Here is a 72,089-nt window from a genome sequence, read left to right as displayed (position 1 = left end):
AGTTCTGACTTTATAACTCACAGTTTATAACTAAAACAAAAGGTAATTGCAACTTTTTATCTTACAATTCTGACTTTTTTCTCAGAATTGCAAAATATGACGTCGCAATTGCGAGTTGTAAAGTCAGAATTGTGACATATAAACCCGAAATTGCGAGAAAATGTCAGAATTGTGAGCTGACTTTTGTCCCTCAGAATTGGACTTCATAACTCGCAATTGAGAGTTTACATCTCACAAGCCTAACTTTATAACTTGCACTTTTTTATGCCACGGCGGAAACAAGCTTCCATATTAAAGTGAATGGGACAAAGTGCAGAGGCAAATGCCCGTAAGGCCTTGTAAAGGGAAAATGAAAAGTGTCACAATTTCCTAATTAAGCAGTCTTTCTTTTTTTCTGTGGAACGCAACATATATTTCAAAGAATATTTTTGGAAGGAAAAAAAACCCACAAAGGTATTTTTCAAAATATCTCATTTTATGTTCCACACAAAAAACAAACAAAGTCATACCAGTCTGAAACAACACGAGGGTGAAAAAATTGGCACATTTTCTTTTCTGACTTTCAGTGTTCCATGTACAGATTCTTGAGCAGGATTTGAGTCGTCATCACTGACCTTACCGATCGCATATAGAGTAGCGGAGAACATGGAGGATCAGTTGTTTGGTTGGTACTTCACTGAAGATGTCCAGCTCTGACATGTCCAGTTCCTCTGAGGGTGCTTTCATGTTTTTTAAGTAGCCATTCTACCCGGGGTTCTCCCTCATGAGTAGAGCCGGCTCATCTAATTCTCTCAGCTAAACCAAAGAGCTGCACTCTGTGACACTTTGAGTTTAGATCAGATCGTCCTACAAGGACAAATTTCTGTAGCGTCCCTCACTACCAGCGGCTGGATCACTAGGGGAACTGCTTGCTAGTCACTTCAAAGGCAGAGATGCCTCAATCCGACACTGATTTGTTGAAAAGAATGTGCCGTGCATTTGCATAGATGCTGCGTTACTAGCAGGTGCGTGGGAGAAAATAATAATCATGAGGGGAGTTTGGGGGGGAGGGGCCGAGGGGGGTTCTATTAAAGGAAACCTCCACCACATTCCTTCTTTCGACTTTTCAGCCCGGCATCTTGATAGAGAAAAACTTTGGGCAAGCCTGGATCGTGAACGAGTAATAAGCAAAAAATCCCTCCAGATATTCTCAGGTGGTAAGCAAGTTATTGTCAATGATTTAATATATTTCATGGTGTTCACAAAAAGCAATAACATATATTGAAAAGAATGAAATGTAAACCAAACACAGAAATGTGGTCTGCAGGCTTCAAGGCACAAGGTCGCTGATATGGTGGTGAAACACAGGCATACTACCATACAATAACTATTTTTGTAGTATATACACACTCTGTGAAGTATAAAAAAAAAAAAAAAATGGTTAGACTTTACGGTCACATTCAAGTCCGAGAAGATGAGGTAAAACGTACGTAGCGGATTAAATATCAGCAACACTTTATTAAACAAAACAAAACAAAACAGAATAATCCAATAAGAGAAAACCAGTGCAAAAGCAACAAAGCTAATAAATGAACTAAACAAGGAACAGGTGGTTGAAATCAATGAAATAATTAGTCACCATGACAACCCAAGGGAAACACAGGAAATAATGGAAAAAAACTAAAAGTCCCTGAAAACAAAACTAAAACAATAACAGAATGTGATATTTACAATAATTGTTCAGCATTAGTTAATGCGTTATTTTATTCTTACGGAGATAGCTTATTCTTCTTTTTTTTTTTTTTTTAGTATAATATACAACAGAGAATACTGCATTGCACAATACTACTGACTCAAATAGACAAAGGGCCCTATTTTAACGATCTGAAACGCAAGTGTCAAGCGCAAAGCGCAAGTAACTTTGTGGGCGGGTCTCGGCGCTGTTGCTATTTTCCCGGCGGGATAAACGCCTCTTGCGCCCGGCGCAAATCTAAAAGGGGTTGGTCTGAAGTAGCTTCATTATTCATAGGTGTGGTTTGGGCGTAACGTGAAATAAACCAATCAGAGCGACATCTCACATTCCCTTTAAGAGCAGGCGCGCTTGTTCTAAAGCGGATTCCTATTATAACGGCGGATTTGTCAGGCGCACGCCAGGAGCGGTTCACAGCCGAGGAGAGTGACGTTCTCGTCAGGGACATTGGGGATGGAGAAACCCACCCAAATTAACTTCGGTTAAACAGGCGTATGATAATTTGGGTAAATGTGTAAGCTAGATGTATGCTTTTATAATAAATTGTCTATCTATCTATCTATCTATCTATCTATCTATCTATCTATCTATCTATCTATCTATCTATCTATCTATCGTAATAATGTATGATTTGCAAAAATGAAAACTGCTGCTTCTGTGTAGATGAGAGAATCAAAGTGTATGCGCGTTGTGCACACGCTACATTGATTATGGCCAAGCATGCGCCCTTAAAATAGCATATGAATAACATGCGCAACGCGCCACTGACTTTAAACTATTTTTTCCTGGTTAGTGGCGCAATTGTTTTCTAAACCTGCAAAATAGCATGAAGGAACGTTTGCGCCGGAACACGCCTCCTCTTTGCGCTGAACCGCCCCCGGGAGCGCGAGTGTATTTCCTAATTTACCGACGTGCGTCTGTGGAGGGAAAAGTCCGCTTTGCGCGGGTGCAAAATAGGAATGATACATGCGTCGCTGTACAAAGTCAATTGCGCTGGGTGCAAGATAGGGCCCTTAATGTTTATGTCAGCTGAAATGTTTAACATCATCTTAACTTATTACTTGATCAGACCACCAAAATTTTTGCCATTTGTACATAAAACTGAATTTAAAAAACAGTTTTATCTCCGAGACAGTAACTTGCTGAACTTTACATTAAAATGTAATGAGGTCATGTGACATTGCAAATGTGTATTGATTTATGTATTAATTTTTAAAGTTATTATACAGCATTGGATCTCAACTGGTTTTGCAGCAGATCCCACATTTTACATTAAATATTACGGTGCCAAAATTGTTTGATGAACTAAAGTAAACAATGTCTTTAAAATCAAAGATTGAAAAGTATAAAAATTTGTAAAGCCTGACAAATGAAATAATAGAAATAATAAAAAAAAAAACGATATATCTATAACTATATACTAATAAATAGTATTAGTATATATAATTAAAATGCTTATTATTATTTAGCATTGTTTTTCCCCCCTATGACACTGTCAGAACAAGCATACTTTATTTATATAAAGTATACTTACAAAAGATAATCTTACGGCATAAATGTTTTATCATATATTTTCAAAGCATGCACGTATTTCACTCCTTTGGCACTGATATTTGGTATGTGCGGTCATGTCTAAATGCATTTCGTGTCGCTCATTACCCCGAGTACAGGAATGGGATCATTACCAAGATGCAACAGAATGATGCTATGAATGTTAATTTGGAATCTATTTTTATTGTTATTAGCCATGAGGGTCAATACAGCCGTTCCTAGAGCATTTTGTCAAGTTAGCTGGTCTAGGTAGCCTACACAACCTGTGTGTTATCAATACAATGAATCTTCAAGTCACCATTTCTAAACGGTGAGATCTGCTCAAGCTTGCATAAGGAAATGGACACCAACAGAAAAGGTAATGACAGTTATTTTGTGTCTTACCTCTTCATACAGGTGAGGCGCTGATTTTCTGCTCGTTTTAATAACACGTTACTTCAGCTTTTCACGGAGTGAATGGTGATGTTGACAACTTAATGTGCTTCCCATAATTCTTCTAAATTGTTCTTTTGGATTGAAGCCCAAGAAACCCTCCGAGGCTCATTAATGTACGTATTACATTAAAACTGGGCTTTAACCCTTTGGCACTGTTAAAGGTTATGCAACAGCTAATCATTATAAGTGCTGGGGGGGTGGAGGTTATGTTAGACGTTTTCTTACCTGAAATAACTAAAGAATGTCCACTAAGGATTGTGAGACAATGTAGGAGGTCTAAGATGTTTCTTCTAGTGATTTTAATAGACTCACTGCGTGTGAACGTATGTTACTCCTCGGCGGGCCTTGTTACTCTTGCTATCTGAAATACAAATGTCACCGAGCAAGACTGCAAAAAAATCTTAACAACCACAGACAATAACAATCCCATTCAATCTGTCAAACCAGGCACCCAGAAATTGACACTTCCTGTCAAAACGAACATTGATTAATGTTGCACACAGATTATAGCCCTGAATAATGCATGTAGTCATGATCATTTAGATATGTTACAAGTGCCATAGTGTTAAAACAGCAGGCTCCGTTTGTGTGGGTTGATGAATCTTTGTACATTTCAGAAATCTCTCTCTCCCTATGTCGGCAAAATCCTCTGTTTTCGATTCCATCCACATGGTTTGTGAATAAATATGCGGCTAAAATTAAAGTCACCATGAAATCTAAATTGACATTTCAGCAGCATTTATTATATGTGATTTATCCGTGCACAGCATTATCTTTTTTAATTAATGTGCCCTTGTAATCTTTAGTCAGAATAACTTCCCCTCTCTCTTGCAGCGACATCTCTTCTCTTCTCTGATGATGTGTTTACTGGCGTGAGGGCGGGGCAACCTGTCACTCACATGAGATCAACCAATAGCAAACCACAAACATCCAATCAATTCCCAATGGACAAAATCAAGTAGGCCTACTGCCCTACTCTTGTACTTGCCATTTCATGCCGACTTTCTACTAACTAGAAGTAACGCAACAACATGTCAACTAACTCTCATTAGAGTATTAGTAGACTGTAATAGACTGAGGGTTCAGGTTAGTAGAATAAGTTGACATGTAGTTGCAAAGTTAGTCAGAATGTCTGTTGTGGATCATCAAAATAAAGAGTTAGCAAATATTAAGCAGACAGCTTACTAATACTCTAATGTAGTTACAAAAGTACTTTTAGTTAGTTGAATGTCTAGTGGAGCGTATTTGAAGTGGAGCATCATAATAAAGTTACCAAAATAATAAAGCACAGAATAAATCATAAATTGATGCTTTAACAGATGTCTGGAACAAAAACTTTCGCTGTACGGTTACTGTTTTCCCATGAGTCAGATGTTCAGCAAAACTCCATGTTCAGTTTCATCAGCTTTTTCAACACTATAATTGAACTGTATGGTGTTGTATTTATGAAATGTCAACACGTGGTCATAATTATTGTCTTCTCGACAAACAAATTAATCAAGTAATTAATAAAGCATTAAGGTAGGTTCAACCTGATGCTTAATTCCCACACTGATTTGAAAATAATACAATAAAAAATTCAAATGTTTGATAACAGTTGCGGCTGAGCTGTGACTTAAGTCTTTTCAAATAAAGCTTCAGCTGATTATTGCATAACCAAATGATTATCTGAGGAATTATTCATTCAGAAATATGCTAGTTGAAGGTGAAATGTCTAGTACACTGCTGACAGCCCTACCCATATTTTTTAGGCGTTTTGGTCGTTCATTTACATGACAGCAGTGTTTTGGGGGCCTGAAAATGCAAAATTTTGAAAACAATTTCAAAGTGCATTTGAAAACGATACCATATTCGTCTCCATGTAAACTACAAAAACGTGAATTTGTAAAAACGGTGATGTCATGCATGTGTATTACGTGTTCAGTCTATAGGTGCGTAGTGTTTCTTTACAAAGTGACATCGCCAGCCACTGGCCTGCAGCATAATATAGCGTTTTTAGTCATTTTCGCAGATCCGTGTGTACGGGGATCGCAGTGTTGCTGTCTGTACGTGAAAAACCCAATAGAAAAACATTTACGTTTTTAGTAGGCCTACCTACATCATTGTGGTGTAAACGTATCCTAAGACAGGTATCCTGTTTGTTTATGCAGAGAAACCATCTTTCTTTGACTAGTATATGGAACGTGAGGTGCCTCTAAAAACCAAAATGATCATATCATGAGGGGAATTTCAATCCCTGAAAGATGTTTACATGCCTATAGGCTTTAAGTGCTTTAGCACCAAGCAATTGGCTAATGGAAATGTGTTAAGTCAATCTTGACAATGTTTTCGAGGGAAGTTATAAATGCAACCATTAATTTGCCTTGCCCCTTTCAACCTGGCATTACATTATGCATCTCATCTGATTTTTATTTACAGGAGTTTGACTGTAACATGAAATCCTTTCCTCAAACGAGCCAAAACATTGATTTATATAATCCATGTGGATTTTTACCCTCATGTCCCGACATTTAGAATTTGGCATTCAGAATACAAGCAGAAAAACTGAAAGATTATGGCATGCCATGATTTCTTAAAATAGAGAGAGAGAGAGAGAGAGAGAGAGATGCTTCATTACACAGGCTCCAACTTGTCTCCCTTATTTGTAGTGACAAGTTACCTCATGCTAACACATCAGTCTCCTGAGCCCTCAGAAAGAAGGAAAGAAAGAAAAAAAAATCATCCATTACTTGTGGGCAAGTTTTATTAGAAGGTGGAGAGCAGTAGGTGATGTGCAGACGTTGCGAAATATAATAAACATTACTGATGGATTCCTCTTGGCTATGTTGTCTTTTCAGTTACAGATGAGGACTGCAGCTGAAGAATTATTCATGACAATAGCATGCTTTTTCACGTCTAGTGTTAAAAGTTACAATGGAAAGTTCAGACAGTGATATCAAACATTCTATAATGAATAAAGAGATGAGAGTATAATAATATCATTAAAAGAAATACAAATTCTGTCATCATTTACTCACTCTCATGTTGTTAACATGTTAAAAAAAATTCTGTTGAATTGAGTTTTTTCCTTTGTAGAATGTTTACACAGCCATTTCTTCCATGTCTAAGACAATTGCACTTCCTGATTTTGCAGAGTTGGACGCGTTCCTGAGTCAACATATTTGGTTGATCCCGGAACAACATTCCCGTCCGAAAATGTTATCCTAACATTATCCCTACTCCTAAATCTAACCCTACCCATAACTTATCCCTAAAATCAGAGGGAAATGATAGGTGAATAACACTGATGTAGAAGCATGTAACTCAGATTTGAGGGATTCGTTTACAGTCAAGTTTAGGCTTATAACCAGATTGGTTGATTGGAATATTGTTCCAGAATCAACAAAGATGTTGACCCAGGAACATGTTGTACTTAGTGAAATCAGGTTTTGAACTGCTTTAACTGTTTTTATCCATACAAGTCAGTAGGGTCCACAATGGACATTATGGGTCATTGTATGGACAACACAGAAGAAAGAAATTAAGACAATTAACAGTTTTGGTTGAACTATCCCTTTAAGCAAACTAACATAATTATTTCAAGCTAACCACAGGGAAGATGTTATATTTGACAACATATCTTTTTTACAGTTACCGGAATACACTACAAAATTAATAAATACTGTAAATTAAATCTGAAACCATTTGCTCTGGGCAGTCGTAGATCCTGACTTCATGTGCGCTGCCTCCACACACACACATCAGAAACAAGCTCCATATTCAGGACAGTTTCACAGAATTTCGCCCGCTCAACGTTTGGCTCGACCCGCTCATGAAAATGAATTGTGACCTATCAAGCTACTTTCTCTTCGTAGCTTCCTGAGCTTTACTTTTCCGCCCCCTCTCAGTTCGACTGCTATCTATCTGCACCATAGAACTAGGATGAACAGTCTGCTCTTGAAAAACAGTCCCTTTACCTGCTGCTAGAAGCCAAAAATGTGGGAGGGATGGTATTAGTACTTTACAGGTCAGATCAAATGTATCAAATCCCAAAATAAAATGTTCCTCTGTCTAATATACATTCACTAGCATAATGTGCTACTGTATTTTGCTAGACCACAAACGTTCTAGAGACTTTCAGAACCTTTACTATGCTCACGTCATTATGAAATCAACATTTATGTTAATAACCTTTTGATTTATTCCATTTTAGGGCAATATAAAAAAGGTAACATTTTTACCCAACAAGGAAGTGTCTCACAATTTTCAGGTTTCATTATGATTGAGATGGATAGACAAATAAGACCAAACACAAACACACGGTTTTATGGTGCAGACTTTCAATTGACTTTGTATGCTTTTATACTGAACTTATATATATATATATATATATATATATATATATATATATATATATATATATATATATATATATAGTATATATATATAATATATCGTGTATGTATATATATATATATATATATATATATATCAATGGGTCAAACACAAAACGCCATTTGAGTGAAATGGAATTCTATGATTATGACAAAAGAGTTTTTGGCTCTGAGTTTGTGGGCTCATAAGAACAGTGATGAACGACACATGAGAGATGCAAGTCTGCACTCTGTCATCCCATAATTTATCACGCATACAAAAAAAAAAAAAGAACATCAGGGATTTGCATTTGAGTTTTACTAGATAAATGCAGCATTAGTCACACAACATGTGGGTGTTTCTTCAACTGCAGGCACTTTAATGTCCCAGGGGTTGATTTTTATTCAAACTAACAGTTTTCTTTCTGTTATATGAATGTCACATTAAATAATCTTGGAAACTTTAAAATAACTTTTATTTTTGCTACTACTCATGCAAATATTTGTATGTATATATAGTTTTAAGTATTCCCTTATACCAAAGCTCAGACTTGAAAATACAAGGGGGAAAAAATTACATTATATTTAAAACTTTGATAATCTAAGCGAAGCTTAAAATAAACAACTTCAATACACATTTTATAAATGATTTTTTAAAATCTTTACAGAAATTACGACCTTTCTGCAGTGTGACATTTCCGCTAATTTTACACAATGTTTTATCAAAAGTTTGTGTGCTTAAAATAAATTAAAAAAATGTTGCAACTGCTTGTAACTTTGGAAAATAAATGTCTACTAACTTCTCATTAGAGTATTAGTAGACTGTTTAGGTTAGGAGAATAAGTTGACACATAGTTGCAAAGTTACTTAGTCAGTGGAAATTAGGTTGTGGAGCATCAAAATAAAGAGTTAGCAGATATTAAAGGTGCTCTAAGCGATGTTGGGTGACGTCACTTCTTGTTGACGTTCTAAGTATTGTCTAACAAAACGGAGGCTATCTTGACCCTCCCTCCTCCTCATCCCGTCCCCTCCCCCTCCATCCTGTGCTTCTTGAAACAGTCATGAACCATTTAGAAAAACCAAACTGGATTTACACACCTATCCAGCAAAAACAGAGCCACCTGAATGTTGGATCGGAAGCCCTTCTGCCGGCGGACTACTCACCAACTTTTGAACACTTTTCCAATGTAAATTCAGGACTTTGCATGTTCCTTCTCCTTTTCCCTATATTCTTTGTTACGTGTTCATCGGAACGTCGTCTCTTTGGTCGTGTCGGCCATATCAAAATTCTCAAGAGTATAACATTTTAACTTTAGTTGTTTTCGTTACATCTCTCCTCTATTTAACTTCCCTCTTCATGCTTCTCTCTCCTCCACTCCCCACACCCCCCTTCATGTGCACACGCACTGCCCCCTCACCCCCAAATCATTCTTGTCGGTTATTGGCTGGAACACTGTTTGTTATGTTTCGTGGTCCAGGCTGGGCCAGTTTGTTTTTCTTGCCATTTGTGGAGCCTGGGCTGTCTACAGAGACCATGTTTTTTTACAATGTGTTCAGGGGACAGGCAGCTAGCGGATAGTAAGGAGATGTTTGCTGTATGTGACAAAAAATGCTTCGGCCTAAAAAACGTGTGACATCGCTTAGAGCACCTTTAAACAGACAGTCTACTAATACTCTAATGAGAGGTAGTTTACATGTAGCCTAGTTGCAAAGTTACTTGTAGTTAGTAGAATGTAAAATGGCCCATCGAAATAAATTGTAACTGTGTATTTAAGTTTTAAAGTGTGTATTTAAGACACATAAAATGCTAGCAGTGAAATTAGCCTTGGCGAGACAAAATTGTCATTTACAACACTGTCATTTTTATCACTGGATGCCGTTGAAGACAATACATCATTTGAGATATGGCGGAAATGTTCTTGACTTTAAGAAAAATAATGAGAAAACAAAACAGTTCTTCAGTGATGCATATATGTCCAGTGGTGGACTTTATTTGATGTAGGCTAAAATTGTAGTTTGAGAAATATCCATGTGCATATTCTTCATCTCTGAGAAGAGAAAAGATGAATGCTGTTAATTCTTGATAAAGATAAGGGCATATTTTTCTGCGTTAAAAAAAAAAAAAAAAAGAAGACAGATTGAGACAGCAAGTCATATAACAGCAACGCACTGACTGAATTTCAAGCTGGAAAACAACAGCTTTGCCTTTCTGTGGGTGTTGTCTGAAGCCAAACTTGATTCTTTAGCCAGAGGCCACAAGGGTTCCCAGCAGGGAGAGAATGCAGTAAACAGAAATAATTGAAGACTGATAGTGGAGGTGGAACATTTATAGTGAAACCACTGTGTCCTGCTGAAAGGATACATACATACACACACATATAATTTTTTAAATGGCATAAAGGACACACTCAAAGTGTTATTCTCTTTTTGACATGTTTGTCTAAAGTGGCGAGTTACGATAAACTGCCATTTGTGGTTTTGTTTGTTTGAGCAACGTGACTGCATTCAACCCACCTTTGAGAGGAAGTAAATCAGAGCCTAAAAAATCATGATGTGGGCCAGATAAGAACAGATGAAGTCAAACATAATGTTCCTGCTCAGTGGGCACATTAAATGTACATATTTATCCCCCTTCTGTCAGACAGGCATTGGACACTAAGTACACTTGAGAAAACCACAGCTCGCTGTGTTCAGCTTAGCAGAGAATCTTTCCAAAACAGATCCTTGACTAAAGCAAACACGGCACAGGTCTACTGCATGCACCCCGGCGCCCCATCAAACACGCTCACGTACAGATGTCCCGATCCTTTTGTGGTTGACGACAAGTCTTTTCACTCATGTTCTGAAGTGATGTTATGTTGTTCATTTCCTCAAGCTACCGGATGGAGAGGGGCTGATTTGCTGAGTTACACAAATTTACACCGTCCCTATGGAGAGATTGTGCTCATTCATATATGGAAATGATGCACGACTACATCTGGAATATGGGATTTCAGGGCACTGGGCTGTAAATAATTTACCGTTAGATAAACACGGAGCCAAGCAAATCCGAAACACTGTTCAACATCCAAAAACCCGTCTGCAACATCTTCATAGATGTCGTCTGAACATGTGTGATTAGCCGGTGGAGCCAAAAAGCAGGCTTTTGGTTGAGCATGACATCTGTGAAATGTCTTTATGGAGGATGATAAACAGCAAGCCTTTAATTCGACTTCCACTCATAACATTTCATGGATATATACAGTATTTATGGAAGTTACTGAATCAGCAGTTGACCGAGTCAATTTGGACAAAGGAATAAATGAGAATGAGGTTGAGGCATTCCATTAGCAGGTTCACCAACGGCGTGCAGCGTGGTATGCTAAATTGATTACTTTCAAGTCATAAGGGCTCCCACAGAGTCGGATTTAAAGTTAGTCACAGTCTTTTGTCAGACGGTGCCTGAGGTGAAATCCCACAGTTTCTGACGTCTCCGATGCTTCCGAACGTTTCTGTGTAATGGCCACATAAGAACTTAGATGCACTACGGATCTCGATCTCTGGGAGCAAATGAGGACGGGGTCATTCATCTCTGAAATTACATGTCCTGGGAAAACATTCCCTGCACTTTATTTCAATCAGGACCCAAGGATTGTAAACAATGGACATAAAAGTCAGCGGTGATAAATCGCTCTGTTCGGTTACATATGATTCCAGGCCCTTTTAGGGACTTACTTGATCAAATTTTCAATTGATCCTGTCATCTCTCTCCATTCTGTTGTATGAGAGTATTTCGAGTGATGTAATTTCAGAATGGATCCAGATGGGATTTAATTGGGGCTGTCAGTTGATAGAAAATGATAATCAAATTAATATGCAGATTCATTAAAAGAATACATATACATATATATACATATACACACACACACATATATATATATATACACACACACATACATACGCCACCAAATTAGAAGTATATAAAGATAATAAAGGACAGTATGAAGGACATAAAATAATGCTGACTTTTAAAGAAAGTCTTTTATTTTAATTGATTAATAGAATTCCATATATTTGTTAAGGAAAGCAAATTTAAAAAAAAAAAGGATAATTTAAGATATTATATTATTGTGGCAGATAAAAACATTAAAAAGACCTTAATTAATGCCTAGACATTTAGACATTGTCTATAAACAGACAAATGTTGATCAATCTGATTAATTATCTTAATTCGAATCAAAAGGTTGAGTTAGAAGTCTTTTATTCATTAATAGTTTAATGAAACAAGCCCTATAGTTTTAAAATGCAAAACCAACATTCATTCAATCCAGATTTGTTTCACAGAAAATAAAACAGATACTAGTGTGAATAATCGGACAAATCGGCCCCCATAAAGTCTCATCTCTAGCTATTTGGCTTTCAGATTTCACATATCAAACATTCAGGCTGATGTTACTAGTGTACAGAATAACCAGTCAGGTCAGGGCCCTTCGTGTGCCAGCATGACTGACTTGGCAATATGAAAGCCCAATAATGTGATGGAGAGGCAATTTACCGCAGCTCTCCATCTTTCTCTATGACCTTTCCTCAGATGTCTGTAATGTATGTGTGTGTCTCCCACCACAGTAAATAATGCCGTGCTGGAATCTGGGACCTTTCAACTAACCTGTGCTCAGCATCCGCCTTGCACCTCCCATCATCAGCAGAGAGAGGGAAAGATTGATGCCCAAATTCAGCTCAGTGTGCCCACAAAAACATCACTGTTGCTGCAAAATGCTGAACCCATTATTTCCCCCACCCAAAATAAACAGATATTGCGACGAATTCATCAGGCTGAATGATGAGTGACAGGAGCGTTAATGCGAATACGTTACACCACAAACATACGGATGAACGCCCAGAGGACAATTTAGGAAAGAAACTTTACAAGCAAATGAGCCACATTTCAGGAGACGCATAAATCAATTATCATTGTAAAGGGTTTGACCCGTGTCTCACTTCGAGGAGATGAATTTGCTTATAGAACAAATCCGTCTTTTGAATCATCCTTCAGTAAAGACCAAAGAAAGCTGATGAATATTTGATGCAACCTCTGCGTGGGAACTCAAAACTCTGGAATCATCAGATGTGCTCTCAGGTGTTGAAATGATCAATAGGAATCTGCTATATTTCTGCGTTTGGATGTTTCCTCGAATTCGCCTCAAATTTCTTTGCCCTTGTTCGGTCTCCAGTCACCCATTTCCGCACGACATGCAAAAAAATAATCACAGAATCACGCCACTTAACGGGCGGAAAGGTCCGTTATCCGAGGACATTTCGAAACCGTTAATTTTATCGGCTCGTTCGGCAAGTGGCCATCCGGCCTGCTCTTTATCTTCTAAGAATAGCCGGCACAGGAGATGAGGAGCTGCAGCTGTTCTTCCTGAATCTCATTTACCTGCTGTCATGTCCCTGCTCTGAGACCACATCAGTAATTAATAGGGGCTTTTTTTCCACTGGCATCATCAGGAGAAGCCCCTCCAGCCACTTTCCCGAACTGGCGGCGGGACGAGCAAGACAACAGCAGTGGTTCTCTGGAGACACGTTGGCGAAGCGGCAACTTTGAGGGATCGCTGAAAAATTGAAAAGGTCGCTTTTGAAAAGGAGGCTGGTTTGGGCTAGAAATTAAAAGCAACCAGGCCATCCACCGAGAAGCCAGCAGTGTTGTTTTAATCATTGATTGATTTACAGCTTCACTTTCGTTGGCTGATCTTACCCTGCCATTAAACTCTCTGTGCGCACTGTAGCTTCCATAATGGGATTCTGAAGAAATGCATTCTTCATGGGATTCAATCCAAAAGCCTATCTCCTCTTAATAGCAGCACAAGATTCTGCAAGGATACGCCCTATGAAGTATGCATGACGCGGTCCATACACGTTTTGATCTCTGGTCTCGCATGAATTGGCTGATGCGTCGCTCTCGATATTGCTAGCTACATTTGCATTAGAGAGGAAGCCACTGCAAGTCAGCAACAACTTCTGTGGAATTAGGAAACACATTCTAATTATCGTGAGAGGGGGAATGAATCTATTTGCATAGCACTACGCATTCATGCACACCTCGACCACAGATTCTCCTGGGCCTTGTGAATGTCTCTGCGTGTTCAATTAAAAATCAGAAGTCATTCAAAGTGTAGTCACCTTGAGACTGCCGAACACCGAGATGCATTGGATTCCTCCTCCTTTTCGGGTTGCCCTAGATGACAAAGATAAAGCTTTAATGGTCTCCTTAAATTTCCAGTCAACAGTCAACCCAGGCTCAATGGAAAACCGTGCTGGTGGTGACATTTAAGCAAAATGATATTATGTTGCGTGTTGTCTTTCACACCACTTTCAAAGTGAAATGAGCAGCCTAAAGGTGCATTGTTATTTCAGATACAGATGAAGGTGAATCCAGCACATTTATTATGCTGGTTGTTGTACGTATCGCAGCAGTTGAGTGGTGCTAAAAGGTTAATGATCGCATATAACAATAGCGTAGCACATACACTCATACACGTTCACAAGGATCCGCAACAACGATTAAAAACGCTGTATTCTGCTGACAGGCCAGTAGTTGGCGATGTCACTTTGTAAAGAAACACTATGCGTAATATGTATGCGCATGACATCACCGTTTGGTATTTTCACAAATTCTGTTTTTGTAGTTTACACTGAGACAATAACAGGGCCGTTTACACAATATAAAAATAATCATAATAATACAAAAAAAGGAAAACTTTTTATGTATTTTAAATGTTAAAATGTATATTTTAAATATATTTAAAAACAACAGCATTTTGGTGCCTGAAAATGCTAACTTTTGAAAACAGGATTCAAAGTGCAAGTTTTTCATTATAGTCTCCATGTAAACTACAAAAAACGTGAATTTGTGAAAACGGTGACCCCATGCACATGCATATTACGTGTTCAGTCTATAGGCGCGTAGTGTTTCTTTACAAAGTGACATCTCCAACTACTGAATTATAATAATTTTCACGAATCCGTGTGAACGGGATCGTTTTGACAATGATTGTTGTCGTCTGTCCGCGAAAAAAGCAAAGGAAAAACTTTTCCGCTTTTAGTACATCGTTGTCGTGGAAACATTAAAGAAAATAATATTAGCATTTAGAATGAATTAGGAAAGGTGTTACGAACCCCTCTATTAAAGTGCTCGTTAAAGGAGGGGATAAGCAACATAAAGACACGTAATGCAAAATATAGCAGTTTAACAGTTTATTATTGGATCAAGACTCACGTATCAGCAGGCAACCGATAATGTTGACAGAAATAAACAAACATAGACCAACACAACATTGAAACGAACAACATTTAAACACAGCTTATCAGCGGCTGGCGGAAACATCATGACGCACACATGGCTCTCTCGTCACTCCTCTCTCAAGCCCTTCTCAAGCTCTTGACAGAGCTGAAACAGTGATCGAAGCGATCACGCTGCTGTGGAAACAAATCTTAGTTTTCAACCTCCGCACACTTCTCTCTCCACTCTCATATTATATATCCAGCCCGGAACATCACTGAACAGGCTGCAGGTGCGCAGGGGCGAAGCCTATTCGGAAAGAGAGAGAACCAAATCAACCAAAGAAATAGTACACACAAATAAACATAAGGCTCAGGTCGTAACAAAAGTAACACGCGGGGAGGCAATGCCTCTGTTAGCAATTGTGCTACACACGATTAATCCCGTATCTCATTTTCTTGCAAAGTTAAAGTAAATACACTACACAACCTTGCTAGACATATTTATTGCATGGACAGAGCAAGAACACGCCAAACCCACGGCACGCTGTAGAGGAACAAACTCAATGGGCTCAGGGGAAGCAAGAAAGGTGCTGCGGCACTTCCCATTAAAACTTTAAATGAGTGTCATATTTTGTAATATTAATCATCATTTTAATGTCAAATATCATCATTTTTGCTATGTTTTTGCCATTAAAAATGGACAAAGGCATGGCTAAACACACCGCCCCATAATTTACTTCATCCCGTTGACATTGTTACATCGAACAGCTCCACACTGTATAGCCTAATCTGTGCTGTAGTTCTCATATTACCCAAATTTCATCAGCACTGGACACTCGTTTCATTTATAGCTGCTCATTTATATATGGCTAACACATAGGAGTCAGATGACAACAGGGGTTTGATGGAGATACGTTAGACTACATATGAAGGTTTTGTTTGAAAGAGGGGTTCACCCCAAGGATCCTGATATTTTCTCTTACACTTGATCAATTTTAATGAGATCATTTTCTGAATGAATACACCGCGTGACACCCCGGCAGCTTATAGTGTGTGAATGTCGTCATGCTTTAGTTCCCTCGCTGCAAATATGCTCATAATGGTAAAGTCCCCTAATGGTGCAGGTAATAATAATGAAATTAAATTTTTAAGTCTTATGTCTTTATTTTAAATTAGAGCAAAGCACTGGCCATAATGGATATGAAATGGTTCCATTAAAGGCACTTTCTCAGTGTCTTACAAAGCACCCAGATAAATCTTCCCATTATACACATAGATAAATAAATGTCCTGATTAAATTACTGTCTAATTGGTCAATAATAGAACAGACCCATGGCAGGTTATTTAAGGGTCCATGTGAATCATATCAAATGTTTAATGATATTTAAATTCAACACTGAAAAACAAAAGCATTGAAGAGATCATTTTGAATTTCATAAGATGGACAAACTGAAAGCGGTGGTCAGAGGTTAACTAAACTATGTCTAATCTGAATGATGCTGGAAAAATGATCTGACCAAATTGAAAGATTATTTATAAAATCTGTCAAAACCTTATTTAACAGCTTCATCTCTGAAGTTACCTCATTATGTGATTCGGTTCAATCAATCACGCAGCAGTCCAGAAGGCGGTAGAATTATATTGATTCTGATTCTGAATTTCATTACGCTTCTGAGCAATGATAGTTTCTCAAAGTTATTATCAGTCTTTTTTTAGTGATTGTACAAATGTGCCTGGTTGTGTACTCATCTGGACACAAGCTACAGTACATAAAACACACACACACACACACACACACACACACACACACACACACACACACACACACACACACACACACACACACACACACACACACACACACACAGACACACACACACACACAAGTAAACAAAGAGGATGCCTAATAATAGCTTAGTGTAACCATGTAATTAGTGCCACGAGAGAAAGAGAACAGGAAAGAACATTGCAGGACAGAATATGCCAGCAAACTCATATGTGAAAGGGATGGAAGAAACAAGCTGTTGTTGTTACACAAAGCATGTCTCTCTATCGTACAAGTGCTTTGCAATGCCTATGATGGAGTAGGAAATTGTGTCACCATTGCTGTAGCTGGTTGTCAACATCCCAGTAATGAGGGGGTCTATTGGCAGACAGCACACAGGGACGCAGGCTTTGATTATTCAGACTTCCACTGGTTTCCTCTCATACTCTGACCAACAAACTAATCAGCCAAGTTGTTGTGTCTGTTGTTACCATCCACACTAATACACCCCCGTGCACAAATCAATATATCTATTTATATTCACCCTGAACATTCATGCTGTGAGGATAGACTTTCCAAAAAGTTATTCTGAAGAAGAAGAAGAAGAAGAAGAAAAAAAACTGTGTTGCCTGAAAGGCATAATCAAACATTTAAATTCTGGCACAGATTACAGTGAGATGAACTTGGGAACTGGATCCATTTGATTCATGAACAAAATGTTCAGTCTGAATTGCGAACAGGATAAGGTTTCTTTTGTTAACATTATGAACTAACAAAAAGTCCTAATTACTGCTTATTATTAGTTAATAAGGTAGTATTTAAGGGCGTTTTCACACCTATAGATTGTTTGTTTTGTTCCGAAACAGGGACTTAATTTGTTACAATTAAGTACATTTGTGAGTACATTTGTCCTCTTATTGGGCAGAGTTTCCTCTCAAGATGATTGAAAAGTTCGCTCCATGAGCTTATTGTGGTTTTGTTTGTCGAGACAGACGCAAACACTATACAAATGTAGACGTCATTCTCGCTGATAAATTATATACTACAGTAGACCTATATAATTTAACAGTGAGAAAGAATTCCTAAACGAACCGAACCAAGGGAGAAAACGCACCAGGTTCCGAAACAAACACTCAGGTGTGAAAGCACCTCAGATATTGGCTTAGGAATGTAGAATATGTCATGCAGAACAAGGCATTAATATGTGCTTTGTAAGTACTAATAAACAGCCAATATCCTAGTAACATGCTAATAAGAAACTAATTAATAGTGAGAATTGGACCCCAAACTAAAGTGTTACTGTATATTTATAAATTAACATTATTATTATGGATTAATAAATGCTGTAAAAGTGTTCCGTGGTTCATGATGTTAAATGACTTGAATCTAAGGTAACACTTTAAAGCAAATTCCCACTTGTTAACTATAGTTAATGCATTAGCTAGCAAAAACTAACAATGAGCAATTTCTTAGAGCAATTATTAATCTTTGTCATTGTTACTGTGGGTAAAATGCCATTGTTCATTGCTTATTCATGTTAGTTCAAAGTACATTAAGCTAAATTTGTTTTTAAAAATGTATTAATAAATGTTAAACTAACTTGAACTAACAATGAACAATCATTTATTAATCTTATGTCATGTTAACTACTGTAGTTAATTCATATTAATAAATGGATCCTTTGAAGTGTTACCTAAAGTTAACAAAAGGGTTTTGCACACAAATTCAAATTGATCCGGAGTTCTGGAGTTGACAGCTCTCTGGAGAGGAAGATTATCTTTGAATAATTAAGGAGAAGTTCGGTATTTTACACTTAAAGCCCTGTTTTCAGATAGTTTCTGATGAAATAGAATGGTTAAGATTGAAATTTGGACACATGCTGCTGTCCCGAGAATTTTCGGTTTCTGTGGTAGCACCCCCCCCCCCCCACCTCCAGAATGGCTGCATATGGGCACTGGAACAATCCTTCCTAAAAATGCATTAAACTTTCGTTTACAAAGACGTGAAACTCACCGAGTGGTCAGGGGTGTTCACTGATATGCTCACACAAAAATCGCTGCAAAAGATGCTTTCCAACAGGTTTTATCGTAGTTTTTGTCCAACTCCATTGACTTGTATTGGATGTGCTGTGAGGTACGGTTTTACTCCGCCGCCGGAAACGGAAATGGGGTTGTTTGTGGGCTGGAGAGTCTATTATTCAAGCTCTCAATGGAAGAATGTACGGGTGTGAGGCGTTTGGAAAAATAGGTCCACAGTTTTACAACGAATGGTAAAACACCTGTTGGAAAGCATCTTTTGCAGCGATTTTTGTGCGAGCATATCAGTGAACACCCCTGACCACTCGGTGAGTTTCACGTCTTTTTAAACGAAAGTGTAATGCGTTTTAGGAAGGATTGTTCCAGTGCACCTATGCAACCATTGTGGAGGTGGGGGGGTGCTACCACAGAAACCGAAAATTCCCGGGACAGCAGCATGTGTCCAAATTTCAATCTTAACCGTTCTATTTCATCAGAAACGATCTGAAAACAGGGCTTTAAGTGTATACCGAACTTGTCCTTTAAACTTAGGACTGTTCCTCACACATTTTTTAATTCACGCAGATTTGAAATATAGTGCCATCGATACTATGGAAAATAGTAGCGTGAAGACTCAAAAATATATTTATTTGAGTTCTTCTGAAAAGATAACAGTGTATGCGTTTGGAAAACGCTATCTCACAACCAATGCGTACAAATTTGTCCGAGTGAGGTCGTATGAATTTGTACGCATTAGTCACCTCGTAAAATTCATACGAATTGCCATGCGATCGGGTTGGTTCGGAACAACATGAAGGTGAGTACATCATGGCAATTTTTTTAATTTTCCTTGAGGCTAGTTTAGAAAACAAACAATAATCCGGTAATAATGATGTCAGATTCTACAGAATGTTCTCCCTATGACTCAGAGCATTTTATGGGCTGCTGCTACATTAAATGCTATGTGTGCATTTTTGTAGGTGGGGGGCAGTTTGTGTGACAGGAAGGAAAACAGTGTTTTTAGGCATGACCCATATGGTCAGCAAGCTTTTCTTGCAGAGGGATGACTGTGACTTGGCTTCATGGAGCTGAATTGTGCAAGGTCAGCCGGTAGCATGGGAGTAGGCTGATGCCCTGCTCTCTCACTGCGGAGGTTCTTAATCAGTGTGTCTAAATCCACCTCCACTAGTCCTGCCCTGCCCTGCCCGCCAGAACCAGAGATACAGTCACCTCACACCACTGAACACAGTCACTGAAATAGATGAGAGGGTTAAAGATCAGTGATGCAGTTTCACCTACACTGCATTGACTGACAAGGCAATGAAGAAATACAAAATATAAAATAAAACATAAAAAAAACATGATCGAACGAACAGACACAAACATTTCAAGGTTATAAAAGAAGTATCTTATGCTCAACAAGGCTGCATTTTAGATAATTTTTTTTTTTTAAACAGTAAAAACAGTAATTGTCACGGTTTGTTGCAGCAAGAGAGTAGTTGAAGCAGGATCTGTTCGCAGCAGTTACATTTATTCACAACAAACACTCAGGAGCAAACAACCGACTATACAATGGACCAAGAATGTCTAAAACTATAAGAGCTACATGCACAGAAACCAAATAGCTAAACAAGGAGCAGGTGAATCAAATCAATTAAGCAATGAGTCACCATGACAACAAATTAAAACATGATAAGGAACCATGGAAACAAAAAGGAAATGCAGATATACAAACTAAGGGGCCATTTACACAACACCATTTTCAACTAAAAAAGGACAACTTTTTTTATGCGTTTTGGCCATTTATTCACATTTTGGGGGCCTGGAAATGCAAATTTTTGAAAACAGGATTCAAAGTTTTTGTGAATGATACCGTTATTGTCTCCGTGTAAACTACAAAAACGCGAATTTGTAAAAACGGTGACGTCATGCGCATCCGTATTATGTGTTCTGTCTATAGGCGCTTAGTGTTTCTTTACAAAGTGGCATTGCCCACTACTGGCCTGGCATGAATCATACTAATAACTTTTAGTCGTTTTCGTGTATCTGTGTGAACTGGGATCGTTTTGACTATGGAAATAAAATTTTTTTTTTTTAAACGTTTAGATTTTTAGTACATTGTTGTCGTGTAAACGTACCCTTAAACCGTTCATGAAAGCGAAACAGAAAACAAAATGAGCGTTACAGTAATATTAGGAAAAATCATTACAAGTATGTTCTATTTTAATATATTTTAAAATGTAATTTATTCCTGTTTTCATATTCATGTATAAATATACTCCCCATGCACACACACACACACACACACACACACACACAACAATATACTAAGGAGTGTTGGCAATTAAAATTCTGTTCTTGTATCTTTTCCATATGGACCTTTTCTCAATTTATATTTACAGTTTATTTGTAAGAAAATTAATTCAAAGCTAAACTGCTATGCTTTTACTCATTCTGAATATTCTTTTCTTCTTTCTTTTAAATATGTTCGTTTAATAGCCTAGGCTTTGCTATGACTTGCATTTTAAGATGGTCTGGCAACAGTTCATTTGAACTGGATCTTTCCAACTGTCTTTAATTATAAATTAGCCATGTAGGCTATATAACATAATTGTTCTGCTTTTGTATTGATATGAATCTCAATTATTATTATTATTATTTTATTTTTTTATGTTTCAAGGACTATTAGTTTGCCCATAGATTTCTATAAAGAGACTATGGGTACTTTAAATGTTTCCAAAACAACGACAACAAAACAATAAAAACAACAAAAAGCATTCCTGGAACAATTATTCAAAGCATGTTCATGTTTATACAGTAGTTAAATATCACAGAAAATCTGATGTGCATGGTCACAAAAAAACAACAAAAAACAACAGGCATTTAAATGTCAGGCATTAATTTAAGAGTGATTCCATACTCAAGACTCCCATATGAGCATTATGGGAAATCCATAATGTAAAGCCTGCTTTTAAAAGGCCACAATTCTAATACAGTCAGTGTGTTTAACTCTCCAAACATTGTGGGAATGCTATCTGTAATGTTGCACAGCACTCTAGTGGTCACTTGGGGAACATTATGCATTTCTTTCTGTGTGTGTGTGTGTGTGTGTGTGTGTGTGTGTGTGTGTGTGTGTGTGTGTGTGTGTGTGTGTGTGTGTGTGTGTGTGTGTGTGTGTGTGTGTGTGTGTGTGTGTGTGTGTGTGTGTGTGTGTGTGTGTGTGTGTGTGTGTGTGTGTGTGTACGTGTGTATACGTGTGTATGTGTCTGTGTGTCTTCGTTGGTACACTTATTTCATGAATGAGCCCCTGACATAAGGCTCCAGATGGTAGAAGAGCAATTTTCATTACATGTATTGTTGACTTCCACTCACATCATGAATCTAGCCTTACAGATCAACATGAATCAGACTCTAAGCGACTGAGACGCCGATGCCGTGGATGAACTGGTGCATTCAACCTCTCTCAAAGAGTGCTGATGATGTATTTCATGTGACGTAGATGCCCATGAATATGCATAAGGCTATTTGCGATAACACTGAAAGGAGGAGGAAGGAAGTAACTCTGATGATTGTTGGATATTTAAAGTCAACAGGAAATCAAAATCAACTCCATTTACTTTTTTTAATGCACATTCCTGGTATTATTGTGAATGATTCTGTGCATAATTCTGTGCATGTTATTCCAGATAGAGAAAAAAATCATTATAATTTGTCGTCATAATCAAAATAAAATTACTGAAATTAATTGATTTTTGCTAAAAACTCTATAACTATATTTTGTTTAACTCTCCATACCAGAAGGTGGCAGTAGTCTGTATTTGGTATTTTGCAAGAGAAACTGGAAGAGCTAGGACTGACTTTCGTCACTTCCGTTCTTCTTACCGCGTGCTGGTTGACTAAGCTGAACAGCCAATCAGAATGATCTCTCTTATCAACGAGTTCAATCGCAAATTCAACATACTCAATCGGCCGAAAACCGCCAGCAGTGTTCCGACTTGTGCCAACAGTGCAAAAAAAACCCCTCACTTTGTATTTTATAGCATTTCATCCACACTGGCGAAAGAAATTAAGATGTACATGAAATATCACGGAAATCATTTAGTGCCAGTATTTAGTAAAAAAAGAAGTGGCTCAGATAGGATTCTACATTAACCACTAGTCCAAAACTTTCTCTCAATTCCTATAGTCCAACCCTATATTTTTTCCCCCTTATCATGTTTAACTTAAAAGAAATAAAACAATTAATCACAAAGTAAAATTGATTGTGAATGTGTTGGCTTTTCCCTCAGTGTAAATTCCCCATCCCGCAACTGTTCTATGCGTGTCTGTGGGTGTGCGCAGGACAGACACAGATGACTGTTGCCAGGGGTGGGTTGTCATATCAATGGAGCAGAAAGTATTCTGTGAGGTAACCGACCCATGGCAGCTCTCATTAACCCCTGGTGAGTGCACTCTTTCAGGGATATGTGGGTCTGTGCTGCGCCCCGAGCCTTAACTCAGACTCTTTGAATCTGACAACACACATTCTGACAGGAAGCTGCACTCCACACATATGAAAGACATATCAAGATGTCCAAAACATCCATCCAGATGTATCTTCTTTATCTACATCAGTTTACTTTGATTAAATTAAAGGGATAGTTCAATCAAAAATACAAAAAAATTCTGTCATTATTTAACTCACCCAAAGTATCCAGCAACAACATGAAATTTTAATTTTCGGCTGAACTATTCCTTTAAATTCTATAACTGTAGGGAGTACAGACAACATTTGGTGCTTAATGTTTCCCATGTCTCGATTTTGACAAATCAATGTGAATAATTATTCACGACATGCATGAAACAAAAATCTTAATTATCACGTTTTAAGTCACGTCTCCCAACCTGAAAAATGGATGCCCATCATGTCTGTATATAATCTTGTTCTCATTCAGAACTTCAGTGAAAGGAAATCTGAACAAAGGAGTGCAGGTATGTGGCAAAATGTGAGGCTAACACAAGGATAAAATGTACCTCTAATTAAATCCCACCAGCCAATCAGACTTATCTTCCTGCTGCGGGAACAGAAAGAACCCAAACGACATGCATATTTCCAGCAGAACATAAAAGAGATATTAAAATGATAGTCCTCTTCTGTGGGAGGTGTTCATGAACAATGAATGTGCTTGTTCCTTCCTTTTATCGACCATGATAGGCATTTTGCTTGCTTCTTCCTCAGCCTCCAGAGCACAAAACCCATAAAGCTTCTGATTGAACAGCAAATCACTTCTCAGCATGTTTATAACATGCATGCCCATTTTACCTAATGCTAATAGCTGAGAGTGATTATGCTGCTTTAGAGGAAAAATGCCACATTTGAGATTTGTTTTGGCAAACAAGTTTCACTTTACATGATGGCAAAAGATCATGGAACCATCATCTGTCAAGACCTTTTGTGTTATTATGACAGAACAACTGATGTTCTATAGTTGTTTTATCCATTAGGTACAAAACCATGCTGAGAAAGTGTCTGAGAAATTTCCAAGGTTGTAATTTTTTTTTTTTATTACAGGGAAAAATCTGTTTTTTGATCGCTTGTTGGCTGAACTTCTTAGAGATAAAATATTTACTTGAAGTACCCCCTGAGATTTTAAGGTAACATTTAAATAATTTAATAACACAATTGCACGCTTCTTCTCAGATGTTGGGTGCATGTAGACAGATACAATTTTAACTTTGTGGTTGGAATTTAAAGTGGACTCAAATCTCTTTTTAGTTGTGATAATGTCTCAGTCCAAATTACATTTACACTGATGTTTAAGGAACTATATAATGAGGATGGAAATAATAATAGCTTTATAATTAAATGGTTTGACCAATTATAACATTTAAAACGGCAAAATATTGCTGTTGTAAAGTACAATTGTACTGTAAAATAAATATGTGATTATAATAATTCTGTCATGACAACTCTCGTGAGATTGGTATGGTAATAGAGATTGGCATGGTAATGGTTGTGGCTATGTTCATGTATTTGATCTTGGCGGAATAGATCTGCTATGCTGCTGCTGCAGAGCAAGTACAGAGACTTGCTACTGCTAATACCTTCACAGACATTGCTGTGAGCATCAGACATGCTGCTGCTGCACATGTAACATACATGAATTAACCCCCGTAGCAGATCTATACAGGTGGTGCTGGGGAGGTGGAGGATTTCTGAAAGTGCAGCAAACAATGCCAAGTATTTGAATGTTTGAGCAGGAAGCTCACAGTCCGCTGATTAAACAGCAACCAATCAGCTTGTGCTAGATAACGACATGATTGCTACCAATAAGTTAAAGACCTATCAGCCTGCACCATTCAGAGTTTCATGCCAGAACTATGTAATAATAAAAGTTTACATTACAATACTACCATTATTGTCTCAAATTCTTCACTTCACCAAGCTTTTATTTTGGCAGATAATGGTGAAATGCTGTAAACTTAGAAGTTTATGTGATGTTGGAAATGATGTGATATATGTAATATATGTAAAATAAAGTAAACCCCAGCGCATGTTGCGTTCCCTAATGCATGCTAGCCCTGCAGCATGCAGAGATCAGAGCATTTACTGTAAACCGAGTTGCTTTGAGATGCTGAAAACACCAGATTATAACACAGTGTACGCTTCACTCTAAAAACGCGCAGCACATCAGACTATACAGTTTTTTTTTTTTATTATTATTAAATTGCAACCTTTGATTTGATAATCTCACTAAAGCCCTATTCGGTCGGGATTAGTTTTACAAGGGTAGATGGGGATAAAAAAAATCTCAGTAAAACCCGCAGAAGTGGGAGAGGTAACTCGATTTACAAACGGCCGTCACCTTCCTGTTGTCATGTGCGAATTACGTTGCTTCCTGCATATCATATGCGCAAACACATATAACCTACATTTATATAAAACAGTTAGGTCCGGTTGAACAATGTATTAATTAAATTCAGATTGGATTATGTTGGTAATGGTAATAGGCACTTACCTAACGCTAAAAGAAGTTTCGTGCCTCTAACAAGTGCTTTCGACCTTCTTTTTTATCTGAATGGTGTGGAAAACACATGAGAAAAATGCTTTTTCAAGTGCCTCCATACTTGAAAAACTGCAGAACACTACTTTTAAACAGGAAATGACGGAATAATTACGTACATATTTACAGCGGGTCTATTCGCACGGGATTAGTATTACCTGAGGTAATTTTTCCGGACATTTATACAGAAGGTAAATATCGCAGGAATCTTTACTGACATCGTCCGTAATGATTACTGAGATGGCACATTCGGACGGGACTAAAATCACTGAGAAGCTCTGGTAATAATGACTTTACCCCACCTCTCCAAACTAAAACTAATCCCGTCCTAATAGGGCTTAAGCTATATTGTGGTTATCAGTCAGATCTCACTGGGATCATTTTGTACAGTCTGACAAGCAACAATCAAAAAGGACCGTAAAAATCATACAGTGTACACCTGGCTTTAGTCTAGGTTCTGGCTTCAATAAACGACTGAAAACAACCTACAATAACAGTCATGACAGGCTGACACTGCATTGTAAATTTCATTCTAAAACAAGCAAGTATGTTAATGTGAATTAGTGACATTTTAAATGACATTTCACAGAACTAATCCTCCATTCACCTGCTCTATCCAGATGGTCTGCAGAGAGAGAGAGAAACAGAAAGAGAGCGAGCACACTGGCACTTCTAGTCAACCTTGTGACGAAAGTGCAAAGATGGCAACTTCTTTCAGGCAGATGTAAAGCTCAAAGGCTTCAGGATAAGTCTGGCAGAGTAGCTACAGTCTGGAACACAAAGAGCAGCCTCAGTGAACATGGCACACACTGTCAAATGGACTAGACTCAGCAAAAGTATGACACATCCACACTAGATCCACTGACAGGGGCGAGGCAGCCAGAGGATAAAGTTATCCAGACAAACCACACACAATCAGGCTGTTCCAGGTGGATAGAGAGGATAATGCAGAACATTTTGAAATAGATTTACGCGTCTGTCTGTTTGTCTGTAAAAAAAAAAAAAAAAAATGAGCAAAGCTTCGTAATCAAAATATTTAGACTTGAAACAAGAATGACTCCTTTGAATTGTCATGTTTGAAATAGGCAAAATGAGCAGTGCTGTAACGTTTACGAAGCACCCAAGCGACATGAAATGTAGCCATTACACAAACTGAAGTAAAAATTACTCTGAATAACTATAAAACTACTAAAGTAAATATGTCACTGCCTTTTCAAAAACTAATACAAATTTATCTTGTAATTTTATCAAATAATATCTATCTTGTTTCTTTTCATTTTATCTAGGCATACATATCAAGGTGTGTGGTTGGTAAGATTTTTTTTTAAATGTATGAAATAAGTCTCTAATGCTCACCATGACTGCATTTGTTTGATCAAAAATTCTATAAAAACAGTGATTTTATTGTTAAATATAAAAAATGTTCTCTCTTTTAATACATTTAAGATGTTAATTATTCATGGTAAAGCTGAATTTTCAGCATCAGTTCAGTGTCAAATGATCCTTTAGAAATCGTTGAAAACAGTTGTGCCATTTAATTTTGTTTAATTAAAGTTCGAAAGAACAGCATTTATTTGGAATATAAATATTTTGTAACATTGCAAATGTCTTTATACACTTTTGATCAATTTATTGCGTTGCTGAATAAAGGGTATTCATTAAAAAAAAGGCTACTTAACGGTATAGCCTACATCATTTTTTATAATGTTTGATGTCATAACAATAATACAAGTAAAAAAGTAGTACTATACCTACTATTTGATGTTAAAAATCGTAATTATATACAATGCTATACAAAAGTGACAAAACTGTCACGTAAAATAAATTCAACAGACCATCTCCATCTCCTCCCCAGCTCATCTCAACTGCTCTCTCATCTTTCTTTCCCTTCCCTTGTCATGCGTAGATGAGGCGCATCTACTAATCCGTCTTCGCTGAGGGATGTTAGCAAACGGATTCACATTCGACCTAAGAGGATAATTAACTACTTTAAACTAGCGGTGAGAAAGCTTTGTTACTTCTGCGCTATTTGTTTTAACAGTTTGCATTGTAAATTTGAGTACAATTCGGCTATTGCAGATATCACGGTTGTTATATCTAGTGCTCCGCTTGAGGCTCTGAAGCCTCGGTGTTTCCTGTGTCGTCTGACCGCTTTTGACAAGCTAGACGGCAGCGATATCATGCGGCCTACTATCGCTGTAACTTCCTGCTTCTCCTGTACAGAGATGAATGAATAAGCGAAGCATGCTTCTTCTTTTCTGTGTTCTTATTACTTAAATAACCAATCCTATGTCTTTGTCGTTTTTAACTTTTTTCAGTTGTGAGAATTTTGTCACTATTATTTGGTCGGATGTTTCTAACAAAAATTATTTATTTTCAGGTGTAACTAAGTAAATAATGGCTCCTCAACCCGTCATCCGATCAAGACAAATGGAAAAAGCAATAAACGGAATACCAACTCAAGTTGTCTGCACGGAATTCAGCAACTACATTTTTATAGTTCTGACACAGTATGGTAAAATTGGGACACTTGTGTCGATAACACCTGACACAAGGTCTGGTGACATCAGTGTACCCATGTTCACAACTAAAGTACTGCTGGGAAAGGATGAGGTATGTTTATGTTTTGTTGGATTATCAATATGGCAGATAAAATCATCTTTGTATTTCACCATGAGCTTTTTTATCTCTTTTGCAGCCTCTTACACACGTCTACGCCAAGAATGTCACAACGTTTGTCTCACAGGAATCAGGCAACCGACCGGTTCTGTTGGGCCTTTCACTTAAAGACAACAGTGCTGCAACTATGAAAACTGTTAAAGATATGATCAAAGGCTGTCAAGTTTGGTGAAAAGGATGCTAAACTGCAAACGCACTAGATAAGGACAAATTATGTATATGGAATTTAAAAAAAAAACACATGGCTTGTCTTCTGTGAGTTTAGACGTACCCAAGATACCTGTGCAGACAATCTTAGTTGCAATCTGTTGCTACTGAACAATGCCTTTAAATGCTTTAATTTTTTATTTTATTAAAACAGAGTACTGTTCAAGATCATTACTTTTTGCTTCTGTATAATGGATGTCTTTCAGCTGTCAAAGATTAAAGTTATATTTTCGTACCTTGAATATTTTGGTGGTGTTTAAATGTCTCGCACCAATCCCATGGCCTTTGAAAGGGGACCTGGCTAAACACATGCACTATTAGCATCACATGAACTGTCTGCCAAACCATTATAGACTGCAACAGTGTCCGCCCACTTTTTTACCAGCCTTGGTTCTGGAAGTTTTTATTTATTTATTTTTTAAAGTCTTTGTTCAAGAGCCATAGGCCATGAACCAAACCAACCAGCTATGATGTGAATGACAACATTAAAAACTTTGATTTGAATCAAACAACAAGTATTTGAAAATCTGACAAAAAGACAGAGGTACAAGACTGTATACTTAGCTTCTTCAATGAGAGAAAGAACTACAATCCCATGAAGCATTATGAATGACACAATCAATATAACAACAATGAATTAATATAAACTATTTATTTAAAGATTTAGAACCAATATACTTCTTTAGTTTATTGCTAAATGCAAAAAGAGACTTGACTCAATTATGTCATTCGCAGTGCTGCATGGGGGTTAATATAATAGTAATACAATATTCGTTCGAATAAACGTTCGTTGTTAAACATAATTATTTGTAAAAAAAAAAAATAAACAAGGTGAAATAATGCAAGCTGATGGCTTTAACAAAAGCATACACCATCGATGAACAACCTCTTTCCTCACAGTAGGTCTGCCTTTAAAGGTTTTTAAGTTATTGTTTATTCCTCTAAGGACAAAGTGAAAGGGATTTTTACCTCCTGTATGCTACTCTTACACTCTATTCCTGTTGGAGAATAAATGATTGTTTACTACTAATCACTATTGTATCCAGTGTCAAGCTTCTTATTAAGTCTGGTGTCTAATTTACCCCAAAGCAACTGTGACGTCTCTGAAAAACGTAAATTATATTTATTAGAATAATCCATAAACATGCACATCTTGCGTTACAGGGTTTTCAAAATGCCTGCACACATTTTTACCCAATCAGTGATGTATGGGAGCATTTTGACCCCACACAAAAAAACATTGCTGACATTTACACTCAACTGGAGGGTTAAGGTGATCTGAGGCTCCTTTTAAATATCACAGTGTCCAAGTTTACCTGAATTAATCCTATAATATTTATATCAGTATTTACAGTTATGTTTTCTAAGGTACTTGTTATTTTATTGAGCTCTATAATAAATTTAAGTTTATTAATTGAGATTGCACGTGTGCAGTAGGAATAGTCTACCTTTGATCAACAGGTGCTCCTCTCTGCCTGTCATGTCACGTGACCAAAGACTGAAGTCGCAAGGCAAAGTCACATGACCTGGGTGTGCTGTTGTGTCGCGAAGTACGTACACCTGCTGAGACGGAACAACAAGCTTGTTGGCGTGGAATTGGGAAAAGGCTTTAGGAAAATAGCCGTGTATACTTTTCTTTGCTTCTGGATTTGTATCACAATCAATTAGTTTCCCGTCGCGGCTGTTTTCACCGAGTTGAATGAGTTCCATCAGACCTGTCAATAGTTAAACGAGGAAGTGCGCGCTTGACTCATCGGTGTCGTCGCGCGGGCCGTGTGTCTAGTGTCTACCTATGGCTACATGTCGCATATTTATCTTTATGTAAGCACTGATGTATGGAATGCATTTATTATTTTAGTCCCCCTACGATGTTCCGAGTTAAGTGACGTTTATGATAAAGTGATTTGAGTTTGATCGCACTGAACTTCTCACAGGTGTTGACAGTATCAAGGTAAATGTTTCATAAATATCTATAACTAGTCTTCCTTTGTGTTACAATAATAGGTTTGATTTAAATGACTGATAGACAGCTTTTCTATCTCGTATGTCTTAGTTTAAAAAATTCTACCCAGCATATGCTGTAAATTATGAACTCTGACGCTACATGTTTCAACATGTAAACCATAGTTTCCGACAGAATATCATGGTAAATGTTGTTGGTAACCATGAAACCATAAAACATTTATGGGCTATGAGGCCTTTCTTAAAAAAAAAACTAAAAAAACGCTTTCTTTTTTGGTGACGCTAGTCTTACAAAGGTAACACCGTTTAATTTAGTAAGAAAATATTAATCATGGTTTCCCTGATAAATGTCTGTTAAATAAACCATATTCCCTACATATAACGTCTTTGCCCTTGGAATAGAAATAGTACAATCTATAAATATAGATTGGTTATATTTCATTAAGAGAATAAGCATAGTTTAAATGGAGTCAGTAAAATTTCTATTTAAAAAAAAAGAAATGATTACTTTTATTCAGCAAGGATGCAGTAAATTAATTAAAAGTGACAGTAAAAACATTTATAATGGTAAAATATATTTCTGTTACAAATAAATGATTTCTTTTGAAACCTGAAATAAAAACGTAGCAAAGTTTCCACAAAAATGTATATATTTTATTAAACGGTTTTCAACATTGATAATAAGAAATGTTTCTTTAGCAGCAAATCATCATATTAGAGTGATTTCAGGAACGCAGGAATAAATTACATTTTAAAATATACTGAGGAGTATTTTACTGTATTTGTAATTCAAATAAATGCAGCTTTGTTGAGCAAGCATAAGAGACTTCATTCAAAAACAGTAAAAAAAAAAAAAAAAAAAAAAATCGTACTGACCTCAAACTTTTGACCGGTAGTTTATGAGGAAGTTGTAAATGAAAGAGAAAATAAATATTTATAACTAATGTAGTATCGAATTAGTTTTAATTAAATCTTTAAAAAAATTATTAAAATGATTTCTTTTCTTTTGTCCCCCACAGATGAATGAGTCCAGAAGTACTACAGCTGCTTTCAGCACTCTGTCAGTGGGTTCAGATAAAAACATGGATAATTCAGTCCCTTTGTCATCATACTCAATACTGTCAAATATAACTGGCATGTCTAATATGACCATAATCAGGTCAAGTAATGGAACTGAAGTAGTGGGGGACGACAAGATCTTCCTCAACACCCCCATTGCTCAAGCCTTGTCCGGCATTTTCGTTTGGTCCGCACTCATCATCACCTGTCATCAGGTAGGCTAATTTACAGGAACTAAATGTCTCTAATGCGTTTGAAGACAATAAATTCATAGAAATCCTTTTACAGCCAACAACACACATCTAGCACAATTTCTGAGGCCATGTAGCTGCTTATTTAGCAACAGAAAGGCATTGCTGCTGCTGCCTTTAAACCAGTACGAGGTATAGCCAGTATGGGCCATGAGGTGAGGAGCAAATCTCAGCATTAAATGGAGTGGCCCAGGGAAAGCTGGAGACACTAATAGCAGTGGTTCATTCAGAGCACACGCAAATAAAAGCAAATAACCTAGGTGGGGAAAACAAAAGCTGTTCCACGCAGTCTCCTCCCTCATACCTGACCTCAGGCGCATTATCATCTGCAGATCTTTATAATACTATGTCACTTTAGAAGGTTAATCTGTGTTACACATTCATTAGAAACCACAGCAATAACTAACCCTCCACTCCCTGCCTCCCTGCTTCCCTGCTTATCGATCATCAGAGATCAATAAATACCTAGCTGTTTGTTCTGAACAGTCATCCATGTTTTCTTTGCTCTAATGTTCCGTTTATAGCACTGTTAGCCGTCCTTGACCAATCACATTTAACTACAGAGCGGAGTGGTCCCTGTTCCCAGAGCCGATAAGAGTGCTGTGTAAACACAGAAATATGGCTATAGTGTACTCTGGTGATCTAATGCGAGGATACCGTAACCAGTAATACATGTGCCATCTGTAATGTGCACTTTAGAAACAGGAACTTTTTTAAGGGAAATTATTGTCTCTATGACAATATATTTCTCAGGCGTGTGTGTGTGTGTTAGTGCCTGGCAGTATTTCAAGTGGCCGTTTAGTGTTTTTTTATAGCCATTGTAGTTTAGATATAAATCTGTTGGCTCTGTCTTATACACTAACAGTAAAACATTTGGATACACTCGAGTCAACTGACTTGTTTGATCATGATTAAGAAATATATATTTTGCTTGAAATTAGTGTTAAATAAATTGAGCCAATGTACAGTACAAGTTTGGGGTTTGTAAGATATTTGAATGTTTTGAAAGAATGCTCTCCAAGGCAGTTTTAAATCAAAAGTACAGTAATACAGTAATATTGTGAAAGATTATTACAATTTAAAATAACTGTTTTCTTTTTGAATATTTTCAAATGTATTCCTATGAACTGAATTTTCAGCTGCCATTTTCTTCAGAAATCATTCTTATATGCTGATTTTGTGCTCACCAAACATTTCTTTTTCTTATTATTATCAGTGATTAAAACAGTTGTGCTACTTGATAGTTTTGTATATATATATATATACACACACACACACACACACACACACACACACACACACACACACACACACACACACACACACACACACACACACACACACACACAACTGTATATCATATGTAATTAATGTTTTTTTTTATTTTCAAAACACAAATGCAAATTAGCTGTTTAAAAAGCATCCAAGTTGGATACCATAAAGTTGGTTGAGAAAATGTGGGCAAAGGATAGCTATTTTCGTCTTTTTTGTTTTATCTTCATAGTTTATTTCTAAAAGAGCTTTTTTTGATAAAATGTGGAAAACAGTGCGATTAAAGTGAGTAGGTGCGTCCGTCCAAACATTTGACTGGTAGTATATATTCACAAGTTTAAAGCAGAAACTACAGCGAGAGCAATATTTGTGTGCCCAGCCTTTGTTTATAGAGGAAGTTCTTTTGTGTTTGATGAAAGACCATCATTCACTAACCTTTACACCAGCTGTATCAGTAAAAGAGTGATAAGGGCAGTTTTTTTAAGATACCAGACTGCTCAATAAGTCTTCTTGCTGAGGCTTGGTCATTTCTTTGTAGATATAAACATGCTGAGCAGTTCTAATTTGCTTTGGTATTTCCATGTCCTTTATATTTTCCCGTTCATTACAGCTGAAAGCGCATCATACCTGAATATCCATTTCTGTCGCATATGAATGAGTTCACTATGCTGCCTATGGCAAGGTGAAATCAGTTGGAGGTGGATGAGTTTTGTGTAAAAGTAATTGTCAGGTGAAGTGCCTGCACAGTATGAATATATCCATCTTGTGTGTCGAATTACCAATTATATTTGCAGACATTGTTCGGTTTCGGGAAAGGTTGAAATCTAATTTCCTTGCTCTTGCTGGTATGTTTTGAATCCTTTTTCATTGCAGCCTATATGACCCATGAAGAAATTTAATATAGAATATGTTTCTCAAGCATCCGTTATGTAATTGAACTACTGGGATCGTACTGATGGAGAGCAGAGGTCAGGAAAGGTATTTCTTCAGCTCTGAATTGCAGCGCCCACAGTGTCCCCAATGGACTTTGATTTGATTGCCTCCAAAGCATCTTGTGTGCCATACGAAAGCCAACACTTCTGAGAAGCTGACAGTTTTGAAGCGGCCAAGCAACGTATGCTATATAGAGACTGAAAAGGAGTCCCTGTGCCATGGTTTTCCTCTTCAAGTCATAATCAAGTCCAAACACTCTGGTTTTTGTCCCTCAGCCTAGCAGCTGAACAGCGACTCATCCGCGGCTTTGCAAATAGCAACATATGTAAATCCTGAGGAAATTAAAGGAACCCTCAGGATTGTTTTATTATTTCACAGCCTTTCTCGGCTTCTCTGCAAAAGATTTTCCCGGCGGAGCTTTCCTTGCGCTCTGCATACTAAAGGCAGAAATTGAGATTGCGTTCCTAAAACACACTGTTCTGAAGTGACTGATTTGCCTGGAAAACTTTCCCATCAGTGCCAGGGATATCAAAGGAGTCTTTGAAAACCAGCTATTTAGACCATAAGCACCTTCTGGGCCAGCCCCTCTTAAGTGAATTGTTATATATGGTACTGACAAGGCACCAACAGCACTCTTGGGTCTGCCTTTTCTCAGCTCTATAGTTTTTACAAGCTTTATGGTCTTAACGTTGGTGGTACACCTTGTGATTCACCGGCTTTTGTTTTTGGGGGCCTCACAGCTCCACCAGCAGTTCCTCTCTGCTTCAGACAGGTTGTAATTAGCTTTGGCTCCAATTCTGCGTCAGCCAGCAGACAGTCAATGGCCAGAGCCATTACTGTGAGTGTGGCTCTCTCTCACTGTCAGCTCCGCATTATGGAGTCTGGGAGACTGTGAACTTATTTCCCCTGCAGGCTAGGTGAAATGGAGGACATCAGTTCAGAGAGCAACTCCCCTAGCTTTTTCGAGAGCCCACAAATGCATCAAGCCTCCACCCGTAGAATGAAGGACTCAAATAATCTGATTTCAAATGATTGAGTATCCAAGAGTTTAAAGAGCCCAGCGAATATTGAGCCCCCTTAGTAATATTGTGAAGTTCAAAAGGGACTTTAAGGACATGCACAGGCATTTCAAATGTAGATTATAAACTTTGAAACTATATTACCGATATATGCACACATGTGACTCTACAGTAGTGGCCAAAAGTGATGTCCAGAGGGGATATTTGTGTTTTTGACCCGACAAGTTTGATTAAACCATATATAATATACACACATATACACAGTATCTCATGAAAGTGAGTACACCCCTCACATTTCAGCAAACATTTTAGTATATCTTCTCAAGGGACAATACTATAGAAATGAAACTTGGATAGATTTTAGCATAGTCAATGTGCTGCTTTTATAGCAGTATATATTTACTGTCCTCTGAAAATAACTCAACATACAGCCATTATTGTCAAAATAGCTGGCAACAAAAGTGAGTACACCCAAAGTGAACATGTCGAAACTGTGTCCAAAGTGTCAATATTTTGTGTGAGCACCATTGTTATCTAGCACTGTCTTAATCCTCCTAGGCATGGAGTTCACCAGAGCTGCACAGGTTGTTGCTGGGATCCTCTTCCACTCCTCCATAATGACATCATGGAGCTGCTGGATGTTAAACACATAGTGCTTATCCACCTTCCACTTGAGGACGCCCCACAGGTGTTCAATAGGGTTCAGGTCTGGAGACTTACTTGGCCACTCCATCACCTTCACCTTCCTCAGCAAGGCAGTTGTCATCCTGGCGGTGTGTTTGGGGTAGTTATCATGCCATTCGGCCCAGTTTCTGAAGGGAGTGCATCATGTTCTGCTTCAGAATGTCACAGTACATGTTGGAATCCATGTTTCCCTCAACGCAGCGCAGCTCCCCAATACCAGCAGCACTCATGCAGCCCCAGAACATGATGCTACCACCACCATGCTTGACTGTAGGCAAGACACAATTTTCTTGGTACTCCTCACCATTGCGTCACCACACATGCTGGACACCATCTGAGCCAAACAAGTTTATCTTAGTCTCATCATGCTCTTGGACAGGTTGCTTTCAGCAAACTGTTTGTGGGCTTTCTTGTGAGCCAGCTTAAGAAGTGGCTTCCTTCTGGGACGACGGCCATGCAAACCAACTTGTTGCAGTGTGTGGTGTATGGTCTGAGCACTGACAAGCTGACCTTCTGCTTTGCAACCTCTAAAGCAATGCTGGCAGGACGCATGCGTCTGTTTTTTGAAGCCAGCTTCTGGACCTGACGCACAGCACGAGGACTCAACTTCTTTGATTGACCCCTGCGAGGCCTGTTCTTGGCCAGTCTTGGAAAACCTGTCTTGGAAAACCTCTGTATGACCCTGGCCTATACTGTAACTCAGTTTCAGGGTGTTACCAATCTTCTTATAGCCTAGGCCATTTTTGTGGAGAGCAACAATTCTAATTCTCAAATCCTAAAGAGTTCTTTGCCATGAGGTGCCATGTTGAACATCCAGTGGTCAGTGTGAGAGAATTGTACTCAAAGCACAAATTTTAACTGCTCTAATACAAGATACAGACATTTGTATGATCCTGCCAAGCTGACAAAAACATGAAAATTATGAATAGGACGTGGCTTTGCATGGTTAAACAACGTACAGCTATTATCACTTAGGGTGTACTCACTTTTGTTGCCCGCTATTTTGACAATAATGGCTGTATGTTACATAGTAGCACCTTAAGATAATATACACCTAATAAAATAATAATAAACTTAATGTGTTGTATGGTAACTGATATATTTAAAAATGAATTATATTATACCTGGTTGCCACCTGTCATAAAGCTAAAAAATAAAAAAAGATGACGACAGTTTGTAGCTACAACACCATTAAAAAAATGCATGTGTTGTGTCAGTGGTGTTCAACGTTTTCATTTTGAAGTGTGTAGTTAATATCCGGTCAGCATTAGTGTGGTAAACATTGCTTTTGCTTTGTCTGATTAGTTATGTTAACTGTCCATAAACTGTTATAGACTTATCAGTTTACTGTTATTCAACAACACTGGTATTACTGCATAAAAGCTCCTGTTTGTCCAGCTCACTTTCCCCATACATGTTACTATAGCATTGTCTGATGAAACGAAACCTCACTTGTTTTCTTGCCACTTTTTCATCTGCTCTACAGTGTGTTGCTCCAGTGCACATTTTAATCATTTGCATTTCACTGTTTTTGCTATTTAAGTCAGACTTGTTATTTATTTTTGTAGTTGAGCATGAGCACTTTGTCTTTCTTAACACACTTTTTGTCTTTATAGATATACTTGCACCTGAGGTCGTACACGGTGCCAAACGAGCAGCGCTACATCATCCGCATCCTCTTCATTGTCCCCATCTTTTCTTTCGACTCCTGGCTCAGCCTGCTGTTCATCACCAATGACCAGTATTATGTGTATTTCGACTCTGTTCGTGACTGCTATGAAGGTACAGTAAATCTGAGCTGCTCTCTGCCCTTACATCCTCTTCTGTCTCACGGGCGTAATATTATTCAGCACAAATATAGTGCTGGTGGAATGACGTGTGCTGTTGTTTTTAAGTCTGGCCTGCAGTGAGGGAGGAGAGCCTGCTTTACAGACATAGGGTTGCAGGTTTCATAGAGGGGAAATGGATACATGTTCATTGTAACTGAACAAACTTGTTGGTCATGGCACAGTCAGACAAGAGGCAGGCCAAATGTCTCTGTTATCATCTTTTCAGGCCTATCCCACTGCTGCTAGACATTGACTATTTATAACAGTTTTTTTTTTTTTTTTTTAAGTTACATGGGAAAATTCCAGTGTGGGGATTTATTTTACTTAAACCATTTTATTCCATATACTTATAAAGTTCAAAGTATTTGTTGTATTCTTTATTGGGGTAGGTAAGATTTTTAAATGTTTTTTAAAGAAGTCCTTTTTGCTTGTCAGGGCTGTATTTATTTGATCAAAAATAAACTATTACTCCAGTTTTTAGTTTCACATGATCTTCAGAAATCATTTTAATATGCTGATTTGGTGAAACATTTCTCCTCAGTCTTGTGAACAGGTGCTTAATAATTTTGTGGAAGCCATGATACATTTTTCTTCCCTTTTTTCTTCTTTTTTTTTTTTTTTGATGAATAGAGTTTAAAAGAACAGCATTTATTTGAAATAGAAATCATCTTGTTACAATGTAAATATCTTTACTGTCACTTTGTTTAATGCATCCTTTCGGAATAAAGTATTAAATTATTTAATATAATATAGGTACTATAATATAAATATAATTGTAATTTAAAAGATGTTAACTCTTAGTCATAGACCATCAGCAAAATCTTACCACAAGTAATAGTTGTACACACTGAGAGACAATAAAGATCTGACCATCTAATCTTTCTTTAAATAGACCTCTTAGGTTAAGATGGATTTCCTGGACACAAACAACTCCTCAATCTTAATTTGTGATGAGATGTTCTGTCATGTCAAACATGCTCTTTATGCTTATCATTTAAAGCTTACTGCAAATTGTTTAAGCTCTCATGTATGATTTTTTTGTTATTTTTTTTATTATTCAAGCATTTGTGATATACAACTTCCTGAGTCTGTCTTTTGAGTACCTCGGGGGAGAAAGTGCCATCATGTCGGAAATAAGAGGAAAACCCATTCAGTGAGTGTCTATATATCTATATATATATATATATATATAAAAAAATGCTAGGTGAATAAACATAGTGAACAGCATTTAAGGCATAGTAGGTGTGCTCCCTTTGCAAAGGCTTAAAGCGATAGTTCACCCAAAAATAAAAATTCATCATCTACTCACCCTCAAGTACTCCCGTTCATCTTCGAGAAACAAATGAAGAGATTTTTTTTAATCAAATCTGAGTTATTTCTGTCCCTCCATTGACAGCTATGCAACTACCACTTTGACGCTTCAGAAAGTTCACAAAGAGATCGTAAAAATAATCCATATGAATTGAGCGGTTTAGTACAAATTATTGTTTTATTTTTTTTCAACCGTACTTGGCTGACGCAGGAGAACAAACCTCATTGGTTCTTGCAGAAGCTCAAACGCGCTGCTTAACAAACGAGAATTAACCTCATTGGTTCTTGTGGAAACTCAAACGCGCTGCATAACTCGAGAATGAACCGATTTGGTTCTTGTGGAAGCTCAAACGCGATGCGTAACTCGAGAATGAACCGATTTGGTTCTTGTGGAAGCTCAAACACGATGCGTAACTCGAGAATGAACCTATTTGGTTCTTGTGGAAGCTCAAACGCGATGCGTAACGCGAGAATCAACTTCATTGATTCTTGCTGAAGCTCAAACGTGCTGCAAAACACAAGAATAAACCTCATTGGTTCTCGTTAGTCAAGCAAGCATGATTGAGCTTCCGTTTACCTCAACTAATGTGTGCGTTGATGAATATTTATATTTGAATAAAAGCCTAAATTCAATCTGTTCATCATATAAAGTGAAAAACACGCGTTGTTGTTTTTGGAGCTCTATCGATTTGATTTATAATTCTTGATTTTTCTCTTTAAACTCACTTACAACGAACATTTTCTAATTTTCCTCGCTGAGAAGCACTAACGTTACTGCTCAAACCTCATAGTTACAACGCGGACTGTTGAGCAGACCCGTCTCAAGCCTATTAGTGATCCAACGCTGCATACTCTTAAAGGTTACGTCCGTGGATCACGGCTGAACGCGTCTTCTCCACACTCATTTACAAACAAAAATTTTTTTTTTCGCCTATCGTGCGTTTACTCTACACCCCTACCACAAAAAAAAAACGGATTATATCCAAGACTTCAGTCATAAATTAGTATTAATATTGATAGCATCACTGGTAGCTTCGTTGCTAACTCACTGTCCATCTGTTAAAATGGCGAATATATCAGATGTAAGTAGTCTACCTTTTGGTGCAGGTGAGGACACATTTGAGCTGCACGCACTGCAGTCTGAGCTGGAAGCTGTTGAGAAACAGATCCACGACCTTTTATTGAGACAGGCCGAGCTGAGAGACCGGTGTTTGGCTCTTGAAACATCACGCGCCGATGCACACAAATCAGTGTTTAACGTTACTAACCCGCTGACTCCGACCGCGTCTACTCCGTGCGTTCCTCAGCATCGGTCGCGATCAGCCATGGTCTCGTTCACTCCGGCTCCAACACGCCACCACGAAGCCTGGGTGGTTCCGCAGCGGAAGACGCGAGTCAGGTTTAGACCAAGACTTTCTCCGACCCTCCCGGTTTTCGAGTTATCCACACAAAACCGCTTCTCCCCTCTTCGCGAAACAGAACGCGATGCTGTGATCATCGGCGATTCCATCGTTCGGCACGTACACGCTACATTAGGTAAAAGTAAGGTGCACAGTCACTGCTTTCCTGGTGCTTGTGTTTCTGAAATCGCTGCTCGCGTTCCCGAGATCCTGAACGGTGACGAGCGCGTCGGAACTGTGGTCCTGCACGCGGGAGTGAACGACATCAGGCTGCGCCAGACGGAGATTCTGAAAAAGACTTCAGGAATCTGATCGATACGGTACGCAGCACATCGCCTGAAACAACGATCATTGTGTCAGGACCGCTTCCCACGTACCGACAAGGGCATGAAAAGTTCAGCAGATTATTTGCGCTAAATGAATGGTTAATGTCATGGTGCAATGAGCAGAAACTGCTCTTTGTAAATAATTGGAATCTGTTTTGGGAGCGTCCTAGGCTTTTCCGTGCTGATGGCTTACACCCAAGCAGATTCGGAGCGGACATTCTGTCCGATAACATCTCCAAAATGTTAAATACCCTTTGACTAGTAACCAAAAGTCCAAATCATAGTCTCTGCTGCACCAATTTAACTGATATAAATACTAGTGTAGAACATTGCATAGAAACCGTGTCTATTCCTCGTTTAGTGAGATCAAATAATAAATCTACTGCAGGATCTAGGAAAAATCTAATTGTTATTAAAACAGAAAATGTTGCCATTAGTAAACAAAAACTATTTCTAAAGCTAGGTCTTCTAAACATTAGATCACTCACACCTAAGGCAGTTATTGTAAATGAAATAGTCACAGATAATAGCTTCGATGTACTTTGCCTTACTGAAACCTGGCTTAAACCAAATGATTATTTCGGTATTAATGAGTCTACTCCTCCTGGATACTGTTATAAGCATGGGCCCCGTCTGATTGGTCGTGGCGGCGGTGTTGCAACCATCTATAGAGATATTCTCAAAGTTACTCAGAAAATGGATTATAAGTTTATTTCATTTGAAGTACTTGTACTAAATGTTACGCTCTGTTAGAAAAACATCCCTATTATCTCTAGCCTTGGCTACCGTATATAGACCGCCAGGGCCTTACGCTGATTTCCTAAAAGAGTTTGCAGATTTTCTCTCAGACCTATGAGTCAATGTCGATAAAGCATTAATTGTTGGAGATTTTAACATACACGTAGATAATCCAAATGATGCGTTAGGGGCTGCGTTTACAGATTTATTAAATTCATTTGGGGTCAAGCAAAACGTCACCGGACCAACTCATCGTCTTAATCATACACTCGATTTAATTATATCACATGGAACCGATCCAACCGATATAGATATCATTCCACAAAGTGATGATGTCACTGATCACTACATGGTAACTTGCATAGTACGTACTGCTGTAATATGTCATGCGGCGTCGCGTTATCAACCAGGCAGAACAATACTTTCTGACCAAGGCTGTATCTCAATACTAGTTTTACTTGATCTTAGTGCTGCGTTCGATACTATAGATCACACATTACTCTTAGATCGACTACAAAATTATACTGGTGTTCAAGGACAAGCATTAAGCTGGTTCAAATCATACCTATCTGACCGCTACCATTTTGTCTATTTAAATGGAGAAAAATCGATCATAACTCCAGTAAACTATGGAGTGCCGCAGGGATCTGTGTTAGGCCCTCTGTTATTCTCAATATATATAATGCCACTTGGAAATATTATAAGGAAACATGGAATTAGTTTCCATTGTTATGCTGATGACACTCAAATATATATTTCATCACGGCCGGATGAAAAAAAACGCTTAATTTTCCAAATTGACAGAGTGTGTTAAAGATATAAAAGATTGGATGACGCGTAATTTTCTTTTATTAAATCCAGACAAGACAGAGGTAATACTTATCGGTTAAAAAAACCGCCCACAAAACCTCGCACAATACAACTTTAACATCATAGGATGTCCTGTTACTTTATCCTCTACAGTAAAAGACCTGGGTGTTATACTCGATTGCAACCTGTCTTTTGAAAATCATATTTCATATGTTACAAAAACAGCCTTTTTCCACCTTAGAAACATTGCTAAGCTACGTAATATGCTATCAGTTTCTGATGCAGAAAAGTTAGTTCATGCATTCATGACCTCGAGACTAGATTACTGTAATGCTTTATTAGCTGGTTGTCCTGCATCCTCAATAAACAAACTACAGTTAGTCCAAAATGCCGCCGCTAGAGTTCTTACGAGATCAAGAAAATATGATCATATAACACCGATTTTATCATCACTGCATTGGTTACCTATAAAGTTCCGTATTAATTACAAGGTATTGCTACTGACTTACAAAGCCCTAAATGGCTTAGCTCCAGTCTATTTAACGGATCTTCTATCGCCCTATAATCCATCGCGCTCTTTAAGATCACTAAATTCAAGGCTTTTGGTCATACCTAGGATATCCAGAACCACCAAAGGAGGGAGAGCATTTTCACATTTGGCTCCAAAACTCTGGAATAGTCTTCCTGATGCTGTTCGTTGCTCAGACTCGCTCTCCCAGTTTAAAACTAGATTAAAACTAGATTAAAGTCGCATTTCTTCAGCCAGGCATTCATATAATCCTATAGTTCAAACTACAATCCGGCCTCTAGCTCATAAATGCCAGAGGAGAACTGGCCCCCGACTGAGCCTGGGTTCTCCCAAGGTTTTTTTTTTCTCCATTAGGTCACCTGATGGAGTTTTAGGACACCATTAGGTCACCTGATGGAGTTTTAGGACACCATTAGGTCACTTGATGGAGTTTTTCGGTTCCTTGCCACTGTTGCCTTTGGCTTGCTCAGTTGGGGATATTTTGGGGATATTTAATTTAATTTTATCAATCAATTAATTCCTCTTGAAACAAACTTTGTTGTATTATTTTAATTTAATACTGTGAAGCTGCTTTGATACAATCTGTATTGTGAAAAGCGCTATACAAATAAACTTGACTTGACTTGACTTAAAGTGATCAAGACTTCAGAAAATTTGTACTAAACCGCTCCATTCAAATGGATTATTTTTACGATCTCTTTATTAACTTTTTGAAGGTCAAAGTGGTAGTTGCATGGCTATCAATGGAAGGACAGGAAGCGCTCGGGTTTAATTAAAAATATCTTAATTTGTCTTTCAAAAATGAACAAATGTCTTTCAGGTTTGGAAGGGTGAGTAAATGATGACAGAATTTTCATTTTTGGGTTAACTAACCCTTTAATTATGCTGCCTCCTAAAATACAACATTTTTGCCAAATTCAAGGGTCGGCAAAATTCTAAATTCTTCGAATATCCATTGTAAAGTGCTTGGAGAAAACAAAAATCAAACATGGTGGACAATGTGGGCAGAATTTGATTAAAATGCACTGGATATAATTAAACACCTCATGAAGCTCCTCTGGAAGTATTGTGACCGCCATCTTCATTTTAAATTTAGTTGTCATCGCCCACATGGCCACCATGACTCAGTGTGTCAGAGCATGTGTGTCAACTTATACTGTAGGTTAAAGCTCTGACAGCATTGTCTATTTTTTTTGTGCAACAATTTTTCGCCTGCCTGTGTCACAAGAGATCAATTCATCAAACTACTCTCAAGAATAGCATTACCTTTTACATGTTCCTCTTCATTTGCCTTTAACAGGTCCAGTTGCCTATACGGGACATGCTGTTTAGGAGGAATTAGTTACTCCATTGGCTTCCTGAGATTCTGCAAGCAGGTTTGTTCCTGTTTTTCTATAAAATCCAACTTTTCCTTTAACATTTTTCATAGCATTTTTTGTACTTTTTTAAAAATTCTGAAATGTTTAGCTTATTTCCAGGTTTTACATCTCTGATTATTTACAAACGCTGATGTGTAAATAGCTTAAATGTTAATAAGAGGGTCAAAACTTCTGTGACTTCTGTCTCCACAACCTTTATCTACATTTTCTACCTGAATTATCCTGAGTAGCAGCTGTTATCTTTGTAACATTGTCTTTCCTGAGCAGCTCCAGTGGTTAATGTAGGGTTGCAAACGGTAGGAAGCAGGTGCAAGTAGCTTGATAATAAGCACAAAAAAAAGCTATTGCCGCCAGACTGATGCTGTCTGTGCGGCAGCTGAGGAACTCGCTCGTACTTTGAGAATAATACTGATGGGAATTGGACTTGAGAGCTCCATCCCCCATTCTGAAAAGAATGTGAATTGAACTTTTTTTAATAGGAAGTGAAATTTCAAAACACATAAATCTGTCTGACCGGATGCCTACATGTGGGATTTTCAAAGCATCACCTCGCGATATACCAGACTGTAGCGGAGACAGAGCGTGCTTTGATTATTTTGAGACGGCTTTTCACACAGACAGCTTCGATTTAAAACTTGAATTCCACGTTGATATTTCAAGCAGTCGATTCCGACTTGCATGTAGTGAGATATGGGGGAAATTCTCCTTTGCGTCATTCTCAATGAGTGGATTTGTCAGTCATGTCAAACTTTGTGTTGATTATGTAAGAAATAAGCACTGCCTGTCAAAAATAAGCATGTGACATTACCATGCCTTTGAAAAGAATGAGGACTGGAAGTTCTCTATCACTCAAACTATTTTAAAGGGTTGTTCACTAAATAGAACAGGCATAAAAACCAAACCATCACCATTACTCATTGGCTTCTGTTACTAATGTCATCTAGGCCACACTTCAGTTCTGTGTCATCAAGCCCATCATGGCTGTCATCACCATCCTTCTGCAGGCTTTTGGCAAATACCACGATGGAGATTTTAAGTGAGCCACCCTGTCATTCATATGTTTCAGCATCCCTTAATAACACAACATCTGCCTTTTTAAATGAGCTGTGCTTCACTCCTTGTGTTGTTTCTCTTCATATAGTGTAACGGGAGGTTACCTGTACATCACCATCATCTACAACATCTCTGTCAGTTTGGCTCTCTATGCCCTCTTCCTCTTCTACTTTGCCACCAGTGACCTTCTAAGACCTTTTGAGCCTGTGCTCAAATTCCTCACCATCAAATCCGTCATCTTCCTCTCATTCTGGCAAGGTGGGTTACTCTGCATTCTTATTTTATATGTTCAGTATTCATCTCAAGCTGTTTATTGACACTTTTGGTAGCCAAGTACAATACTACTACGAACAACAATTTTGTCACTAATAGTCAACATTTTGTTGGTCATGTGATCTCAACATGGAAACAAACATGTTTGTCAATGTACTAATCTTTTTTTTGTTTTTTTGTTGTTGTTAATACTCATAAACCGAGTAATGTGGCTGAAGTTATTTGCTCTACCTTTAACAAATATGACAGGCATTTTTAGATTTCTACTTGCTCGATGCCAGCTGTTCTCAACCAGGGGGCCTCAGCAAACTTCTAAGGGGGCCTCAAGATGACTTTTAAATTAAAGTCAAGATTAAATGAGCATTAAAATAAGCTTAAACAACAACAACATTCTTCTTTTTTTAAGAATGATTAAATTGTGATTTCTAGTCCTGGAAAGTCTTATTAGTTGAAATCTTATAAATAAAGCATGTTTATACATTTTATGAGTATATGTTTTTCTATTGATGCCAAACTCTTAAGTATTTTACCGGTAAATTGTGAGTAAAAAAACTCTTATCCTTATCTAGTAAATAATGAACAACTAGAAAAGTCATGGGGCCTTCGCATATTGTTGTGGACAGTAGCTATGATTTCATCCATCTGTTTTTATGTGCATTTTAGGATATTGCATAGAAAATCGATGGATGTAAACGCCAAGATGCGCATAAATTATAAAAATGTGCATAAAAAAAACGTATGCACCCAATTGAGGCAGATCATTTGTTTCATCCAATAAGACGACATGAGCATAAATTATGATGGAAATACATTTACCAAATAAATCCCTCGATGTGCAACTTGCGTGACTGCCTCAACAGTGGAAGTGATTGGATAACTGGACAAAACAGCGGAACAATTTCATTGCAAAGCTTCTCAAATGCTGGTTTGATCATTCTGAAATGCCTTAGCCAAAGTCTGTCATTAGAATGATTTGGTTTAATTCCCTCACAGAAGCGTCTCACATGATTGTGTTCCCAAATACCAGCATCCGAATGTAAGATAACATGACAGGGTTTTATGATGTAGGAAAAAAGAGCCACAGTGGCTTCCCCGATTACAGCAAATTCCCAATTTCATTACAGATATTTTGCGGCAATTTCCCAGGAAGAGTGGCGATTTTGTTCTCTTTAACACATGGGAGGAAACACTGCTAATTTTTGTTTTGTTTTTACGATATCAAATAGTCAAAAAGGTTGCACATTTTTTTCTTTGGTTGTCTTTTTCTCAGGTATGGTCTTGGCCATTCTGGAACGTTGTGGTGTGATCCCAGAAGCTCTGGTCATTGATGGTCATGAGGTCGGTGCTGGTACAGTGGCAGCTGGTTGGCAGAACTTCATCATCTGCATCGAAATGTTCTTCGGCGCCATCGCCCTCCGCTATGCCTTCACCTCCAGTGTGTACCGCGAGAAGAAGAGTGAAACACCAGGTTAGAAGCTTGAAAATCTGACACTTTGGAAAAACAAAGCAGAACTAGGAAAGTCTAGATGATCTTAGAAACATGTCTCAGCAAGCCTTTATGAGGCAACTTGAAGTTTTCTTCCTCAGGAGCGTTATGACTCACAGTTCAGAAGACTGTTGGAAAGCTCCCCTCATACCAGCAAGACACAGATCCTCATAAAAACTCCTTTGTACTGAGAAACTCAGACCTGTGGCATGTCGAATGATGCCATTTCAACGAAATCTTCAGCGGGTGTTTTTCTTGCTGTAAAACTTTCTGTTGTGAATTTAACTTGCAGCATAATGAGGTCGGATGACAAGGAATCGTTTAGCCAAAAATGACATTTCTGTTATTCACAGTCAAGTTCGCAGTAGGGTTGTCACGATATCAGATTTTGGCTACATGATTATCATGGCAAAAAGAATTCACGGTAACGATATTATCGCAAGAACTAGCAATTTTGAAGAAAATAGTGCTATCGATCAAATTCATCGTTAAATATATTGTGTTCTCTTTTTTTGCTCAATGAATCGCACTCAAATGCAAGTTTAGTTATTCAAACTAAAGTTGTCACATTTATTTATATAGTGCTTTTTACAATACAGATTGTTTCAAAGCAGTTTTACAGAGATAACAGGAAAATAATGCAACAAAGTTTGTTTCCAGAAGAAAATGGCATCACAGTCCAGCTTAAGTTCAGTGATGTTTCATTTTTGTTGTGAAAAAGTTATTAATTTAGTTCTTATATACATTTAGTTCTTATATTTACTCATATAATGGTGTCAATGCAGGCAGATCAGTATTGTTGGAAAATTTTATTAAATGTTAAATTTAATGTTTCCAACTATGCAAGCCAAAAGCCAGTGGCAACAAAGGTGAAAAAGGCAACAGTGGCAAGGAACCAAAACTCCATCAGGTGGCAGAATGGAGGAAAAAAAAAAACCTTGGGAGAACCCTGGCTCAGTCGGGGGTCCAATTCTCCTCTGGCCAACGAATGAACAGTGTATGATTATGATTCAGGCAGCATTACAGGTCAGAAGTCAGATTGGATTGGAACAATCAGAATATCCTCCAGTTCCATCTGGTTGAAAATCGGAGTCATCACGCCGGTAAACACCTACTCAAGAGAGTATGTGATTTCAGACGCAGTCCCTGTCTTTTTTTCGAAATACAAAAAACTCCCACACTGGAGAACCTAATATTTCAAGTGTGGGTAGAGTGGCTCGATTTCGTCTGTCATCTCTTCTGACATGATTTTGTGCATCAGAGGAAGCTACATTGCGGTTGTCATTCTGGGGGGTTTTTTCTTCTTTTTTTATGATGGCAATTAGTGTTAAAGGGACATTGTGTAGGAATTTCTCCCATCTAGTGGTGAAATTGTATTTTGCATTCAAATGAATAGTGCTCTCTAGCGCCTCGCTTTTTCAAATGCGTGTTGCATCTACGGTAGCCGTTATGTACCAAAAAGCTATGACAGGATGTCTTCTAATAGCACTTCATCGAGTTTTTCTTCGGGTGAACTGGTTTGTTATTTCAAACAAACTGCAACTTGACGCAACGAACAAACGAATGTTACAGTTTTGAACAAACAAAACTTACAACCTTGTTTTTAGCGCCTTCTGTACTTTACTCAATAGCTGCTATTCATCAAAGAGCCTGTTTAACTTTTATCTATAAATGTTCTACTGTCTTAAAGTATTCAACCAAGCAATGAAAAAAAGCTTGTAATTAAGACCGTAACATTGACTTACCTGTCGAGAAGAAAGCAGGCAACTTCAGCGTCTTTTTTGAAAGCTTTCTCCTGCATTAGCTATTCCGACATTAACCCTTGTTTTTGTAATCTCTGGTCACGTTTCCTTTTACGGTCTATTTTGGACTTTTTCGACGACGAGGACTCCTTATCCTGTGACTCAGCATATGTATGGTCCTCCATTATAAATAACCGTGCAGTGCAGCCTTTTAAACTTGCCGGGGCCGTGACAAGCGCCTCTCACTGCTCTGCTCCTCCGCTTCTGCTGGTTTCAGTCACGTGACGCTGGCTCTGTACGAAAACGCAGGATGGCGGAACTACATGGAAGCCTCCGTGGACCTACCCGTCCCATGTATATAAAGATAATAAATTATTCGTTTACGAGGATAAGTTAGATCATTGGCAGAGGTATTTGGGGACATTGAGGACCATATTTATGAGAATTTTTTTTTTATTTTAGATAATAAAATACCTAAAAAACTACACATTGTCCCTTTAAGGTGCAATACTGCCTTCTACTATATTGGAGTGTCAATCGGATGACGCTGGATTATTTACTATTACCTAATAGCAGGCAGTATGCACTGTGCAGAAAACAGTAGGCTCGTAGTATATCATTCTGATCATATCCCTAGAGCTACAAAAGCCTCTCCACGCTTAACAGATTAGTCATATTCTGTCGCTTGTGCTTTTCAAGGTGGTGAAGAATAGTTTGGTTTCAATTTCCACCAATTTAAGCTGTAATGTCAGTTCAGCTGCTGAATGTTAAAAGCTGCATTAGATTTGTGTTCTGACTTCAAGAGGCCTCCATGAAATATAACTCGACTGTCAGTCAGATATGCATGTTTCAAGCCTTGTGTCAGTTTGAATGTTAATATTCTAAGCGCAAGGTCTTCTTTCACAGTGGACGTATTGCAGAATTCTACTTAACCGTTGTAGGAGAAAACTTACAAATGTGTTCAGAACTCCCTTGTGTTTTTAACCATAGTTTAACACCTGAGCTCAAAGGGTAAAGTCACTGCTGGATTCATAACCTTTCACTGTTAATAAAAAGGTCACGACTGTCCTGAAGCCTGTTAGGTAGAGCAACTTTCCGGGATGGCCTTTACTCCCTAGCGCAGTGGTTCCCAACCTTTTTCCTTGGGGCCCCCCATGTACATATTTAAAGGTCCCATGACATGAAATTTCCACTTTCTGAGGTTTTTTAACATTAATATGAGTTCCCCTAGCCTGTATATGGTCCCCAAGTTTCTAAAAATTTTAATCTGTGTAAATCGAGCTTTTGCTATTTTTCTCTGCCTTTGAGAAAATGGAGGCTCATACGCGCTGATCTTGAATCTCCTCCTTATGACGTCATAAGGAGAAATGTTACCTTTCTCTGCTTTGCCCGCCCAGAGAATATTTCTCGCCCATGAGAAAATGAGCTAGGAAGTAGAACGCGCGCGCGCGATTTTGTTTGTCCACGAGAGATATCATGGCTTTTGAGTGAGCGAAGCATAATAATTGATCAATAATTGGATGTACAAATGAACATCGAATGGTCAATACAGAGCTGGGCTTGCTGAACGTCGGACAAGTAAGTCAACAAATTATATATAAGTGTGTTGCTTTGCTGTTTATGTTTACCTAGCTTCTTACACGTAGAATGTGGCGGTCACATTAGCTATGCAGTTACTTGCGCTAATGTAAAGGTAGACAGCATCAAGTTACACACACTGTAACGCGAGTGTTGTACATTTCTTTGTTATTTGGATAACCGTTTTCCTGTTGGTTATATGGCGCGCGTGTTATCCGCATTTCAAGATCGCAGAGCTTGATGTAATTGTAATAAGATAAATACAGACGTTACAGATCTCTCATGAAAAGGCAACAGTAGGTTCGCGTTAGCTACATGATGATAACTGTAAACCATCCGAATAAAGTACCGTATCCAGACATAATATTTTTAACTAACCATTCGGAAACGTCCTGCTGGAGCCGCTGAGTTGCAACTTCTTCATCCGTTGCTTCTCCATCTGGATCAGATTCTGGGTCAAACTGAAATGCTTGAACGACTGCGTGTCTTCGTGCCATTGCAATATATCCAACATAAACAAACATGCATGGTACCGTTGCGCAAGATGGTCACACACCCACCCTCCACCTTGCGCCGCCTTTCTCCTCCTCATTAGTATTTAAAGCTACAGACACCGAAACGGCCCGTCTGAAGGAAGATCATTCTGGGACTGGCTTGTAGTGGCTATAATTCTGCACTGAGGCTGAATTTTTGGAAAGAGATTTCAGATACAGCACTAGGGACCACTAAGGACTATATTAAAGCCTACAAAAAGTAGCATGTCATGGGACCTTTAACAATCCGTGAACCCAGTTCTGAAGGCGAAAGGGGGTCAAACACAGTATTAGTATGGAGTTCCTAATAATCCTTTAGGTGAGTGTGTATATATATATATATTTGATTTCATTTTTTTTATTCTTTTTTATATTAAAACTAACATCATAAAGTATGATTTTTTTTTTACTTTGAGCAATTCTAGAGCTATAATTCACTCTTCTTATGAGCATATAAAACAAAACAGCTCCTTGGAAAAAATGTAATGTAATATTGTAGTAGTTATAAACAAAGGTTTATTTTATTTCAGATTAACATTTGAGGGCAGCAATTGTATTCATAATGTAAAAATAAAACCGCTGTAATGTTACTTGAAGGCATTATAGCCTACTATTCCTGCCAAACTTCCATGGTTGCAGTTAGTGTTACTACAGTAAATCCATGGTGAATGTTGCAGATCTGTAGACACTGGATAGTTCATTCATGGCACAATGTTTCTTCCAGGTTTCCACGTCAGCGCTGTTTGATCCGTTAATAACGGAGAAATGTGAATGTTTCTCACTAGATCTCGCAGCGATGTTATTACTTCACTGGCGAATTCAAATGCTTTCTTTACTGGATCTCTTAGCGCTGTGTTGTAACAGTGTCGCATGATCACGATCGGCTCGCGCTGCTTTGGTCCAAACTGATAAACGGTCCTTCAACCACACAATAACAATCAGTTTCGTTCCGCTTGCATTACGTTTGCCATTTGATGTTGGGCAATGTTGTGGTCGCGCCGGCGTCTCTTACATTATGAGCGCGCTTGCCACGCGCAACGCGCCTACATTTGAAATAACGAAATTGTAATTGAAACCGGCATTGTAAGAATATGATTTTTTTAAAACTTAGAAAAAATATTTTTATATAAAATTATTAGTGGAACATTTTATGCATCTTTATTCACCTCAAAGCATATCCACTCCCGCGCCCCCCATGTGAACTCTGGCGCCCCCCAGGTTGGGAACCAATGCCCTAGCGGACCACCTGTGAAGAAGCTTAGGACAGTTTGCTGATCCAGAGTTTTCACCCTCCATGGGGCCAGGTCCCAAAACATCCATCCGTTCACTGTACAGTTTTCAGGCTGGCCGCTGGAGAGCAACAAACACAGTTCAAGTGTTTCTTATACAGGAGGTCAGAAACTTTCACCCCTCTAGTGGCAGCCTGCCGTCACCTTTGTACAAGCTCTGATCCATCATCCACAAGGCAAGATACAGTTAGCTGGAACTCATCATATTGCAGTGTATCAGGCTGTACTCTGTAACCTCATTTAATACATCCACAGCTGAGATAAATCTGGGAATTGTGGGATTGTGAATTTCTTTCCTGGCTTCTCCAGCCTGTCATAGATAAAGGAAGCAGAAGAGTGATTTGGCAAACACATCAGTGGAGGGGAGCAGGGCATTGCTAGTGGTCACATCCCGGTTTCTATTTTGTGAACAGCTGGGTTGGACCTTGGCGGTGCCTGTGGCGATGTGCTCACATGAGTGAGGATAATAGCAAGATTGCATTGTGTCAAAGTCACTGGCTGTTAACGGATTGTGTAATCCAGACAAACAAAATACCTCAGAAAAGTGAAATATGACCATTTTGCTTTAAGTTAACTTGGGAATGTTTTTTACTGTTCGTTAGACATTGTCATTCTGTTGAAAGTGGGTGGGATGGACTAGTGGATTTTAGTTGGATTATAATTTTTTTTTGATCCCACAAGATTCTGTCCCGCTCCTGTAAAAAAAAAAAAAAAAGGATATATGTGTGTGTATATATGTATATGTGTGTGTGAATGTATATTTTGTCCTGCACCCACCCACAACTTTCATGTTTTGTCCGGCTCCCTCCCGCAAAAGGCTGCAGGTAGAGGTCAATGCAAAATTTCATTCCCTCTCTATTTTAAGCCATTTTTTTTCCCAGTTCCTCCCCACGGACAACACTTCAGACCTCAGCTTGTTGCTTTTGTGTTATCAGACAAAAGGATGCCTTCCTTTGCTGTTGTCTACAGTTGAAAAACAGTGAGAATACCCAACCCTGTGCCATTTATTTTTACTGTTGAATCAATTAATAACACGCATAACATCCTCTTATAAGTACATTCTGTACCTTAAAAACAAAATACATTTAAGTAGATATTTATGCTTCACGGGAGTCCCACAAGTAATTTCTTTCCCTTGCTTTGTGTGCACATAAATCTCTTCCCTCCTACACTGAGCAATTCATCTTGTCCCAGGCCGCAATCCCGGTCCTGTAGATAATGTGTTAGTCCTATGGGAGTGAAGACCTGTAGATTAGAAAAAGGCCTATATGTTGACCTCAATATATAGTTGTGATGTAATGGGTTTTAATGATGAGACTGTGTGAGAACCTGTCTCTTATTTCCTTTGTAGAGTGTTTTGGTTACATCTTCCTCGAGTTTCATGTCCTAATTTTTAAAAGAACGAAAACTTTCAGATTTGCTCATTTTAAGTCTCGGATGTCATCAAAAATATGTCGTGATATTTGACGCTTTCATCTATTGTTTTTGTAGAGAATGTAGCACCTATGCACAGCATATCCAGTGGCCTGAAGGAGACCATGAACCCTGGAGACATGGTTCAGGACGCAATCCACAACTTCTCCCCGGCCTACCAACAGTACACCCAGCAGTCCACCCAGGAAGTGGTGCAACCCAACATGAATGGCAAACCAGGGATCATCACCACCTCCAAGAGTGTTAAGAAATCTGACAAAGTGATGCTGATCGACACGGATGATGAGTTCTAGTGCCCCATCTGTCCTGATCTTTCTATTTATTTAATCCGGAACTAATTTGACTCTTTCTAACTTTAATGAGGAGACTAATCATGTAAATCAGCTCATGATTTTTAAAAAAGAGAGCTCATAAAAGGGATCTGGACTGTTTCCTGACAAGGAATGAAGGTAGACCGGGTCATGTAGGTGTGGTTTTGTTTTCCTTATTGTTGTCCCGAGCTCATCCTGTAGTGGCGGATGATCCTGCCCTATAGAGAAGATTCCCTTCTCTCCTCCAAACCTTTCTGAGGCATGGCTGATCAACATGAGGCACGTGGAGCCGTTCAGATGGAATGAATCAGGGACTGACACTTATGGGAGCCATTCTTGCATCTGGTCGATTGAAGTATTTGCTCAGCGGCTCTCTGCTGGGTCTCAGGACGAATTGAACCGGCTCTCAAAGATGCCCTGGCTTTGGAGATCGCACTTCAAACTGTTGTCTGCGGATCTTTGAAACCTTTGTATCAGTCATGCCACAAGGACAGAGCACTGTCCCTGCTTTGATTTGGAGGTTCATTAATTTTCACACCAGGCCTTCAAAAACAGTGAGATCTGATGCAAGAAGGCGAGTCTCAGCTATCATCACGTAATTTAATTGCAAATAATGTGTATTCAGCCATTGTTTGGTTGGTTAAAGCTTTAACCTGTGACATCTTAAGTGTAAAGTGGCACAAGTGTTACCGTTAATTTGTTGATGTTAAATGATGGTGTTAAGTTATCCACTGTTTAACCTTTTCAAGGGTGTTTTGTTCACCTCTTTAATGATTTTCCTAAATCATTTTTTTAACAGTCCAAGGTGAGATGTATTTAGTATCATGCAAAGCTGTTAATATCTTCAAAGTTTCTGAGTGCATCCCTTGTTTTGACTGGATACAGAATGTTCTTCAAGATGTTCCTTAATGTATTTGCTAATCTACCTTTTGTTAACTTGGTAGTTCAATTGATTGTGTTTTGAAAATAATATAATCAAGCTTATGGACTTCAAAATGAAACCATGTTATGTGATTCAGAGTTCTATTCACTTTGAAGACAAAATAAATGGACCTGTTTTGTCTGTAAATTAGCCATATAAGTCCTTTGTTAAACAATGGTTTGGAGGCAGCATTATGAGAGTATGACTTGTGCCAATGGTTGCTGCCTTTTAACTGTGGATGAAGAAAGTGATGTGTGCATTGCATGATATCTAGACCTAGTCATCTCTCTGATATTTTAGCTTCCTGGACAGTTGGTTATGTTGACAAAATCTTTTCTCTTAGGAAATAAATGAAAGGGAGTAAGAATTGTTTTTATGAGTTTATTTTTTGATGTAACACCAAACAAGACTTCAGATTCAAAGAAGGTTACATGAGAAAAGCTTTATTTAAAAGTACAAAACAAACACTGCAGACTTTGTACAGGAATAATTTACCACCTCAAATTTAGCCAGAATGAAAAAACAAAAAAACAGAATGATTTCATTTGTACATGAGGGTAGTTAATTGAAAAGAAAACAAATGAATGTAAATAAAATAATTTAGATGATGTGAATAAAAAACAAACAAAATAAATATCAGAGATCAATGTGATACAAGCAGATTAATGAGAATCATGAATATGATTAATCTAAGCCTAGTTTTTGCTGCCTTTTATGGTGTCTATTTACAATTGCTATTTTGTATATAGCACAAGTAACGCCCACGAGATCTATCAAAACTGTTCAACATGGTTGCATATGGAAATATGATTTTACAAAACAACCACACCCATTCATACAGTACTTAAATGATGACAAGCTCAATATTAAAGGCACTATTTAACAGGACTACTCCTAATACCTTACAGTTTCATCTTAACATTGACAAATATAAAGTAATAATTTGGAGCAGCATACTTTATATGTCATGGAGTTACTATAAGATTCTTATAGGCAAGTGTGTTTTAAAGAGCACTGGTTAAAATTCCTATGTGCGTTCATGGTAAATAGCTTTAAGGACTGACTGAGCACATATTATATACTTTGAAAAATAGATATATTCATATGTAAAATATAGAATAATTTATCCTATTCAGCCCAAAAGGCCACATACAGCATACATAGAATAAAAAAAAAAACAAGTACCCACTTAGTTTAAAGACCATCTTCACCATCAAACTGTGTTAGAAGGAACGTTTACTGCGCTGAACTGCTTCAAAACAGGGAAATGTCTACAGGCCTCAGTCACAAGATGACCGGTAATGCCTCTGTCACTACTGATTTTGCTAACTGGCCAAAAAAACACTGGCGACCCTGTAAAATTACAGAATAGTTTTGTGACAGCGTGTTCTGTTCTTATTAGTCTGAATTAGGGCGTTACGATCTGGTTACTGGAGGGAGTAGTTTTGTTTAACTCGCAATACAAATTCAAAGAATATGAAGTGTATTTTAAAGAAAGCACATAGATGGGTTATGGCTTTGGTGGCAGCTGAAATGAACACAAAGCAAAACAGCAATGCCTCAATAGTCCAAGAAATAAAAGAGCAGATCTTGGTGTCATCAGCATTCAATCACAGCATTTTGAAGAAGAAGAAAAAAAAGAAGGAAATACAGATCACCACCAGATGTCAGTGTAAAGCACAGAAAATCTGTTTTGTCAAGTTCTCTTTCTCAAAAAAAAAAAAAAAAGTATACTCCGTCACTGTATAATCTAATTCAATAAAGAAGAAGAAGTGACATGTAGCATTTCCTATCAAGGGAACTGAATTCTGATCAATTCTAATATTACGTAACGTATTAGGTATCTTAGAGGGAACAAAAGTTGGCCGCAACATGACAAATGGAACATTTCTGGGCTTTTTTTTTCACCCTCTAAACGGATTTGTGGCCTGAAGGGAAAGCAGAGACAGCAATTTAAAAACCATACAACCAGAAATGAGGACCTGCCAACCGGAACTGTGGTCACATTTAAAAACAACTGCAGGACAAAAATCACCAAACAATGGCAAATAAAATGATGAATACTGGAATTACATGTTCCTAAAATATGCACTCTCAAAATGAAAATAGCATCTGAATGCTACCATAAACTAATAGTGTGTTGAGTTTATAAACTGACATTATGTACATAAAAAAGGAACTGAGGAGTTTAAGGCTAACGCATGGCTTTCTGCAAGGCAAATGTTGGACGTCTGAACTAAGTCAGTTAAATAGACCACTGAAATGAAAGACAATTACGACAATCACACCACTCTGAAGGGATTTCGTGTCCTGGAAACGATGGGAAACATCAGATCTAGATCATGTTTGGGCATAAAGAGACAGATATAACAAATGCTAAGAGCACAAGTACAGTAGCCCAGTGAGCTGGGGATATTAGTGCAGCACAACATCCCTCTAATGCTTCTTGCAGTGGTGGAAGAGCTCACAAGAACGGTCATAGCCACTTAGGTAAGAGACAATCCTGATTTCAGCCATCTTAGATTTACGACAGATCAGTTTTACTGAACATGAATGCGAAGTTAATTTCTTTTGGACACCAGGATTCTCCTTACCCAAGAGTCTGCGTCGAAATAACAAATATTTGCATTTTGTATACATTTTATCAGGGTTACCAACACCGGCAGTGGCACCTTTCGTGAGGAATGCTTTCTGAGCGGACGGAATTGTATATACACCGTTGGAAGCTTACATTTTATATTTGATTTTGATGTTAACTCAGTTCTGTAATATACAGGTTATTGTTAAACTTTTTTTATTTGTTTGCAAGACAGCTCCTGTTATCACTATATCCAATATGGATTACCTACCATTTTATGGTGTCGTATAGAGACAGGTCAGGGAAAACGGTGTATCTTTGAGATAACGGACAACACAGATGTGCCGGATAATCAACATTATACTAACTAACCTCTCATAAAACAAATATAATAATTTTTTTAAAACCCACCATGAAGTGCCCTTTTCTAGAAACTCAGCTAATCTGTCATTTCAGTCTTGAATATTTACATGTGTTAGTCTGCTTTGCAAGTGCTTCATAGTATTAGACTGTAATTCAACAGTAACAATAAGTGCAGTTTTCCCATTTGGGATTTGTACGTTTAAACTGCCGACTAAGAGAGGATTGGCTGATTTCCAATTGGATAATTTTCTCTGTTTATCAGTAATGTAACGCTTCAGGAAAAGGATTTGCCCTTGATGTCGATAGCATCATTCTCAACTTTGGACTTTGATGGTCACACCTGACTTTTGTCCAGGATCAGAAACACTGCTCTTTCACGACTGATATCATTTCATAGTGACGTATTATGAGATTATGCCAATGTATTTCATGATGCAAGATGACATCACATAATCTTTCTCAATTTTTTTTTACGTTTGTGGTCGGTAAGATTTTTTAAATGTTAGTCTCTTCTGCTCACCAAGGCTGAATTTATTTGATCAAAAATACAGTAAAACTGTAATATTGTGAAATGTTCTTAACATTTAAAATAACTGTTTTCTACTGTAATATATTGTAAAATGTCATTTATTCCTGTGATGTCAAAGCAGAATTTTCAGCATTATTACTATAGTCTTCAGTGTCACTGATCCTTCAGAAATTATTCTAATATGATGATTTTGCTGGTCAATAAATAATTTCTTCTTAATATCAATGTTGGGAACAGTTTTTAAAATTTGGATTTTTTTTTTTTTTTTTGGATCCAGAAAATAAAGTTCAAAAGAATTTGAAATATAAATATTTTGTAACATTATGGACATCTGTTACTTCCCATCAATTGAATGCATCCTTGCTGAATAAAAGTATTAATTTCTTCAAAAGAAAAAATATATATCTTATAATGATACTAAACATTTATTTTAGTTTCTGATGCATATGCAATATGTCACGGGCATCAGTGCTGCCATGGCAGGTTAAGTCAAGTACTTTCTCACACTTTAACAAGTGCTCATCTCTGCTAAATCTCAGCCTGTGTTGAAGTGGAAAGAGCGGTCAGTGCGCCCTGCCGGTGCCGGAGTTTATAGCACAGTGCACAGACAAAAAAGAAATGTTTTTGTAAGTATGTGTGTTCAGTGAGCGTGTAAAAGAGAGATATGAAAATAGATGCGGCCTGTTGTAGTCACGCAGATTAAGGCCTCCACCCACCCCTCAGTCTTACCACTGAGCTTCCTCTCAGTGTGGGTCGAGCGGTGGCCGGCGGGTCAGTCAAGGTTCAGAGCCGGATTGGACTAAAAGGAGCTGGGCAGGCGCTGTCAATCAGCACTTCGAGGGTGCCGAAAAGCTGGGGTTGTGATTGGCTGACTTGACAATTGTGATGACGCTGGTGGTGGCCACCTTACCGTGAGGCCCGCGGGTGACAGTCCGGGCGAAGCACTGCAGGGCCTCGTACTTAGCACGAAGCGCGTCCAGCTCCAGTCGCATACTGGCGTTTTCACGGGCCAGCTTGTCCACTTCTTGTTGCAGCTCTGTTTTTTGTCGTTCAAGCTCCTCCTTCTGTGTGACGCGCTTGATGCGGCAGCTGGCAGCATAGCCGCGGTTCTTTAGCGTGCGCCGCCGCTGCTTCAGCCGGACCATGTCTTCCTTGGACAGCCCGCGCAGGTGCTGGTTGAGCTCCCGCACCGACATGCCCACCAGCTCGTCATCACTAAGCGCCGGGGCATTCTCACCCGCTTCCTTCTTTACCTGGACCACAGAACGGAGAGACAACAGAACGTTTTGCAAAGTCGATCTTTTTTGCTGTCAGTTTTCATCTTGCAAGTTAATAGAGAAAAATGTATCAGTAAATACTACTGTTCAAAATGTTGGCCAATGTAAGATTTGTTTTTCTTTTAAATTAAGAAATGAATACTTTTATTCATCAAGGATGCATTAAATTGAACAAAAGTGACAGTAAAGCCATGTATAATGGTACAAAAGATTTCAAATATCCTAAATGTTGTTCTTTTGAACTCTCTTCATAAAAGAATCCTGAAAACAAAACGCTTCACAGTTTCCAAATGTGTGTGTGTGTGTGTGTGTGTGTGTGTGTGTGTGTGTGTGTGTGTCTTGAGCAGCAAATCATCATATTAGACTGATTTCTCAAGGATCATGTGACACTGAAGACTGGGGTAATGATGCTGAAAATTCAGCTTTGATCACGGGAATAAATTACATTTTTAAATAGATTCAAATAGAAAACGGTCATTTTAAATTGTAATAATATTTCACAATATTACGGTTTTTACTGCATCTGTATCTTTTCCGAAATCTCCCACACAGAACCAATAAACAATATAGACAATATAACATACACGGTTAAAAATATAACAATATATAATTAATGTTATTTGTTTGCGCTATAATTATTTATTTTGTTAAAGCAATTTAAATCACCATGCAAATATTCACACCATTCAGCATTTATTAAAATAATTCCACACAATTCGGTTAATGATATAGTGACTAGAAATTAATATGATTATTGAAGTGACTACTGAAAAATATGGTGTGACAGATGTGCAATACATGGGGGCATCCATATAAAGGTGATGAGAAGAAATATTTAAATGTTTAGATAACAACCATCCAGATAATACTAGTTGAAGTAATGTCCTATAGAGATATAGATCTCATTAAACCTATGAACCACAGGGAAATGTTCTTACCTTTAAAGCTTTGCCCTCTGTAAAATGAGTCGTCATGCCCTGCATACAAGCAGCTAATCAGAACTCCTCAAAAATCTAAAAGAAAAGAAATGAACAAATATAATGCATGAAAGGTTGAATATTATGTTTCAGTCACAGCACAGGGCACCTGTCATCATGTAGCCGAGTTAAGTGAAGTTACCAAGAGCGAGCAGCAGAGGTCAGTAGAACTGTATACTATACTGTAATATCATTCAGACAAGGGTTACCCTGTTTACTTGCTGATCTCGCGTTCTCACGATGTAGCTCACTAGAGCGTTGCAAGAGTGCAATAATAGAAGCAGGTCAGCTCTCTGCATGATGCTTTGTCTGATCTCTCTGCTTAGCCGTTCATGCAAGACTATTTTGGCCACTGAGCTATTTTTAAAAAGGCCGCTCTGTGAGTCGAGCTTCGCGGCCTCGAGACACCCATCACAGACAAATTAGAAACGAAAAAAAAAAAAAAACCCGTTGAGGGTTCCATTTCAGGAGCGTCAGAATGCGTGGACTCTGTTCAAGACTGATGCCATGGAGACACCCGGCAAGTGGGAGTGCGTCACGTGACCAGAAAATTGGTAAACAAGCTTCATTCATAAGCTCGACGCACAGGAGGACCACTCTTAAAAAAACACAAAATAAAATACATTAAAAAACCTCAAGTGGCCCCTTTACACAATTAGAGAACTTTTAAACCAACTGAGAAAATAAATAAACCAAAATAATAAGTATGACTTTATAAAAATAAAAAAAAGTTGATAAAAAAAAGTTACACCCACACTGATGCTACATTGACCTAATTATCTATCAGCTTGGATGTTTTAGCCATTTCAACTTAAATTACATTAAACTGACTTGTAAAAAAAAGTTGATAATTGCTTAACTTATTTTGATGAGTTAAGGCAATGTATAAACATATGTTGTCATAACTTATTGGCCATTTAATTATTTTACAGTGTATATATCTCTATCAATATCTGTCTGTCGGTCTGTCTATTCATCTGTCTGTTTGTTTATCTATCTATCTATCTATCTATCTATCTATCTATCTGTCTGTCTGTCTGTCTGTCTGTCTGTCTGTCTGTCTGTCTGTCTATCGATCTGTCTGTCTATGTATCTGTCTGTCTGTCTGTCTGTCTGTCTGTCTGTCTGTCTGTCTGTCTGTCTGTCTATCTGTCTGTCTATGTATCTGTCTGTCTGTCTACCATCTGTCTATGTATCTATCTATATGTCTGTCTGTATGTCTGTGTATCTATCTATATGTCTGTCTGTCTGTCTGTCTGTCTGTATGTCTGTATCTATCTATATGTCTGTCTGTCTGTCTGTCTGTCTGTCTACCATCTGTCTATGTATCATCTACCATCTGTCTGTCTGTCTGTCTGTCTACCATCTGTCTATGTATCTATCTATATGTCTGTCTGTCTGTCTGTCTGTCTGTATGTCTGTATCTATCTATATGTCTGTCTGTCTGTCTGTCTGTCTACCATCTGTCTATGTATCATCTACCATCTGTCTGTCTGTCTGTCTGTCTGTCTGTCTGTCTGTCTGGCTGGCTATGTATCTATCTATATGTCTGTCTGTCTGTCTGTCTGTCTACCATCTGTCTATGTATCTATCTATATGTCTGTCTGTCTGTCTGTCTGTCTGTCTACCATCTGTCTATGTATCTATCTATATGTCTGTCTGTCTATCTATTTGTCTGTCTGTCTGTCTGTCTGTCTGTCTACCATCTGTCTATGTATCATCTACCATCTGTCTGTCTGTCTGTCTGTCTGTCTGGCTGGCTATGTATCTATCTATATGTCTGTCTGTCTGTCTACCATCTGTCTATGTATCATCTACCATCTGTCTGTCTGTCTATGTATCTGTCTGTCTGTCTGTCTGTCTGTCTGTCTATCGACCATCTGTCTATGTATCTATCTATATGTCTGTCTGTCTGTCTGTCTGTCTGTCTGTCTGTCTGTCTGTGTATCTATCTATATGTCTGTCTGTCTATCTACCATCTGTCTATGTATCTATCTATATGTCTGTCTGTCTGTCTGTCTATCTATGTGTCTGTCTGTCTGTCTGTCTGTCTGTCTGTCTGTCTGTCTACCATCTGTCTATGTATCATCTACCATCTGTCTGTCTGTCTGGCTATGTATCTATCTATATGTCTGTCTGTCTGTCTGTCTGTCTGTCTGTCATCTCTCTGTCTGTCTGTCTGTCTGTCTGTCTGTCTGTCTGTCTGTCTGTCTGTGTCAAATTATTGTGATTCCTTTTAAATATAAAAAGTGGTATAGACCACGGATGGAAACCTTTTTGAATGTAATGTTGAGTTTTAATCAAGTCAAGTCAGTCCTTTGCTCTTCAGTAAATGGAACATTCCAGGAGGCCGTCAGTCACATGGGAATAGTTTCCCTTATACAGCCACTGTTATATTTGTGCTTTTAGACAATGTTCTTTATCAGGTTTAGAACTGTGGCTGAAAGACCGGATCCTGTTACACTAGGCTTTCCTGGCCTGTTTCATGTCCTTATTTAACTGTGCTTGTTATATTTAGCCCAGCATGCTGACACAAAACTCCAGTTGCCAGTGACACAATTCTAAGTGGAAATATTATAAGCAAATCATTAAGAAGTGAAATACTTGTGGAATCCTAAAGCTAAATTTTTAACAGCAACACTCTCAAGAGAATGATTATTCCTTTGGGCTATTCCTCTTTTATTCCAGGATGAAACGTGCATTCCATTCAGAATGGATTTCTTTGGAGCACAGATAGCCCATGTTCCAACTTCCGCACTTTATTTCTCCGGTCCAGTCATCTGGCCTTCAACCCTCTGCATACCTCAACCATTTTAAGTGATCATTTTCTCTTACTAAGAATTCTTTAGTAATTGTTACAATAAGTATCTTTGACCAGTGAGCAGATTCACTGCCTTTGGCATGTTTGGTAAATTCTGAGTCAATCTTTTGATTTGGTCTTAGTAAACCACACCAGACGTGCATTAGTTGCAGGTTTAAATGTTTCGTTATGACAGAACAAAAGTGTATAGATTGGGTATGAACCGAGCAGTTGAAACCAAATACCATGAAAAAAAAAGGCTTGATTCATACCATCTGGCCCTTGATGTGAGGGCTACATTAAGGGCCCCTCAAGTCATTTTGCTCCAGTCAAACTGACAACAAGAAAACTATGCAATATTCCTTTTTTATATTTTAAAAAATGTAAGTGAAATTGCAATCTTTAAAATATTAATTAAATCAGAATTAATTGAATATCAAATCCACACTGTCCCATGCATACACATCTAAAACTGTGACAAACAAGGTCAGCTGACAAGAAGAGCTTTCCTAGACAGCAAGTTGGCTCAGCATGGGTGATTTTAAAATGTCTCTGACAGGGGAGGACCTGCCTTTCTTTCCAACGAGGACCATGGAATCACTTCTTTTTTTTTTTTTTTTTTAAATGCTTCCCTCTCTATTCATGGGGCCTCCAGCCTTTCAGGTCTTTCTCACACACACACATTTCCCTGAAATTCCTTCAGCACATGGTCCCCCTTTCCATTTGTGCTGAGAACTGGGGTGAACTGACAGGGGGCCCCTCTTTCCTGCTCAGCCCTCACAGAGAGGAAAAGCCCTAATGTCCCAAGGCCAGAGCGGGGTTTTCATAGTTTCCTGGACATAAATTATAGGACTGAACACCGCCTTTGATGCTGAACACTTGATAGTCCATCTGAACACTAGTCTTCTTATCATAGATTCTGAAGCCAGTGGGGAAAAAAATTAATCCATGTTAGAGCACAAAGCCCTGTGAAGGAAGCCACAAAGAGAGTGTGAAGTGCAGATAACAGAATAACTTTTCTCACACACTGACATTGAGAAAAGCAAAGGGGCCCCACTTTCCATTCAGAGAACCGCATACTTAATACTATGCATAATGATCTTACTACATGACTACAATCATCTAAATATAACCAGATTTACTCCACGTTATATTTAGTTTTACTTGCTAGTGTACTCACAGCAACAGAAATGAACTAATAAACTGAAATGTCATATAAATGCATGCGATATAACTTGTACAATCGTTGAGTACGGTCAACTCAGAATACATAATTAGTTTTTTGTGTGTGGAATATTTCAATATTTAGCACTCACTGCCAAAAAATGTGCATTCATAATAGTGCTACTGTACAAAATAATGTAAAACAAATCTAAATAAATCAATGAGTAAGTGTTAAACACACTATCAGGAAAACACAAGTTGCACCTTTATATTCGCACCTTTGAGTGCTATGTACCCTTGAGGTATTATGAACTTTTTATAAGATAGAATGATCTCCTATTGTGGAGCACTGTCCCAGTGGAAAGCCCTCAGTTTTTTCAATTTACATATTTTTGTTCTGACAGTGCACTAAAATTCTGTAAAACAAGTCTATTCATGTCACGTTTGACTAAATTGACTACTGAATAATACTTGAGCAAGTTTACTTTATTTCTGCAAGCATGGCATTTATATAGTAGCTTTTTGCAGTTGTGGTAAAGCTACGATTACCTCATCAGATGGATGTAAGGGACAGAAATGGAAGCCCCAACATCCACATCCTTTAGTGAGTCAAACTAAGAATCAACAATAACAATACTGTGCAAAAACCTGCAGAGATCTCTGACAGAGGCCGGTTAACGTTGTAGAGTTTCCTTATTATTTCACATCAACCATATAATGTTTTATCAAATTAATATGGCTTGCCTTGCATAATGGCGTGCCTGATATGCATTGCTCTATGTAACATACAAGCACAAACAGAACTGAAACTATTCAGTAATCACAAGTTGAAGCTGTTCAGACATGTCACAGGCATCATGTGGATGCTGGTCACGGTATTAAGCCCGTCAACAACCTTTCTGTTGAACTTCAAGGGTCAGCCTCCTCCACTATGTTAACTCAACTCTCAGTTACAATGGAAAGGATTGCCTGCGTCAAGAAGCTCCGCCAAACAGCAAATCATTTTCCATGAATTACAAACCATGATGTGAACTACAACGGGCCTCTGCGTCACATAACTTACGTTTCAATTAATTGCTTACATGACATCTGATCCCAATAAACCAAACGAGGCGGATTATAACTGACTAAACCTCTGGCCCGCACGAACAATATCTGCTAGAGTATTGCATGCTTTGGCTGTTACAGCGATGACGTTCTTTCTAGGCTTCCTGAGTAATGTGGCTGGGTAACCGCATATTTGAGTCTTGAGATTGTGAACTTTCTCAGAAACAACCCACAAAGGACCTCCCCTCTTATGGAATTTGACGCCAGCGTTGCCATGTTAACACATGTGAGAATCTCTTGTTTTGACCACTTATGAAAGGTAGAGAATTGAGACAAGGCCTTAGGCTAAGCCAAACACCACTTCAAAGCCATGAGTGCTTGTGTTCCCATGATAAATGGAGGCCTGGCTTGTCCTTGCTGTTTGTTTTTCCTTTTTTTTTGTTATTGCTCCACTAGTTAAGCAGCGAATGGCCAGCTGCTACGTTCCCGCGCGAGTGAGCCGGAGAAGGCTTTGCTCCGAGTCTCTGTTTTGGTGGAGAGCTCTGTCTCCTTTGGTCCCGGCCCACTCGTTTCCACAGCGCAGCGGCCCGTTCGCAGGGATATTATGTAAAGGAAATGGAGAGCATAGCAGAGCCGTTAGTCATGCTGTTTACTGGTAAGAGCGAGGACGATCGGCAGGGAATCACACCCTCCTGAACTGACGTTTCCTGGAAAATCCTGTTGTTTCGCAGGGGTGGAAGGAAAAGTACGTGGAACCTTGGAAACGGTTGGCGGGACTGCCGGAACATTCTGCGGATTGGGAGGAGAGGTAGTGAGCGCAAAGCTCCTTTCCAACTGGGGACACAGGAATTCCAAGGAATGTCAAGTATGTGCTAACCAAAGACAAACCCGCCCCAGTATGTACAACAGAGAAGCCAGTGCAACGTGGTTGATAAGTAATGAGCAACAAGCACAATTCTTCGCAGAAAAATCATGACATAACCAAATTTGTTATAACCGTCAACAGTCATCCGAACACGTATATGACGTAACATCAGTTTTCCAGCCTACGCTTACTATGCTTAACTAATGGTCTTCAGCAATTAGGACAGGCTTTAGGATTGCGAAACGTGGCATCAACACTTCATAGACATATGAACATCCAGTTACTCAAGCTCTTGAGAAATAAGTCCCAGAAAGCTCTTCCACAGACCTGACCACAGTGTGGTGGTGAGGTCAGTCCTGTCCGAACCAGAAACTGGTAAAGGGCACCACGAAAAGGGCAGGGTGTTTCTTTGTGGTCCAGACATCACATAGGCCAATAAAGTCTGATTCTGTAATACATGGATCAATAACATGACCCTTTTTTTTTTGTCCGGGTTTGTTAATTTATTCAACAATAAATTAAAAATGTGGGAAGCCATTGTTTCCTCTAGTGCACAGTGCATTAAAGGTGAAAAAAAAAAACTTAAAAAATGCAATTCATGTATAAATGTGCATTTACTTTCTGAAATAAAATGTATTTAGATAATTGTGGCAAAAAAAAGCCTGATATAATGGGGTTAAAAAGCCTTATGAAAGAATAAATTACTGAAAAGAATTACTTATTTGGATTGATTTTTTTTTTTTTTTTTTTTTTTTACATATAATGAAACATTTATATAAATTATATAAAATATGTTTAATATTGTTAAGATATTTACATATACATATGAAAATCTTGAAATCTTGGTCCGTCATATAAAAGTCATGTGGTGGAACCATTATGCAGAAACATGAAGTGGAAACAAAATAGGAAATATCATCACAGAAAAGACCCATCATCACTCTGTCAAGGTCAACAAGTCTGTTAAAATGTCAGTCAATAATTTATATTTTTATGACATGGCAATAATAATAAAAACGTGGTAATAATATGATATGTATGTATAAACAACTTTTTAACTGTTTTTAAAATAATGATTAAGATGGGTACACTTCCATGGTATTTTTTTTCCTACTATGGAAGTCAATGGGGTACATTAACTGTTTGCCTACCAACATTCTTCAAAATATCTTCTTTTGCGTTCAGCAGTCGAAAGAAATTCATACAGGTTTGAAACAACTTGAGGGTGAGTAAATGATGACATAATTTTCATTTTTAAGCAAACTATTCCTTTCAATTACATTAAACTTACTTTTTAAAAAATTTGTTGAATCATGTATAACATAAAAAAGTTGAAAATTTCTTAACATATTTTGCTAAGTTAAAGCAACATAAAACCATATGTTGTTTTAACTTATCTTTTTTTTTTACAGTGTACAAAGAGTACATATCTAATGTATTTAAACATTGGCCCACATCACACAATTTCCAAATTCTGGAAACGGAATCAAACACAGGTCAAACAGGCTTTTTATTTAACTGCAATTTTTCAAGTGGCAGTGCAGTGACCTTGCATTTCTTGTAGAGACTCATCCAAATCAATAAGACTTTGATTCACTATGACTGTTGATAATGTTGCAACCTAGGTCAAGACGTGGCGGTCAAAGAGAAAGCAACGGGTGCGCTTGACGTGAGAATTGGGTTTGGAGTTCCCCCGTGTTTCATTTTGAGTCATTAACTCACCAACTACCGCTGTCTCATTCACTTTCAAAACCCACTGTCCTAACCACAAAGAGTACTGTAAGAGTTCCTGTTCTCCAAACGCGCAGTCTAAACCACAGGATTCTTTTTGTTGTTGCTATTTGCGTACGCTGGCTTTAGATGTGTGAGATAATCAATACTACGGCTAATCCTAAACCAAATATAACTCAAAATTGGCATCATGTGATTACTATAATACTGATTGTAAACTGTTTACTCATGGAGCATTGCTTAGTGACAGGCCTGTGAGTGCCTGTGATCCCACGTGTGTGTCTCATGACAGTGCAGTGTGCGCAGTGCACTTCCCCTGGGTTTCTAAATGCAGCGAGCAGACAACGTACAACATGTGGGAGGCCATCGCCACAGATACTTCAGCAACTCTGAGTCAGACGAGGTCACACAACCCCACATACAGTGAATAAGGAGACATGACAAGGTTGCCCTCCTCCATGATTTTCCACATTGATCAAGATGGGACATTGGGGCACTATTATCTGTGCCATCTCCTGTAATACGCTCTTAAACCGATGGAACATACGAGAACACAAACGTAATCTGACCCCAGCAACTGTTTCAGTGTAATGACAGGCACTCATGCTCTCAAGACTCTTTCTGGGCAATGACCAGTGCTGAATTAGCAGCCTCAACAACTGATCTTCTGCTGACTCTGGAAAAACAAAGCCAAATTATCAGATTGGACCACAGCGGCCCCTCAAACTTGGATGGTGGCCTTTTTATATTCTCCAGGGTATGAAATGAACACCCACCACCAGGCAAATGCAGATATTTTTTAACCCTGGTGGATATTTTTGCTCATCTACCAGTCGCTGTGGCACATGCCGTGTAAAATGTCTCTGAGTGCTATTTTGTAAAAAAAAAAAAAAAAAAAAAAAGGCACACATTCGATTTTATCTTGAGGCATAGATAAAAGACATGTTGTCACCCTGCATGCCTGATTTGCTGTTCGTCATGCATGCTGCACGATAGATGCATGCTTTTCATTTAGCCTACCACATGTGAATTTTCTCCTTACAACCACAAGATTTTTCCTTATATGTAAACACTCTAAATGAACAATCTCAAGAGGTGCTCCAGGTACAATACCATTTAAATCTATAGTGTGGTTGTTATAAAAAAATTATATAATAATAATAATTTTAAAAAAACTCATAATCCTCCATTTTGCCATATAACAAATTCAAACAAACTCTAATTTATAGCTCCTATAAGTATATCCAATTTTACAACATAGTACACACAATAGGGCCTACATAAAGCAAATCTCAACTGCGTGACTGTTTATATCGTCATCAAAAGTAATCTATACTGTAATCCAGCTCTAAACTGCTAAATGTGAACAATTAGGTATTAACTTTATAAAGCTCTGATTTAAAACAATGTGTATTATGAAAAGCGCTTTAAGTGAACTGACTTGACTTGCTTCACTTATATCAATGTAAACGCAAAGCTTTCCAAACTAACACTGTGTAATTTTAAGTAGGCTACTATACAAAGCTAATGCAACACAACACCACTGGGGTTAAAGGTGAATTGCAAAAACAGTGTGAATGTAAAGTTTACTTAGACCCTAACTAATGTGGAACAGTGTGAATACATTTCTGGTCCACTTAAAGGAGTTTAATATCTGATTTGTAAGCTGAAAAAAGTTATTTCCCATCATAGGTGTCCTTAAATGGTAACGTTACATACCAAAAAAAGTCCTACTTAATTTTCTGTTTGACAAGCATTCCTCTACTAACAATGGATGGACTTTGCTTTAATATTGTTTTATTACATTAAATTGGTTCAGGACAGCTATTGTATCACCCAATGTGGAAATGAATCACATTATCCAGTTATGACTCATTTTTCCTGTGAGGGCGTTGCTTTAGAGCTAACCTGCCAGAATAGAGTGGACACAATCATTACAATGTGTTAATAAATATTTCCAATCACACATCGCAGACACACACACACACACACACACACACACAGGCTATTCCCTTTTCATAAGTGAGCTTCATAAAGAATATTCGATCAAATATGTCTTATTAAATGTCCTAGGGTTTTGGTCGACATCAAGGTGGCTCATGCTGCCTCATGATGATGTTATTTCATACAGTATATTCATCTATCACGGGTTTTTGCACTGCGCAACGATAAAACCCCTCCAAATAGCAAGTCTTTTGCAAGTTAGCCTTTTACTGAACGTGCAATGCAATACTTTGCTTAAAAGTAATATCGACCACACTGTGCGCGTTCACGCCGCCGTGCACTGAGAATCTGACATAACGTCACCCTATTCTTGAATCCTCGTGTTGATTAAAGAGCGCGAGAAAACGGAATCTTTCCGCGCGGCTCAGCTGACTCGGGATCATCATAACACTCTTTAGGTCGCTTGTCGTTACTTCCAAAAGTGCTCGCCACACAAATATGCCCTTTGTCCCAGAATTCCTAAATGCCAACCACGTGTTATTTCCTTATGGCGTAATATTAATTCTTTTGAAATATGCCCGCTGTTCAAAGCGACAAAAAAAGTTGGAATAGTATCGCCAAACTGCTTTAAAAAGTTACGAGACGTCGTTATTTAGTTAGTCAAAGATGCACTGTCTACGATAAACAGCCTACTTATTCCCTTTAAAATGTACGAAGCAAGTAAAACAAACTTCCAATTTACACAACAATAAGGATAGTCAGTGATATAAGTATGTTTATAAATGTGATTGTTTATATATAAAAGTAAAATAATAATAATAATAATAATAATAAACCGAAAAAGCATTAGTAGGCTAAATTCCAAGTTGCAACCTTTAACACGTGTCCAAACCAGACCGCTATTTGTTTTTATAATCAAATATTTCACCATTACATAACTTATGTTCCATCTTCATAATAGTAAATGAATCCTAATTCTTTATACAACTTTAGAATTTTAAGAGAAGAATTTATTAAGCTATGCATCGACTACATAAATACTACGGATAGGCTGAATTCTTGTGAACTCATCGTGAGAACATCAGCAATTTCGAGAGGAATTTCAAAACATCTCCCAGAAAAGCTCGCACACTTTACCTTGTGAGCGCGGAATCTCTGTCGGGAATGCGCAAAATCTCTGAGAAGTGTCCTGGAATCAACAGGCTGAGCCTTGTCTCGCGTCCTGCAACCGAAGCGAAATGTTTCTCTGAACTAAATTAACTACAAAACAACAACAATGTATCAACATTCCACTCTGTGCTTCCGCAAGCACTGACGTCACCGATTCCTCGTGACCGCCCCCTCCATTCATGAAAATAACTTTATGCTGACGTCAGTCAGGCGGGAAACTAGTGGAGGCCAGAAATAGACGCAACTGAAAACTTTTGCAAAGTTTATTGTATTAATTGTTAGAAATTAGCGTTTAAGGGTCAGATTATGTAGGCCTATACATACAACGACGAGTAATTTCAATGATCTTTAGCTAGACATTGACAAAAGGTCGAATCAGCCTCCCAGAATATATCTGTGTGGTATGACGTGATTGTTATCAGAGCTCAGCTCATACACATATTTTCTTAATTTTCGGTCTTTCTGTAACGTCCATGTTTATCACA

The 72,089-nt window shown here is 38.1% G+C and overlaps 2 protein-coding genes and 1 long non-coding RNA gene across 3 annotated transcripts; 1 reads left to right on the top strand and 2 right to left on the bottom strand.

The window, feature by feature from the left end:
- Nucleotides 1-30,544: 30,544 nt before the first annotated feature.
- On the top strand, nt 30,545-55,526 carry tmem184a (transmembrane protein 184a). Its single transcript, XM_082189582.1, has 9 exons — nt 30,545-30,987; nt 32,018-32,272; nt 37,833-37,998; nt 39,108-39,198; nt 44,460-44,535; nt 45,483-45,574; nt 45,680-45,849; nt 47,135-47,332; nt 53,984-55,526. The coding sequence occupies exons 2-9, from the start codon at nt 32,018-32,020 to the stop codon at nt 54,217-54,219; spliced, it is 1,284 nt and encodes a 427-aa protein (XP_082045708.1). The 5' UTR covers nt 30,545-30,987; the 3' UTR covers nt 54,220-55,526.
- Nucleotides 42,770-43,814, bottom strand: LOC309514012. Its single transcript, XR_014211583.1, has 2 exons — nt 43,537-43,814; nt 42,770-43,504 (listed from the first exon to the last, which is right to left on the bottom strand). It is a non-coding gene; the product is annotated as an uncharacterized lncRNA (long non-coding RNA).
- Nucleotides 55,527-57,716: 2,190 nt separating the features above from the next.
- Nucleotides 57,717-71,747, bottom strand: mafk (v-maf avian musculoaponeurotic fibrosarcoma oncogene homolog K). The gene is made up of 3 exons (XM_082189881.1): nt 71,572-71,747; nt 60,845-60,919; nt 57,717-59,882 (listed from the first exon to the last, which is right to left on the bottom strand). The coding sequence occupies exons 2-3, from the start codon at nt 60,887-60,889 to the stop codon at nt 59,457-59,459; spliced, it is 471 nt and encodes a 156-aa protein (XP_082046007.1). The 5' UTR covers nt 60,890-60,919; nt 71,572-71,747; the 3' UTR covers nt 57,717-59,456.
- Between the last annotated feature and the right edge of the window lie 342 nt (nt 71,748-72,089).

The sequence above is a fragment of the Leuciscus leuciscus genome, assembly GCF_965113295.1.
Source record: "Leuciscus leuciscus genome assembly, chromosome: 1".
NCBI classification, from domain to species: domain Eukaryota; kingdom Metazoa; phylum Chordata; class Actinopteri; order Cypriniformes; family Leuciscidae; genus Leuciscus; species Leuciscus leuciscus.
This window is presented reverse-complemented; position numbering and strand designations above follow the sequence as displayed.

What these genes read in the sequence shown, in the direction of transcription:
- tmem184a (XM_082189582.1), top strand. Translation starts at nt 32,018, where the DNA reads ATGAATGAGTCCAGAAGTACTACAGCTGCTTTCAGCACTCTGTCAGTG. An exon ending in ATAAGAGGAAAACCCATTCA is followed by an intron (nt 39,199 to 44,459) that starts GTGAGTGTCTAT and finishes TGCCTTTAACAG; the next exon opens with GTCCAGTTGCCTATACGGGA. An exon ending in TACCACGATGGAGATTTTAA is followed by an intron (nt 45,575 to 45,679) that starts GTGAGCCACCCT and finishes CTCTTCATATAG; the next exon opens with TGTAACGGGAGGTTACCTGT.
- mafk (XM_082189881.1), bottom strand. Translation starts at nt 60,889, where the DNA reads ATGCAGGGCATGACGACTCATTTTACAGAGGGCAAAGCTTTAAAG. An exon ending in CAGAGGGCAAAGCTTTAAAG is followed by an intron (nt 59,883 to 60,844) that starts GTAAGAACATTT and finishes TCTGTGGTCCAG; the next exon opens with GTAAAGAAGGAAGCGGGTGA.